Below are 60,948 nucleotides of genomic sequence, written 5' to 3'. Positions count from 1 at the left end.
AACTGGGTGAGCTTCTCCTCTGAAAAAACAGCAAGTGCTCTTAACCACTGAACAATCCCTAGCTCCTTTTACAGTTTTAGAAAGGCAGAAAAATGTTTCTGTATCCCATTTACATTTCATTTTCAACTCATATCTATGAAAAGCCCTAAATTTATTTGCTTTTGCAATCAAATTTAGCTTCAGTACCCCTTAGATAATCTATTCAAAGGACCACATAATGGCCCTTTATAACCTAAGCCTATTTGGTACCTTTACAAATACTGTGTGCAATCAGGAAAACAGAGATTCCCCATTCCCTACTTCTCTGCTTTAAGTTCTGCTTGTTTTTGTCTAGTCTCTCTCTCTCTCTCTCACACACACACACATACACACACTAATGCACTGTGTCACTATCCAGTCTTTTAAGTTGCTATAGATGGATCTGTAAGTTTGTTGCAACTTGGGAGCTAGGAGGGAGACCTAGGAGAAGAGGAGAAAATTTAGGGGTAGTCCAGTCACAACATACACACACCCTTCACGGCCTGGTGCATTTCTCAGCTCCCTCCTGCAGCATCATCTGTGTATGGCTAGGACTCAAAAATGTAGCATGGGTAATAAATGCTCATAGACAGATAGATATAAGGCTTAAAGCTGAAGATCAGAGAAGAAAAGCCGTAAGTCACCAGAGAGACCTTTTACCACTACCAGTGCTCAGACCAAAGGGGCGACACTCAGATTGCCTAGACTGCAGTTTCTCTACAAACCTAGACTCCACACTTCAGTGAGTTCATATTCTTTCCCCTTTTCTTTATATTCCTCTCTCCTCCCAGACGTATCACTCCTGTCTCTACCACTCTAGTGCTGGGATTAAATGTGTGTGACTCCCAAACACTAGGCTTAAAGGTGTGAACCACCACCACCTGGATCTGTTTCTGGATCAATCTTGTGTTGCCCAAGGTAGCCTTGAACTCACAGAGTTAGGTCTGCCTGTCTCCAAAGTCCTGGCATTAAAGATGTGTGCCACTACTCCCTGGCCTTTAGTGGCTTAGCTTTGCATCCTGATCTTCAGTCAAACTGTATTCATTAAAATACAAATAAAATATCACCACTCAAATATTTCCTATCTGTATACTTTCTTTGTTCTCAGTTTACTAAATTATGTTCTATAAGGATTAAGGTGTCTTTTAGGTATGAGAGGCATTAGACTGTTGTTTTATGATGTACCACTTGGATTAAAATTTGACTCTAGAGTTAGGGTATGGTTCTCCCTCTTCCAGACCCAAGCATGCTTGTTTAAAGGTTCCTTCCAAAATATCTGTCCCCTATCAGGCCAGTCATCTGCTATGTGACAGAGAAAGGAGAGCAAAACAAAATAAAAGAATAGATTGTTCCCAATAGTTACGATTGGTACTCATCTCAAGTTTTTTGGGTTTTGGTTTAACTCTCTAAAAATGTTGCTAAGGTGTAACCTTATCTCAAGAGTTTTATAAAATTCTTGTATAAACTTCCCATACCTCAAGATTTGTTAGTATATTGGGTATGAATAAAACCCTATAAAATCTCTAACAAAAAGATTAATTTGAAATACATATTGATAGTTAAAAATCTATACATAGGTAATCTTAAAGGGAACACACCTTAACTGCTGCCCCCCCCTTACAGGGATGAAGGTAGCCAAGTGGCTGCCCTTTGCTAGGGTTAGAAAGGATGGACTTCGTCATGTGACCTCACTCCCATCTTGATAAAAGTGACCATATGACATAAGAGAGAGGTAGACAGGATTTCTCCCTTTTAATAAACATCTTGAATGAGTTTTGGACGAAGACCTTATTTCACCATAGTGGAGAGAAGAAGAGATGTAACAATTTCTCTGTAGCAGAACTGCTACCTCTCTGTGGGGAAAACCCTTAGGAGAGTGGAGCAGAGCTGAGCTATAACTGCTCTCTTGAAAAGGATTAGAATTGATACATTCCTGCAGGGAAAACATCCCCCACCAGAACAGAGCTGTAGGTATATCCTGAATTCCTACAGCCAGTTCTCTTCAGAACTGTAGGTATTGCCTGGCATCTGACAGCCAGGCTACCTTTCACTTCAGAGCTATAACACTTACAGGCAGTTTGGTTTCTGACAGCCAGAAGCTTCTGACGGCTAGGATACTTTCACTCCAGAGAGGTAACACGTGTGTGTGTGTGTGTGTGTGTGTGTGTGTGTGTGTGTGTGTGTGTGTGTGTGTGTGTGTGAAAGAGAGAGAGAGACAGAGACAGAGACAGAGAGAAAGAGAAAGAGAAAACATCAGTTCTCTTGCTCCTCCCCATGGGTAAGGGAATCCCCTGGGGAGTCAACAAAATCTGACACATTAACGCAGGACATTCAGAAAGTAAAGCTTCAGGAAGTCCCTGAAACTGATCAGATTCATGAGACTCCTCTCTTCCCAAGAATATATATATAAGCAGTATAGACCACTGATATATGCTCTCAAATGAGATAAACCGCCTGGAAGATGCTGAGATCAGACAAGTACTGGGAAGAGGCTCAGATCTGAACTTCCTGGAAATGATACTTCCTACCCAGGACACTCCAGGTTCCCAGATGACATCACCTGTGCTTGTGTGCATTTTTGATCATGAAGCTGTTCATGACTCATTTCTGCTCCTATAAGTAACCCCTCATGCATATCCTATAAGGAACCCCAATAAAACTGGTACATTAATTTGTGCTTTGGTGGTATCCATGCCACATATGGTCTGCCATATATTCTTTATTTGGGGTCAGTAGACATTCTTCACATTCCCAGGAATAGCATCAGATAACAAGTCCTGAAGCAACAAAAACTCTGGTTCAGCAACTAAGGATGGGACTGACTGTAAATTCCTTTTCTTGTTGGAACTTTCATTTGAGTCTAGATCTGTGTATCAGAATCATCTAGTGGCAACCATGGTTATTGTCAAAAAGAAGTAAAACTGGGTGAGCTTCTCCTCTGAAAAAACAGCAAGTGCTCTTAACCACTGAACAATCCCTAGCTCCTTTTACAGGTTTAGAAAGGCAGAAAAATGCTTCTGTATCCCTTTTACATTTCATTTTCAACTCACATCTATATTAATACAATACACATTAAATGAAAAATTGATTGACTAATCGACAGATTGGCTATCAGAGGTAAAAGAAATGATCTAATTCATCAAGTATTCAGAGTTTTGTGAATCATTCTTTTACTTTGTAAATTGTGTGTGTGACTGTTTGGTGGTGGCACATCACTTTAATCCTAGCACTCAGGAGGCAGAAGCAGACAGATCTTATGAGTTCAAGGCCAGCCTGGTGTACAAAGTGAGTTCCAGGGTGGCCAGAGCTGTTACACATATGTAGATAGATGTTTCTTTCCTACCCAGTCCTGCATAGATTCAGTCCCAAAAAATACACAGAGCCTTATATTAACTGTAAACTGTTTGGCCTATTGCTCTTATTAACTAGCTCTTACAACTTAAATTAACCTATAATTCTTATTCATTTTTAGTCATGTGACTTGATACCTTTTCTTAGTAAGACATTGTCATTTTGCTACATCTGTGTCCGGCTTGCAATTGTGTCTCTGCCTTTCCTCTCCTCATAATTATCCTAGTCTGGTCATTCTGCCTGTATTTACTGCCAGGCTACTGTACAACCAGCATTATATTAAACCAATATGAGTGACAAATATTTACAGTATACAAGAGAATTATCCCCAGCATGTCTACCTTTTTCATTTTCAAAACAGAAACCCTGAACCTAATCTTCTTTATTTAGCTTTTTCATAAACATTATGCATAACAACTTGTAACCAACAACTTAAACAAAGACAAACATCCATATCCATTTTTGGAAATATGGACATAGTTTTCTAGGCTATTTCCTGCTGATTGGGGGTGTTGGTAATTTGGGGGGAACCCTGAGAAAATTTAGAATTATGGTCAAATCCTGACTGGATTATTTTGTGAGGCTGGATCACCTCAGCCAGTGACCTTGACGCTATTCTGGAATGTAGAACTCAGAGGAAACTGCAACAGAGACACTCTGAGATATTGGGTCATCTAGGCCATCTGCTCCTATCAGAGATATTTCAGAGTGTCTTCCTCAATCAAACCTGACATTTCTTACCCAATAATGAATCAATAGCTTCTCATTTCCTGTGTAAATAAAAGCAGAACCTCTTTCCCAAAGTAATATATCTTTTGATACGGAAGACCCCTCTGTGTGCTGTGATTAGCATTAATGAAAAAAAACCTGAAGTGGCCTGTTGATAGGGCAGAACTTAGGTAGGCAGGGAAGATGAAACTGAATGCTGGGAGAAGGAAGATGGAGAGAAAGACACCGTGGATCCGTCACTGGAGATAGATGTGCTGAAACTTTGCTGGTAGGCACGACCTCATGGTGATATACACAGTAATAAAAATGGGTTAAATTAAGATGCAACAGTTAGCCAATAAGAAGCTAGAGCTAATGGGTCAAGCAGTGATTTAATTAATACAGTTTCTGTGTTATTGTTTTGGTTCTGGGCGGCCAGGATGAACAAGCAGCCCCTTCTCCAACAATCTTTTGACTTAAATTTTAAAGTCAAGATGTGTTTAAAATATGCAAGTTGGTTTAATCAAGCAGCAGTTATAATTATATGTCTTTTGCCAGCTTTTCTTCCCTCCTCTGCAGTCAAATAATTCAAAGACAACACAATAATATGTTGTATCCTGACTCTCTGTGGTTTTTTTCCATCTTTACATGGCTTTTTCTATTATTCTACTTATTTTTGAGTATCCTTTTATTTTTCTCTCCCAAGTCTATGTATATTTTTAAATACACTGTAAACGGTTTAGAGGTTTATTTCCCATCTGAATCTGTCTTTATTGTATATCTCTATTATTTTCTGACCACATGAGTCTTTAATCTTCTCAATGACATGGATAGCATTAAAGTGACAGCTTTGAAACTGGATCAACCCCATTCCGTGGCTTCCTCAGAGTCTAGCTTCATGATGGAGGTACCAGTGGAAGCCACATTTATTGCCACAAATCATGGAGTGTCTAGGTCTCTTCCAACACCAAGAAGCATGATACTAGCTGCTCATAACATCATTTAAGTGTTTAATAGCAGGGCCTCTTAAAATAGCCATGCAATTTTTGCTGCTAAAGCTAAGTCAGGAAGCCTCTCTTAAAGAACTACACATCTTCTTGCCTCTAGCAGAGACCAGCCAAGAAACTGCTACTACCAAGAAGCCTTGCTTGATTCTGTTCTTTTGTGTCTAGAATCCCTTCCCAAGTTCTCTCAGGTTTTATATGGATGGAGTTGCTGAAAGTTGGGCACCATTTGTAGATAGAAGTTTCTGTCCTGCCTGGCTCCACAGTTGTTCAGTCCCAAGTAAACTTATATTAATTATAAACTGCTTGGCGTATTGCTCAGGCTTATTACTATCTCTTACAGTTTAAATTAACCCATAATTATTTATCTATGTTTAGTCAAGTGGCTTGGTGCCTTTTCTCAGGTTGGCATTTTCATCTTGTTTCCTCTATGTCTGGCTGGTGACTGTGTCTCCGCCTTTCCTCTTCTCAGAATTCCCCTAGTATTGTTGTCTCACCCATACTTCTTGCCTGACTACTGTCCAAACAACATCTTTACAGTGTACAAGAGTGTTATTCTACAGCACATAGAAAAACCCTGTCTCAAAAAAATGTGTGTGTGTGTGTGTGTGTGTCCATCCTTTTATGAGCACCTTGTGAATGCAGGTGCTCACAGAGGTCAGGAGAGGAACATTAGGTCACTAGATCCAGAGTTACAGGAAGCCATAAACTTCCTGATGAATATGCTCGGAACTTCTTTACATGGGAGTCATAATGAATTTCCCTGTTAAATTGTCATTTGAAAATTCTAGGAAACAAGATAGTTTAGAAAGAGGAAGCATGATCTAAGCACATTTGTTAGTGTCAACTCCATAAAAAATAGATGGCAGAGAAAGTGCTGGGCTCATATTAGGACATTGTATGTACACCAGAAAAGCTAAAATGTAGAACTTAGAAAAAATTATATCGTATCGTGGACTTACTAAGAATATCAGTGAAGCATTAAATCTTCTTTAGGATCTACAAGATGACTAAATGGTAAAGGAGTGTGCCACTAAGACAGAAGACTTGAGTTTGAACCCCAGAACTCATATGACAGAAATAGAGCAATGACTGCCATCACTTTATCCTCTGACCTCTGCATGCCCACCGTGATACAAGTCTACCCACATAAACACACACACACACACACACACACACACACACACACACACACACAGACAGTGGGAAAGGGAGAGACAGGCACCAAGAAAGGAAGAAGAGACACTAACTCATATGCAAGCTGCACACAAAATAAATAAAAATGAAAGACATTCTCCAACCATTTCCATTTTTCCAGGAATTCTAGTTGCAGTTCATGTTCTCAATAACTGTGTGCAATTGTTCCATTATAGTGAAAAAACAGAACCAGTAAGGTTATATGAGAGATAAGAATAAGATGTTTAAGTCAACAATCACCCATGCCTGTTTCTCCTCTAAAGAATAACAAAATAAAAAGAAAAGATTATTTTAGGAACTATTTTTCTTGAACTATCTCAGGGAAAATTGTCAAACTGATAGGTATACACTCTTACATTATTACAAACTAGTTGTATTAATTACTTGTCTTATAGCTGGAACAAAATGTCTGACCCAAAAAAAATGTTACACAAGCACATGAAAGCAGGTTGGAGTCTTTAAAACAAGGGTGTGTCTATAACTTACTTTTCTGCTGCTGTGATAAACACCACAGTCAAAGAAACTTATAGAAGAGTTTGTTTAGGTTTATGGTACCAGATGGGTTAAAGTCCATCATGGCAGGGAAACAAGACAGCAAACGTTAAGATCAGAAATCTGAGCGCTGACATCTTCAAATGTAAGCATGAAGCACAGAGAGGTAACAGAAAATTATAAGAAGCTTATTTTCTGAAAGTCCACCTCTAGTGGCACACTCCCCGCAGTAAGTATGCTTCACCTACAGCTGCTCAAACAGCATAACCAAATGGAAACCATGTGTTCAAAAACCCAAGACTATAAAATGAAGTTCTCTTACAAACAATTATAGCCTGAGATGAGAACCCAGGTGTCCATGGCCTCTTCAGAAGACTCATGAGATCATATGTGTGAGAAAAAATGGACTGGGAAGCAGGAAGAGACTGGTAGAGATGTGAAACTCTATCCCTCTCTCATAAGCTACATGGAGTTAATGATAGTTCAGTGATGTAGCCCACTTTTATATGGGCTATTTATATGTGGACCATATTGCTATAAATGACTCCTTAATTTCACTACCCTTAAACAACATTATTTAAACTCATACACCCAAAAAGACAGAAAAGTAGAAAGGGGAACTGGTTGGAAAGAGAGAACTATTCAGTAGGATGAAGAAAATGGGAGGATAAAATGAAGGTAAATAAAGTCAAAAAATATTCAATCCACATAAAATGCCATAATGAAACCCGTTAATATATTTAATTAGTATGAGCAAAAAAATGCATAAATGAATTAACTGAACAGCAAAATAATTAAACAAGAAAAATAATTGATTCTGATTGAGTTTATCAACCCATCCTGTGGTGCATCTATATTTTTCTAAAATGAAAGTTTCATCTATGGAAAAGCTCATTAAGATCCAGAAGAAAGTGAAGCTATCAGATTCAAGAAGTAAACAAAACTCTCAAGTGTCAGGAAGTTTCTGAAACTTGGAAGAATCATAAGATCCCAGCATACAGGTTATATAAGAAGCAGTAATTATAAGGAATTATAAGGGAACTTCAGAGATATATCTTTCTTCCATTAGAGATGCAACACTCTTCACCAAGACTCAGTGATGGAGCTGCTTTTGAATCACCTGTGTGCATGTAAGCAAGCACTCATTCATGCTCTTGTAAGTGCCCATAGAAATTCACTACTTCACTAAGCTGGATTTGGGTGGAATCATTCCTTCAGTCTCTCTTTGTTACCATATCTGGAGTAAATAGTTGTTCCTCACAACTCTCTAGGAAATGTCAATACCACCATGCTCATTGGCTTCTCAATTTAGTAGTTAATTGTAATATATTTCAAATAAAAAATGTTCCGTAGACATTTAGTCATTAGCATCACTATAAAAATTCTCATTTTCAGTAATAGTTGTTGATAAAACTTGCAATTAGTATTCATTTTCTCAACAGAAATCGAGTTTGGTGGTGACAATGAAGGAGAAATAGGAAGTCCCACAAAAGCCAAGAAGTTGAATGTATCTATCTTGGATTGGTGTCATCACATCCTTTTGTTCCATAGTAAGCTCGGTGAACACCCAGAATCCTGCATGCGTGCACAAGATTACCATAGTCTTCATCTTTGAATTTATCCACAATCTAAATTGGTTTCTGGTCCAGTGGGACACAGCATCATAACAAACCACTATACGTCAAGCTCCACATATGGTCCCATCTCTTGGCACAACCTTTAGAAGTACTGGTTTTTCTGGTTGAAGAAGTCCTTGCTTGCTTAATTTTAAAGGTATCTGCAACAATTAAACAAGTATAAGCAGTAGTCAATGAAGAGACACTAACCACAACTACAAAGATGAGTCACAAAAATGCCAAAAGTGCTTTACAAGCACACAAAAACTACTTTTACCTCGAGTGTCCTTTCTTAGGTGCTATCTACCTTTTTGGAGAAAGTGTTTCTCACTGGCCTTGAAATCACAAATTATATAGTTTGGGCTACTTAGTGAGCCCCTGGAATCTACTGGTCTCTGTCTCCTTGGTGCTGGGATTATGAGTGCATGTCAACATACGGTGTTGTTTGTTTGTTTATTTGTTTGCTTGGTTGGTTGGTTTGTTGATGGCTAAGTTTTTTTGGTTGATATGTTTGAAGTTGTTTGGTTGGTTTGTTTGCTTGTTTACTTTGTTTGCTATATTTTTCGTGGGTTGTGGGGATTAAGCTTAACTACACATGCTTTCAAGGAAAGAATCGTACTGATTGATCTATCTCCTGCAGCCCCTGAATTTAGACAATTTTTATACTTAGGTCTTCATTTAAAAAAAGATACAATTCTAAAACTGAAATATTTAAACTCTCCAATAAATACTACAAAGAAATACCTTGGATAAATAGATCAGTATAGTTCTCTACAAATCAATAGCCCAGTTAAAAAGATAAACTTCCATAAAACATAAAACTTACTGAAAAAGCACACTGACCTGAGTTTCCTTACAAGGCTGGAAGGAGAAGTTCTGCAGGATACTGACAAGAGCAATTTTCATGTTCATGAGAGCAAATCTCATGCCAATGCAATTCCTGGGTCCATCCCCAAAGGGCAGATATGTGTAAGGATTAATGTTGTCCTGGTTCTTCTTGCTGAACCTGGTTCCACAGGAATAGATGAAGACAAGTTAATGAAGCCTAAAACCCACAACAGTCACTTGCTTGATATTTTTAGATACCCATAAGCAGTAATAAACAGGAAGCTTTTCTGATCTGGTTGTCAACATTTTAGTGCTACTTTTACAATTTCTTGCTTGTTTATAATATATGGTGATTATTTTCCCATTCCACATTAACTTCTTGTATACCCTCTCCAACTCTATTCACGTTCTTCACAACTTGTCTCCCTAATATTTCCATGTCTTTTTGTGAGAGTCTTTCACAGGAAGTCACAAACGTTGTATGTTCATAATGGGGATGGCCATGTTCCAGCCAGGAGACATTTACACTCCTCCCTCATTCTTCAGCTCCTAGTCTTTCCATCCCTTCTTCTGCAGTGTTTGCTGGGCCTTGGAGTAGGTGATCTGCCACATGGATTATACAATTACAAATCTTCCTTCTTGCTTTACAATGGAGGAGCTTGTAGTTATATTGAGATGAGGTGAATGCTGTTTAATAGAACGTTTATCTTTAAACATGATTGTAGCATTTAGTGTGATGTGTTCATTATCTGAGACATTAGAAATGAGACCAATTGAAGAAATGTATGCTATTGGTTGAATTGGTTGAATTAATAGTCATTGAAGTGGGAGGATAAAATATTCACCACTACTGTGTAGCATGAATATAAAAAGCCCAGAGACAGATACTGGGTTCAACCTGAAGGTCATAAAAGTAAAGCAGTCAGACAGTAGAGAAGTCTTACATCTACCAAGGCTGGGTGACTACAGATGGAGTCCTGAACCTCTGTTTCCTCCTTTCTTATATTCCCTTCTTGTGTTGGTATTAAAGGCATGTGATTCCCTCGTAGTGGGATTAAAGGTGTGAGCCATCACCACCTGGATTTGTTTCTGTATTGATCTTGTGCAGCCTAGGATGGCCATGAACACTCAGAGATTCATCTTCCACCGTCTCCCAAATCGTGGGATTAAAGGTGTGTGCAACCACTGCCTGGCCTGTATGACTGACTAGTGTTACTGTTTTGTGTACAATAAATATATGATGAAATATCACTACACTACTGAAATTGTTTTCCTTTTTCTTTCTTCTCACTGTTATTCTTTTTTCTCTTCTCCATTATTCTCTTTCCTTCTTTCTTCCTCTTATTCATTCCCTTACTGCTTTACCTTCCCTTTCCCTCCACTCCTCTTCATCTCTCACTGCCCACTTCCCATACTCCCTTCCTCCACCATTCTCCTCACTTCCTCTTTACCCTCCCTCCTTTTTTCCTTCTTTCTCTTTCTTTCCCTTCCTTTCTCCTTATGACCCTACTTGCCTCCCTTTACTTCCCCTCCTCTCCCTTCCTTTTCTTCCCACACTTTCCTTTCCTCTTTACTTAATATGTTAAGTCAGATAATTTACAAAGACATACAATGCTACTATAGTATGATATTTCCATTAATTTATTTATCTATGTTTTCTTTTGGGTATAAAACCTGGTAGGATCAAATTAGGTAACATATAAAAGATATCTAAGAGAAAACTTGTTGGTTCCTAGAAAAAGCAGCAATTGTAATGTGACTTTGTGTTTTAAGCTGTTTGTTCAATATTTGGAAAATTTTGAGAATATAAGTGTATTATATTTCCAGAAACATAACGATGGTTGTTGATGTGTATGAATAAATTCCACACATGGATGAATTGTTGCTAATCACTAAAAATTCTATTGAGAGTGTTGTGGATATTGATTTATTTTGTTTTCAGAAACCCGTATTTTATTCATCAATGTTTTCTGTTGCAGATATTGATCAACATATTCATTGATCAGTGTTTGAGGTAGTTCCACATACACAGTAAACACAGACTATCTGTCTCATTATTAAATGAATATAATAACAACAGCACAGTCAACCGTCTGTGTGCCACAAAACTATAGGAGGTGCAATTACTGAGACTGGAAGGAACACAGAAGCCATCTACTCTACAAGACAGAAGAACTGATGAGCTCTGGTTAGCTTCTTCAGCAAGTACTGTACATAGACTTAATAGTGACTAAATGATACATCATGGCCAACAACAAAAGGTATCAGAAATCAGGAGGTGCATAATTAGAAGCAATGGCTGTCTAGATTCTAAGCCTCTGTCCTAGAAACACCATTCTTTATTTTGCTTGCCAAGAAAACAATTAGACTGTAGACTGTGACTAAACCCTGACCTTGCCTCTGGATTCCTAGAAGAGTCTGTATGAGAAGAAGGATGTCTCAGACTTCTAGACAGCAGGCCACATGGCTTTGGAAAATTCACATAGTGTAAGAGAGTGTCCAGTACAACATCTAGAGGTGTCCAGAACAACATCTAGAGGAAAGGATGGAAGGATCTGTGGTCTCTTCTCTGTCCTCAGTAGAGATGCTCAAACAAGGCCCTCAGATTGCATCATTAAAGTCACACTAGAGGACCCAGGGGGCAAAGTCTAGCTAAATGGAAAAATGTAAATATTCTCTAAAGGTGATAGGAGCAGTTAAAGGTAACAGCAAGAAAAACCTAGGAATGAAGAGCCTAATCCATTAAAATAAGATGGTGCTGTGGACATTGTGACAGATGCTACTCTTGTCTTAAAAGTTTGAATAGGTATATAGGTGAATAGATAGATAGGTGATAAGTAAACACAGACAGACTCCTATTGCTACTTATGTTATTTCAACATCAAGAGACAGCACATTATGCTTGGACTACTCCAGTTCTGGGTAGTTTATCTTCCCCACATCTCTGTACCTTTCAGGGCGGAACTCCTCAGGTTCTGGCCAGTACTTTGGGTCTTTGTGAAGAACAAGGGTTGGTACTATCACCACAGTACTTTGGGGAATGAGAACCCCATTAACTTCAACATCTGTCTTACAGATTCTCTCTAGTCTTCCAGCAATTGGATATAATCTGAGAGTTTCATTTATCACCATATCCAGATACTCCATCTGGACCAGGGCATCATAGGTGGGGGGTGCCTGCAAAGAGGGAGAGAGATTTTAGTAAATTACGGCTTTGAACTAACTTTTATCTGTGGAGAACTATTTGCAGGTTATACTGCCAAAGAAAAACTCCCATTGATGCAAGATCTTAGCATTTAAAAAGCATTTTAATAACTGAAACTTCAACCTGCTCAATGGATCTATAAGAAATGTAGGGTAATGATGAAATACTGGAAGACTTTGTGACAATCCCAAACTCAGGACCTAAAATCCTCGGTATTGCTATATACAATTTTTCCTTCTTATGGTGAGGAACCATAACTAGCAGATCATGATAATTAGAGTCAACAAGAACTTGAGACTCTTAGAGTTACCTTTCCACAGAGAGACCCCACAAATGTACTTGAAAGTAAATAAGCACAGGAAGAAGGAAAACCCCTATTGTTCTTATTTGAAAATATCCCATGTGGCCAATCTTTTGATTATATATCAAACTTGGAAGCATTAAATAGATAAAATTTTAAATGATCTGGGGAGATACTAGTCTCTTCTCTATTAAAGGACAAATGACAGATAGAGTCATTGCTATCAAAATGGTCCATTCCAACCCTGGTATAAAAGTCACAATGAGAACAGGATCCATCACTCAGCTCTATTCTTTGTGGCTGGTTCATTCGGGTGGCTTTTCCTTCAGGGTTTGCCTGTGAGCTCTGAAGAGAATGATAAACCAGACAGACTACCACCCCATGGACCACGTAACCTCACACCCCACAGCCTCCCAGTTTGAACAGAGTTGTAAAGACTAATATAGGGAACATTTGACTATTACTTTATGGGACTTTTGAACAGATGATAATGATGGGTAAAAAGTTTGATTCAGGCCACCTATGAGTAGAGAGAGATGTGTGGGGCAGAACTAAATCAATCTGCCTAGCCAGGCAAGGTCAGTCACACTCAGCCAACAGCAGGCAACAGCACACCCTACAACATCAGCAGAGCTGAATACACAGACACTTGAGTAACCAAGGCTCACACTTCCATGCCACTTCACAATGATTGTTTTTAGTAGATTTTGATGGCATATAATGGATAAAGATGTGCCAACATTCATCTACAAAGACATTATTTTCCTAAAAGCAGAATCCAATGCCTGTTTCCCATCAATCTCTTTCCAGAATCTTCTGAAATAAAGGTGGTGACGGAATCAATGCTTATCACTGTTGAAAAATTCTCACTGGACATGATAAAGGGCCATGAGTGTCAATGCATCTCCTCTTCCCTTCCTCCCTCTCCAGACCAATCCTCTCACCTTATTGGGCAGAGCTGCATCAATTTCATCCTGCAGTTTCTTCTGGACATCAGGATGAGTGGCCAGTAAATACAAAGCAAAGGAAAGAGCGCTGCTAGTGGTCTCATAGCCAGCGAAAATAAAAATAACTGACTGGGCAACAATCTCCAGATCAGACAAAGCTAATGGGAAAGGAAATACATTTTATTTTTATTTCATGTGTGTGTGTGTGTGTGTGTGTGTCTGTGTTTGTGTGAGAGAGAGAGAGAGAGAGAGAAAGAGACAGAGACAGAGACAGAGAGAGAGACAGAGACAGAGAGAAAGAGAGAGAGAGAGACAGAGAGACAGAGAGACTGAGAGAAAGGGTATTCCATGGTATTCTTGTTAGGGTCAGAGCACAGCTTGCAAGAATGAGTACTCTCCTTGCAACATTTGGGTCCTGGAGTTTGAACTCAGGTCTTTAACTTGGTATCAAGTACCTGTATCTACTGACCTATATTGAGGGCCCAATAGATACATTTAAGGTAAAGGAGAACAGTATTATTATATGGATAAAAAATACATATTCCAAATCCCTGAAAAGATTATGAGAAAGCAATTCAGGGTCACAGTGGCCATGGTTTTCATTCTCACATTGGTCTGACAAGGGATTGAAATGGGAAAGTCACTTTTGTCAGGTTTCCTAAGGTCTACACTCCTCTTGACTATCTGCCCCTCATTCTGACATCCTCATCACCTCCACCACTGAACCATATCAAGAGGAAGAACTTCTGTCTGTTATACAGTTTCTTCAGTATGCCCTGTAGATAATTAGAAGTATACCTTGTTTGTTAAATTTTTATTTTGTCTCTTTGTGAGAACTGAAATCATAACTGCTTGTTTACTGGAAAGCTGATATGGCATATTTTAACTTAAAATCTGCACAATTTTTATTTATTTTATTAAGTTTCAGTTTATTTGCATATGCGTGAATGCATGTATGTGCTCCTGCACATGGTGTATACAGGTAGGCCATGAACATGGGTGTGCAGGTGTGTGTGAACATGGACTCAGGGCAGGATTTCTGGTTTCTTCCTCCATTATTCTGTGTGTCATTGCTTTGGGACATAGTCTCTTACTGAACTAGAATCTCATCATTTCGGCTAGTTTGGAACGATCCTAAACTCTGTGTCCTACTGTTTCTACCCTCTGGTTCCGGGAATATTCAGGAACTTGCAGCCATGCCCAGCTTGTTATGTGGGTGCTGTGCATTCAGACTAAAGTCTTCATGTTTACAAACCAATTGCTCTTACCTATTAAGCCGGTACCCCAACCCTAGGAAATCTACTTCATATAAGCAAAATGAGATGTACTTTCTTGAGGAAAATTAAATTATTCTGCCTAAAACGTAACTTTAAACATTTTGAAAGACTATGAAATAGAAATGTTTGAGTGCATGGGACATTAGCAGACCTATGAAGCATATAGGTATTAAAGAAACTGAGGCAATGATATTAAAACTACTCAAAGTGAGGTCTGTGAACCGGTAGCAACATTTTGGAGGTTCTCAGTAGTGTAGCATCTCAAATCCACCCCATATCTCCCAGGTCAGTGTCTTACCAATCTTCAAAACGCAATTCAGAAGTTAAAGAAGCTACAGAGAAAAAAGAATAGTTACAAAGTACTGAATGATTGACTGGAGAAATGACTCTCTCTGTTAAGAATGTAGGCTGTAAGCCGGGCTGTGGTGGTGCACGCCTTTAATCCCAGCACTCGGGAGGCAGAGGCAGGCGAATCCCTGTGAGTTCGAGGCCAGCCTGGTCTACAAGAGCTAGTTCCAGGACAGACACCAAAAACTACAGAGAAACCCTGTCTCGAAAAATCAAAAAAAAAAAAAAAAAAGAATGTAGGCTGTAGCTGAGTGGTAGTGGTACATCCCATTATTTCCAGCACTCAGTAGGCACAGGCAGGAGTATCTCTGTGTTTGAGGCCAACCAGGTATATAAAGCAAGTTCCAATAAAGTCAGGGACACACAGAGAAGCCATACACACACACACACACACACACACACACACACACACACACACACACATACACACACATATGCACATATGTGTGTGTGTGTATATATATATATATATATATATATATATATATATATATATATATATAGAATGCAGGCTTCTCTTGCAGAGCACCTGGGTTCAGTTGTGGGCAGCCTACAACCACCCTTCACCTAAGCACCAGGGGATCTGATCGCCTCCTCTGACCTCCACAGGAACCTTCACTCATCCATTCACACAGACATACACACATACACAGACACAAGTTAGAAAATAATTCTTTTATTTAAAGGGAAATTACTAACAATATTCTAAAAATGGATCCTCATTAGAGAATTTTTAAATCTCAAATGAAAGAAATATCAATTCCAGATAAATTGCATCTGTGGAGTGCTGTACCTTGATGCTTCAAACTGCAGCCCTGGTATCTAAGACCCAAAGTTTTGACTAAGACTGAATGTAGGCCAAGCAGGACTGCCCTTATGTGTGTGCTCCTTATTTTCATGGTTCTTCTTTACAGGGCAGGGATATCAACAGGGAGTTGCATGCACAATTACTCATGCTATCTTCCCACAAAGTACAAACTAGCCAATCAAGTATAAACCTGCCGACTGTCATTAAGCATGGATCGCATGCCATGGACAAGACCAACAATGAGTTCTATTTATAACTGTGGGCTTTCAGTGATAATATGAGCAATACTCGTAAAAATCATACTACTACTCCATTGATGAGTGTTAAAAACGGGAGAGTATAGTGATACAGCAAGATGTCTCAACAGGTAAAGGGACTGCTGCCAAGCCTGATGAACTGAGCTTCATCCCCAGAACCGAAGAGTAGAAAGTGAAAACAGAATTGTGCAAGTTGCTCTCTGACCCTCATACACACACCATTGCATGTGCATGCCCTCATACACACACAAACAAAATAAGTGATTTTCTAAAATTTATTCAAAAAAGAACAGGATACTGTGCAGGTACGCGAGCAAGAATATATGGAAGTCTGTATAAATTCAGCTGAAACTGACGGCGAGCCTATAATTCCTCTAAAATTTGAAACCTACTTTTTAAACATATAAAATTAGGGAAGAATAAGAAAGAACTCAGTCTGTTGCAAAGAGAAATTTTCTTGATGAGGGATGAAGACTACACTCATTCGTGGGTATAAGGACAAGTGTTCAGACTCTTAGAGATTATGATGATCTAGAGAAGTAGTGGCTGTAGATTCGCATCCAAGATCCATGAATTCATGAGCACTGAGTACTTGGCAGAAACCAGGCATAGTTTCTCTGTTGTTGAGCAAGTCTTAACTCCAATTAGAGAACTGCTGGTTAACACCAACGTATATGTGCCACTACTGCTGTGGAGCCCAGTCCCAGTAGATATATCTCCAAAACACTCCCATACCTAAGGTTCAGGGAACATTGCAGATGAGGGGGCAAGAAGAATGTAAGAGCCAGGAGATCAGGAAAAGTTCTGTGAGATTGTGTCTCCTAGTAATGTCAGAAACTACACCCATAAAGTCTAAGCAACATGGATGCCCAAACATGAGCTGAACAAAGATGATATCAATAGACATACTAAAGTGGAGGAGGCCTCTACCCTGTGCAAAGAACAGTATGCAACTAATGAATGTAGAAAGAGGGAGAAATAGTCTCCTCCCGAAAAGAGCACAGTTATTCAGTACCAAATGACCAGTCCCAAAAGTATACATATGTGCAACATTATACAGACTTAGCAGATTATATTTAGGAACATATATGTATATAAATATATGTTAATTCAATAACAACTAATGAAAAATGAGAGTGAAGTTGAAAGAGAGCATGGAGGGGTCCATGTGAGGGTTGGAGAAAGGGAGGGATAAGTGTTGTGATTATGGTATATGATCTCAAAAAAGGAACTCAGGTGCCCATATGAAAGGTTGACTCAATGCACATGCCTGAATGAACTTGAGTATTCTAATGAGTAATGATAGTGAGGGAGCAGAATTAATTTATGGTATTATGCAAGAGAAGGTGAGAAAGAGGAGGAGGAGAAAGAGAAGGGAGGGAGAAGGAAGAACTGCAAGAGGGAAAATGAGAAGGAGGAGGAGGAGTTGTGGAGGATGAAGGAGAAAAATGAGGAGTGCGAATGAAAGCAAAAAGGAGGAAAAAGAAAAGATGAAACAGAAAACAGACATCTTGTCCCTCTCTTATATAAAACATTATTCATAGCTGCATAGGAGAGGATGAAATTAGAAAGCCATCATTCTTCAACTACCACAGCAAAAGTTGAAAAGCTAATAAGAGTAGTGGGATATAGTCTCACTTAGTCCCAGGGCTTTCTCCACATGTTCCTTATCAGCTACACAGGAAATCAATGCTTGACTGTAAATCAAGAGCTGGGGAAGCATTCATTCCAGGTTTCTAATGACCATCACTACTGTGGGACTGTTCCTGCACTGAATGTCTAGATGCAAATCTCCAGGCAGAGCTTTTGACTCAGTGGATCTAGACGAGGCCCTGATGGTATTTATTCTATGGTACAAGATTCAGAGACCACTGGTAACCTCCAGGCCCAAATCACATGCTTATGGCTGCCTTTCAGGCTTTTAACACAATTTTAATCCAGGGCTTTTAGAAAGTTCCTCTGCTACCACATATACTGTCTACATTTGTGGTTGGGTTGAGTTGGGTTTGTTTTGGAGGGGTTGAAATTATTTGAAATTTGGAGGCATATTCGTCTACCTGAAAGCCCCCTGCATATCTCCAGGACAAAACCCCACTCTGAGGTTCCCCATCAATGAACATGAAACATCCTTGCTTACCTTTATGAGACTCCTTGATGTTGGAATTCTGGGAGTTTATCATCAGTTGAAGAAAATCTACTCTTTGCTGAAAGAAAATCATTTTTGAAAGATTCAAGATCAGTTGAGAGGTCAGAGTGAGTCACAAGTGCTGAACTAATCACCATTCTGAGAATAATATTTAGCTAAAATCCAGAAGTCAATGATAAACAAAAATGTCCATGCACATGGTCTGGAGAAAAGACTACTTTCCTGAGTGACACTGGCTGAGTGTCCAAAGACTTTGGTCTTTCCTGTCTTTGACCATGAGTTGTCTGACTTCTGCACAGTCCAGGTGGTCCCTTCTCTTTGCATGAGTGCTCCCACAGTAAGAAGTTCTGGACTTCAATCTCCTGCCCTCCCATATTAATTTCAACCCATTGTCCTTATTGATGAAACTTGAAAGCACAATGACTGGGAGAAGCAAGCCTGAGCTACACAGTAAGACTATTCCCCAAAAAAATAAAAATTAAAAATAAAGCAGACTAAACTGTACTGGGTAGAATAAAATGACCTTTTTGAAAATATGTAAAATAATAGGATTAGAATGAAGTGATTTCTTGTCAGTATAAGGTCTGGGAAATTAAAGAACCTGAAAAGAATTTTTAAGTAGAATCATTTTCCTTTTGGAAAAGAGAAATGGCAATTTTGTTTTATTTTTTCAATTTGCATTAAATGATGCATTAAAATTGTACATGGAAATGGAATTAAATGAAATTTTGATGCATGCATTTATTGAATGTTGTTTAAATTAGGTTAAGCATATTTTTTCAATATCCATTACTCATCAATGATGAGAACTTTCAAAGTCCATTCCTCTATACTTTTTGGATTTTTTTTGAATGGCTTCAGAGCACATAGGAGTACAAATGTCTCACACACAAGCATATGTCATTATATGACCAACAGGAAGATGGTTGGGTCACATAGGATATCTATTTTTTACTTTTTGCCCAACATTTTACTCTGAAGTAAACTAAGATCACTGAAGGCTTAACCCTTGAAGAATGTTTTTTTTGGCTGTGTGTAGTGATTCACACCTTTATTCCCAGCACTCAGGAGCCAGAAGACAGTGAAAACCAAAATAATAATAATAATAATAATAATAATAATAATAATTGCTCCATTTGGGATCTCCTGATCCAACACCAAAGTCATAAATTCTGTTCCTGATATGAAATTCTAGAATAAGATTGAGTTAGATACCGAGGGCAACTTGAGCCATTGTTCAAGAATGGCATGTTTGCTGACCTTGTAGAAGGGCCATCATTTTATTCGTTTTCCATAATTCTCCTAATTTACATCCCCATAAATCATAAGCAAGGAATCTCTTTTTACTAGCATGTGGTAAAAATTTTCCCTTCAAGTATTTATTCTGTCCTAAACTAATTGTCAAGCATTACATTAATTTTCAACACTTTCCCTAACTCATTTCATTTCTCTATTCACAATCACTACACTCTTCATTCTCTTCAAAATATCAAAAATCCCCTGTCGGGGGCTGGAGAGATGGCTCAGAGGTTAAGAGCACTGACTGTTCTTCCAGAGGTCCTGAGTTCAATTCCCAGCAACCACATGGTGGCTCACAGGCATCTGTAATGAGATCTGGTGCCCTTTCTGGCAAGCAAGCAAACAGGCAGACACAACACTGCATACATAATAAATAAATAAAATCTAAAAAAGAAAAAAATATCCCCTGTTCTTAACCTACACTCCTCCATCTGACTTTCAAAGATGCACAGGAAATATATATATATATATATATATATATATATATATATATATATATATATTTATATATATATATACATCTATATATACATTGCATATTTTTATAGAGAAGGAAAACACGTTATCAATAAATGAAAGTCGTTGTGTGAGCAGCTATTACCTTTTTTTTATCTTGAATGCGATTCTCTTTCATTCGTTGCACAGAAGTTTTAAAAAAGTTTATGACATCTTTTGGAAACAGGCAGAAACCTAATACCTCAAGTATTGGGATAAGGAATGGAAAGAGTGCTAGAGGGGAAAGAAAAGACAAACTGTGGTGAAAAGACAAATTTTACCTAGAATAATTGCATTTTTTTGATACTCAGAGCAGTAAAAGTTATCAGGATCTCAACTGAGATTCTGCCTCTTGCTCAGTTTCCAGGCTACTGCCTAGAAAAGGGCATGTCAATGTACGTATGACCACCAACACAGAAGTGATATCAATGGCTCTTGACTCATAGTGTCAGGGTTAAATTCCTTGACCTCTCACCCTTGACATGTTGGACTAAGGTCTTCTTGGACTGATCAGGTTTCAGTCCAGTGCTACAATTAATCAAGGTGCTCAAGAAAGAACTTTCACGGCTGGAGAGATGGCTCATTGGGTAATGTATTTGCCTTGCAAATGTGAGGGCCTGTGTGTTTGGTTCCCATGGTAAAAGTCAAGAGCAGTTGCTCAGCAATAGCAGTGTGAGAGGTGGAGAAATGAATTCCAGAAGCTTGATGGCTAGCTAACCATGGGCAAGTTCACCTAACTACTTGGTGACGCTCCAGGCTAGTGAGAGAGACTGCCTTAAACAAAAGGTGGCAGATGCCTGAGGTTTTTCTCTTATCTCTGCACTCTTATGTATAACTATATATGCAAGTGCACCTACCTACCCACCCATGAATACACACACATATAAATAATAATAATGATGACATTAACCAAAAACACAAAAACAAAGTATGCTTTATAAGATGGAGACAAAATAATAAGCAGAAGGGAGTTTATGGGTATTGAGGAAAACCTGATCTCATGACAACACTTTATAGCATGTGCCACTAAAAGAGATGAGAAAACACACTTCAGGCAGAGAGAGTGTGAATTCTACTGAGCAAAGTGCAAACTAATGAAATAAAAAATATGGAGGGAAATCAATGAAAACAAAAGATGTTTCTTTGAAAATATCTTCAGAGTTTGCAAACCATTGGCTGGGGTTGTTCTGGAATTAGAGTGATGGCTCAGGTTACTAGCAGTCACAGTGAAGTGGGAGCAGAAAAATGCTGTGAACAGCACAAGGGCATAAAAAGGAATGCTACTAATGGTTGGAGGACTGGGACAATAGCCGCAATTACACAACTTAACTGAAACGTATAAATTCTTAGAACTATACAAATTATAGAAACTGACTCAGAAAGAAACTGCACACCATGCATAATTTATCTGTAGTGTAATGCAGGGTTATTTGTTGCAAAGAAAATATATAGAGACCCATAGTTTTTCTCACAGTCTAAAGAAAATGGACAACTATGGTAAAAGGGGATTATCATATAAACATGTTCCAGGATCATACTTAATCTTTACCTCCCCCTACCTTACCATACGTACAGAATTAAAAGTGCTCCTGATTTTTATTTTATTTCTATCCACAGGGAAATCCTAAAAGCAGAACATTATGATGCTGAGTTTTAATAAATATCAAGGAAAGGATTTGCATTTCTTCCCAAACACTTTCAAAATACAGAAAGGATGTGAAAACATCTCCAAAATTCTCCATAAGAAGAACAGTGCCCTCATACTAAAACCAGACAAATATTTCACAGGAAAAGATCTGCAAACTAACATCACTTGTGGTTGCAAGATTTTCAGCACATTATTAGTATACTGAATCAAATTACTATAAGAGTTTTATTACCCTAACTAGGTAGGATTCATCTCAAGAAATCTCTGCTGTATCATTGAGCATATAAATGCTACTGAAAATGAGAAAAACAGATGAGTAAATGCAAAAACATTTGAGAAAAGCCAATTCCCTTCTGTGATTAGACACATCTTTAATTAGTTCAGTGTATTATGTTAGACATTACTATGTAACTGGGCACCCTTGGGTAGATATGCAAAATCAACCAAAACTGTGTGCTGAAACACAAACTTGCATAAGAATATTCATTGCAGCACTATTCACAGCATCCAAAAGTCAAAACATTCCAAATATCTGTAAGTCACAAACAAAACATGGCATGCATGTCCATACAGTAGAATATGATTCTGTCATAGAAGAAATGCAATAATGATGCATACTTCAAGATACAACATTTTTAAAACATACCAGTTTGAAGGAGACACAAAAGGTGACATTATACTCTTCTATTTATATAAAGTGTTTAAGAATAGGCAAATCTGAGCAGTTAGAAAATAGATTGCTTGTTGCTTATGCCTGAGGGAGATGAGTAATCCTTAAAAGTACAGAGTTTCTGAGATGAGGAAAAGGATCCACAGATGACAATATTGATAGCTGAAAATGTTTTAAATATATTGAAAACCATCTTTTGGCCTGTTAAAGTGGGCTACTTACAACATAGGTGCATTATATTTTACTACACTGATACTTTAAAAGACAGAATGTATGAAACATTGGATCACGTACTCACTGAGAGGAACAATGGATCAAAGACATCAAATTTTAAGAGCTTCTTGATTTTTTCCACAAAAGGGTCCTGAGGATTGTTGAGGGAATCAACGTTCACTCCAAATGATGTGGCAGTGATCACATCCATGCTGTAGGCCCCAAAGATACTGGAGAGAGAGGGAGGGGTAATTAACAGCTACACCTCTCCCTACTCCACCTAAGATACATAAGGTGTGAAGTAGGAGTAATTCACATGTCCAGTCAGGACAGTCATAGTGCCACACAGAAACCCTTTCTGTGGTATCCTCGTTCCTAACATACTCAGCTTTGAGAAGTTTGTCAGGTAACAACGTTGTGTTTGTCTTTCTGTTGTGGGATGGCATGGGTACTATGAGGGTTAGTTTTAATTATCAAAATAACATAATCTAGCAGTGCCTGGGAAGAAACTCTCAAGGAGGTATTGTTTAGATCAAGATGAACAGGACCATGGGGTGTTGCCTTGATTGTGTTAATTGATGTGGGAAGGTGTGACAACATTCCCTGGGTGTGCTAGTTTAAATGCAGTTGGCTCCCATAAGCTCATAAGGAGTGGTACTATTAGGAGGTGTGGCCTACTTCAACAAGTTTGAGTACTTGGTCCCCAGCTAGTGGCACTGTCTGAGAAAAATGTGGAAACTTAGAGGTAGAGCCACATTACAAGAAGCAGGTATCTTTGGGCAGGCCTTGAGTATATATACCCTGCCCGTACTTCCTTCTGCCTGACATAGATGCAGTGTGATCAGCTAGCCTCCTGCTCATGCCACCGTGTCTTCATGCTGTGATGGATGGATGGATGGATATATCTGCCTAGAACTGTAAGCCAAAATGAAACCTTTCTCCTTTCAGTTACTTTGTCATGGTCTTTAGTCACAGAAAAGTAATCAACACAACAGACCAACAAACAACGACTGTACTAGTACTTACTCTTTCATGCTGATGGGATCCCCATTCTCTGAATTCTTCCTCATGTTTTTCACCAACATGTCTGCATACTGCTTAATGATGGGGACCATCTATACGCAAAACAAAGTACCATCTATAGTGAGATGAGTCAGTTTCCAGTAGACACGGTTTTCCCAAGGACAAAGCAAAAAGTCCCATTAACACAAAAGGACATTCTTAGGAAGTTTCAACCCAGAGGTCACTGATTAGAAAAGGGTTGTGATCTTCCATGTCCCCAGATGTGTTTCTCATATTTACAATGACCATCTTATTATTTCATTACCTCCTTGAGCTTTCCACTGGTGAAGGTTGGAGACAGCAATGCTCGGATTCTCTTCCATTCTTCATTCTCAGCGACGGAGATGGCTTTTTTCATAATTCCCACTGGACCAAAAGTCTAGAATCCAAAGCAAAAGAGATGTTATTCTATAGAGTAACTGTAAAGCTGTGGGGAACAAACATCACTTATGTACAAACTATTTAGAACTATGTCTTTAAATGGTATAGGAAATCTGTGTTTCAAATGCCTCACTCTCAAGGAAGCCGGAGGAAGAGAAAGTAGGGTCTATCAGCAGTGGAGGTTCAATAAAGGTAGGACTGAATTGATCAATGTATCAATTTTCATGCATTTTTTATCATGCCTGACTCCACTAACAATATGTAATAAATAAATGCAATGGAAAAATATTAAGCATATGTGTTGTGTGGAAAGTCACAAAAAACTTAGCAGCAGCAGCTAAAATTGAGCCCAACTGTGGAAAATTAAAGTTTATAACCTTGAAAAGCAAAGGCACACTCAATATTCTGCTCAGCATTGTACTGGAACTCCCAGCTAGCACAGCAAGCAAAGAAAAAAATAACATAAAAATTATGTAGAAAGAAAAGTTTCCCTATTTTTTAATAAAATAATGTCAAGATAAAAAATTCATGGAGGACATAAACAAACAACTGGAACTTACAGATGAGTCAATTCACAAAAACACTGCTAAGGTAAGTGAGGAAAATGCAAAACCTCGTGAAATACACAATGATTTTCACAATTATTCCAAAGAAAATGAAACTCTTTACAAATGAATCTAACAAAATCTAACAACAGCAATAAAAATGCTCATTAAAAAACAGTGAAAATGTGAAGAAATAAAAAAACAAAGTATTCACAGATCAAAACAACATAGATCTAACATACATGGGAAGTAGAAAAAGACAAGATCTCCTGAGTAAACTGGGAGCATGGGAAACTTCGGGGAGGGTTGAAGGGGAGGGGAGAGTCAGGGAGGGGAGCAGAAAAAAATGTAGAGCTCAATAAAAATCAATAAATAAAACAACTGCTGGGGAGATGGCTCTGAGGGAAAGAGTGCTTGTTGCTAAAGCATGAGAACCTGGGTTTGAATCTGCAACAGCCGCATTTTAAAGCATGTTGGCTATGCCCATGGGTGCTGGTAACCCAGTGTTGGGGGAATGGAAACAGGTATCACTGGCCAACCAGAGTAGTCAACAAGGCAGAATAGTGCAGTAGGACACCTGGCATCCTCCTCAGGTCCTCTGCTGGTTCAAGCAGACACAGGCATGTACATACACATATATACAACTCTCACAAACAGAAGATTCAATATACTAAAGTACTGTGCTTTAGACACACACACACACACACACACACACACACAAAGGAGTTTTATTCAGTCATAAAGAAGAGCAAAATTATATCATTTCCAGGAAAATAGATGGAACTGAAGACCATGTTAAGTGAAGAAAGATTCATAAAAACTAGTATCACCTATCAATATTAATAATAGATTTTTAACTATGTACATGTAAAAGAACATTATAGAGATTGAACCAAAGGCTTAGAACTTAAGAAGATTTGCTGCTCTTATTGAGAACAGGAGTTTGGCTCCTGGCATGCATCAGGTCACTCATAAATACCAGTAATTGTGGCTCTGAAGAATCCTGCACCCTCTTCTGGCCTCTGTGGGCACCTACACACATGTTCACATGCACACACGCACAGAGAGACACATAAAAACATACACATAAACAAATATAAAATAACTTTTTAAAATGTCACAAGAAAACCCACTATTTTAAAGTTTGAAAAAAAAAGAAAAAAAAGAAAACCCACTATTTTGTATGATAAACATATGCCAATTGTGCAGAAACTAAAGATGAAATGCTTTCCAACTAAGAAGAAAATACAAGTTCTGTGTGGCAACTCTATAGACTAGGATATGAAAACCTTGTGACAAACAAAAATTTCTGTATCTCGGCTGCTGGTTATACATAGATACACAACTAAATATGCATGGAGTTGCATACCTGTGTGCACACACACTACAAAATAAGGACATGTAAAATTGGTACTGAAAAAAATATATGGGTTATATAAATTTTCTGTCACAGAAACATACTAAATTTACAGTTATGTAAAGCATTGAGACAATCAAGATGAGGAACAAATGGATCACAGTTAGACATTTGAGCCAATGTCCTATGAAATTATAATTATTTCATTATAAAAAGTAGCATATTTCCAGGATGTGGTGGTGCATGCCTTTAATCCCACTTCTTGAGAGACAGGGGAAGGCAGATTTCTGTGAGTTTGATGCCAGCCTGGTCTACAAAGCAAGTTCCAGGAAGCCAGAGCAGTTACACAGAAAACCCCTGTCTCAAAAATAAATAAATAAATAAATAACGAAGATATAAATGGAGAGATGACTTAGTAGGAAAGAGTGCTTGCTGTGTACACATAAGGATCTGACTTTGAATATCAAACAAATACTTAAACAGCTGAATATGGCCCCATGCAACTTTAACCCTAGCTCTGTGAGGGGCAGAAACAGAATAGTCAGTGCTTTCTGATTGACAGCCTAGCTCCAGGTTCAATGAGACACTCTATCTGAAGGGAATAAGGAGGAAAGAACAGAACACCCAATGTCCTCCTCCAGCTTCCATATGTGTGTAGGATGTGTGTAGGCACATGTGTTCATATACCCCATGCATGCAAAGAGACCTTAATATATAAACAAATAGATTAAGACATTTTAAATAGATGCCTACCCGCCGATTTGTGAAGGTAGAATAACATTCTTTCACCAGCACTGTTTTGATCATGTCTGGATCCGTGATAGCCAAAATAGGGTTTCGACCCTCATAAAACCTGCAATGGCAAAGCAAAGAGGATTAAACACAATCAACTGAACTTGATAGTTGGAAGCACGCCCAGTAACCCAGAATATGATCCAATCCATATGTTATATAACTACCATCTTAGTTATACAACATGCTGCAACATGATCACCTGCTGCAAGTCAGGGATTCTGATCACAGGCCACTGGTGTCTCATGAAATGAAGTATAATATAGATCATTCAGGAAAGAGGCAAATGAAAAATAGCTCCACAAAGAGACCATAGTCAAAACTAAATTAGAACATTTGCTAAAACTGGATGGTGTATACATGATATTGCCCACATACTGCTTTTGATAATTTTTGCATGGTCAAAATATCAGATTTTATTTAATATTTAATATTCACTTAATATCCAAAAAGGATATTAAGTGAATTGAAAACTGAAAGTGAGTAATTTAAGTATAAAATAGTGGATCATTTAGACATCAGATTGAAACTCGGGTGAACTATTCCCTGAACCAGCAAGTCTTGGAGAAAAAAGTCAAAATATGCAACTTTCTCAGTCAAATTCAGTATGTGAGACATATGGGACCTTTGGAAGAAAAATCCCCCAAAAATCTTCATAATAGATAGCTAACACTCAAAATCCTTTGGGCTTTTGTCAACATTTCACATCTTCCTAGTAGAAACTGACAGAATGCTTACCCCCACATTTTCCCATATTTTTTATGACATTGTATGTCAAATTCCCAGAAACCCTGGAAAGAGAAAGAAAATGAAAATCTGTAAGTATGTTAAATATACTGTCCTTACCTCTAGTTGGGGGACAAATGATTACTATCCCTCAGTAGCACTGAGAGGGACATTCTTATTCACAGCTTTCTGAGTGGAAAGGAGTTAAATGCTAGAGGTATTTGAAATAGGAATATTAAAGATTCCCACATTTTCTCCCACATTTCTTGCAAATGCACAAAAACTCAGCCTTGGTTATGAATAATTGCTAATCCCGTTGTACATGCTTGGCCATTTACTCTTCACTGTGGATAACAGTTAACAACATGTTTCTAAAGGTTTTGCTTCTCTACATACTGTCACAAAAAATTCTCAAGCGCCCTGAATTGTTCCTTCCATAGACACAAAGAAGAAATGGAAACTAAAGGAATGTCAGTGAGGTCCATTTAACTCCTCATTCACCATCTTTTTTATTTGTTTTGTGACCACTTGCTTAGAAGACTAATAGTATCATGACACTGAAGATGTCAGGAGGCTCTTTTAATTTAGGGTCTTTAATCTCAGGCAAGTTACTGAGTGAGAGAGTAACTGAACAAGGATGACAAAGAGGAGACTGCAGAGATGGCACAGTGGTTAAGAGCATTGCCTGCTGTATTGGAGGACCAGAGTTCAGTTCCTAGCACCCATATGGCAGCTGTCTGCAATGTTAGCTCTAGGGAGACTACTTTGTGGGCATCCGGCACTCATATTCACACGTATAAGCACATGAAATACTCATATGCACAAAAATATTTTAAAAAATAGTGAAGAGAAATTGACTTTATGGCTCCCTGGCACCATAAGAAAATAGGGAGTTGCCTCCTCTACACAGAACACATCAAGGAAAATATTTTCTCCTCCACATATAACATTGGAGATTAAATACTTGCTCTGAGTTCCTAAAACTTAAAAAGAAAACGTCTGCTAAGTTTCAGTTATATTTTGATTATGCCAATAAAAATTTTCGAACCATGGCTTTCCCTTGCTAAAATCTACAATGGAGAAAAAGAACATTTCCTTTCAAGGATCACAAGTCTGAACATCAAGACCTCAGCATGTTCTTGTGGTACAATTGAGCATTCTTTGGATGGATACCATGAGTGTTGATATGACAGAGGTCTGAACTGACCAACTATGCCAAACCAGATTCTCCAAAGACTAACATCAAGGCCTTTGAGAAGCTGATCTTGCTTCAGATGGAAGCTAAATGTGAATTTTTAAATGCATCCTCAGTTCTACTCAAGATTTTATCTTTTTATTGATGGAACTAAGCCAGTCTTGGCAAGCACAAGGGGAAAGATAGAGAGCCCATTGAACACTCACCTTCCTGTAAGCAAGAACTGACCCCAAGAAAGGCAGAGGTTTGGGCCCAGGAATTCCCAACTTTTTAAAAATTCCATGCGAATGAGTTCCGTATCTATGAAGTGAAAGAGAAAAACCAGTACATTGGGATTGCTGTTGTATGTTATAGTGGCTCACCTGTCATGAATACAGACACTATAAAATTCAAAAGAGGAAACAACATATAGGCAACAAATAACAACAAAAACTCCAACAGAAATAATTATTTTTGGTCTTCACTTCTCTGGAGTTCTTTGTGAGACTCTCAAAAACCACACTGATTATCTTAAAAAGTAAGTAAAATTTGGGGGGGTCTAATTCCTAAAGTTTATTATTAATTATTAATAAATGTTTGGAAAATTGAGTTTGAATGTTCATGTGAAATCTAAACTGAGTTCTTATATATCATTTTTTCACTTGTTTTTATTTAGAAAATTGATTAGATGCTAATCAACTATCCTTCTACTGATCTTCTAGTGATCTTCAGTAAGAGCCACACCCCACAAGTGTATTTAAGTGTTCTCTCTTAAGAGAAGAGGCATATTCACCACTTCCTCCTAACTAATACCTGAAAGTGTTTTATTTCATCACTGGCTCATCCTCTTCCTTATCCGCCTACACTAAGGTATTTGCATGACTGGACAGACAGGTATATCAAACACTGATGAATTTTTTTAAACCTGATAAGCAAGTTTATTTCAAAGCAAATGTGCAATCTTTGCCATGTATTTATTTATGCACTAGGTTCCTATTCCTGACACTATTATAAACAAATGAAGTTGCTGTAAATACAGCAGTTCTCACAAATATTGAAAATAACAGTCCCAATTTAACTCTTTGAAGGAAGATCCTAGGATTACCTCAAAGAAATTCTAGGCCTGAATAGAAAGAAATGAAAATTTTCAGTTAGTTGCAAAATATCAGATGGAAAAGATGTTGCCACAATACTTTAAATGCCTATTCCTTTAAAGAATAGCTACCTTTAAAGTAAAGTTATCTCTGAATTTTTCATGTTCACATCCCTATGAGTTTCTACCTTTCCTTTGAAGAAAATGATAACAGAAGTTAGATGTGAGGGAGCATCTACTACCCACAGACTCATAGGCACACACAGACAGAAGAGAGAGACAGAGAGAGAGAGAGAGAGAGAGAGAGAGAGAGAGAGAGAGAGAGAACAGTGGTTCTCATCTTCCTAATAAAGTGATCCTTTAATACAGTTCCTCATGAGATGGTGACCTGACAACCATAACATTATTTTGTTGCTACTTCATAACCATAATTTTGCTATGGCTATAAATTATAATGTAAATATCAGATAAACAGGATAACTGATATTCGATCCCTGAAAAACATTCATTTGACCTAAAGAAGGTCACAACCCACAAGCTAAGAACAATTGCAGTAGAATGAGTTGGGGATAGTGGCCACATATGCTTTGAATTCTGGAACTCAGGGTAACCTCTCTCCTGACCTCACAGGAATCCTTTCATCAGAAGGAAATTCTGAGATGGATGTTCTTACTGATGCTCCCAGAAGCACTTAAAGGGTATATATCTAACATCCTATTTGTTTTAGAATGTGTGATATTTGAGGAGACCAGTAGATCTCCTAGCCAGGGAGGAGTAACTCCTTATACTGATGCTATGGACTTGAAGGGAAATGGTGAAGGGAAAGAACCAAAGTCAGGTCTTCTTTACTCTAAAGATTCATCATTTAATAGTACTAGAGAGATGTTTAGTGGTTAAGAACACTTGTTGCTCTTGTGGAGGACCTGTGTTCAATTCCAGAATTTATATAGTGGCTCACAGCCAGATATCTGTGTGTAACTCCAGTTCTTGAGGAACAAGATGTCCTCTTCCAACCTCCATGGGCAACAAATACACATGTATGTGCACATACGTACATGCAAGCTAAACATTGACATAAAATAAAATGACCTAATGTAATATAAAAAAGACTCATCACTTAGAAGCAAATAGTTCAGCATATTATAGGTAGAAAGACTGAGTTTGGGAAAGACAGAGAGCTCCAGGGAAGGGTAGCAAAACAAGGAATAATCTGAGCCTATCATATGGCCTTGGATACACACTAAGGACATTGTATAAACAGTCCTAGAGGGGAGAGAAGGGAGTAGAAGAGAGCCATGTGCACATGGGACAACACTACACATCTCCTACATCAGAGGACACAGGTGAAGATGGCAAAAAATGTTCTTCCTAGGCCCACAGTCCTGAGACCTTGCAGAAGAGACCTCCCAAAATAAAGAGGGACCAATTATGTGTCATCCGCGTCTGCTGAGCTCTGGTTAGTTAATTTGGGGGAAGCCTGAGACTGATTCAGAGGATACCCAAGTCTAACTGATGTCTCTCAATCCTCGTATCTACAGAAAGTGGAACTGAGTAGAAAGGTAATGTGCATTTATCCCCTTAGAGGGATTTGCTTAACCAACAGCAACACCTTAGGTCTTTGTAGCATGCCACACTCAAGCAACATTCCCTTCATTTTCTCTTTGGAGAAAAACAGGGGGAAGAAAGAATCATCCAATTCACCTTCCCATGTCCTGATCACTGAGGAGAGGAGCCTGGGCATTTTACTCACAGGTAGAGGAGCACCAGGCAGGTAGCCAGGAGCATCCAGGTTTCCATGGAGAAGTTTGGGATCAGGTCCATTGCTGCTTCTTTAATCAAGTATCTCTTTGTGGTTTATTATCAGCTGCGTGTGCACCACCTTGCAGGACTGAGCCTGATGAGCTTTCTTTTCTGTTCTGCTGTGACTGAAAAGGTGAGCCTGCAGTGCTTAAGTATGGGAAAGGGGTGGGGTTGAGTTTGCAATCAATGAAAACACGACCATGCCCCACCCACAATTTCAAGAGTCAGGTACACTCTCTAAATTTGCAGTTGGCATAATGCCATGGATGTACCCACTTTCAGCTTTGAATTCATTTGCCATGAAACATTAACCAGAAAAAAATGCAAACGGTGATTTGATTGTCACTTAGAGCAAAGGTTACTTATCAGAAACTCAAGTGAAATCATTGGCTTTAATTCTCCTCCAGTAGTTCTGTCCATGATTGTTTTCTGTTGTGATTAAAAATAAAAATATTAACCAAAAACAACCTGGGGAAAATGGTTTATTTCGTATTACAACTTACGGTCTATCATGAAGGGAAGTCAGGGCAGAAATACAAGGTATAAATTTGGAGGCAGAAATGAAAGCAGTGCCCATGGCTGAACTCTGCTTCAGACTTTCTCCCTGGGGTTTGGTAAGACTAATTTATTCTCCCATGGAAATGGTGCAGAGAACTGGAAAGGGCATTAGAGTCGCCCACACCCATATAGACTACTTACATAGTGCTTTCTGAGTTATTTTGGGAGGTGTAGTGTCTTTCTCTGTGTGTGAAAGAGAGAGAGAGACAGAGACAGAGACAGAGAAGCAAAGAGAGACAGAGAGAGGCGGGGAGAGAGAGACATGTTCTGTTTTGTTGTATGTAGCCCATTGTCCATTGTCAGAGAATTTTATGGTTTTAATGAAAGCGGCCCCTGTAGGCTCATATATTTAAAACATTCTTCCACAGCTGGTGAAACTGATTGGGAAGAAATAGAAGATGTGGAATTGTTGGAGGAGGTTTGTCGCTGGAGTGGACTTTGAAGTTCCCAAAGCCCACACCATGCCCAGCTAGCCTTAAGGATTGGATGTAAACTCTCAGCTACTGCTCCAGTGCCATGGCTAACATGCTCCCCACTATAATGACCATGGACTCACTCTCTGAAACTAAGTTGCCTTGGCCATGGTGTCTCTTCACAGTAGTTGAACAGTTACTAAGAGAGAGGCGTTTCTATCCTTCCTCTACTATTGGTTTTCCTATGCCAATTTGATGCCTCTGGAACCTCCTTCCTTGTTCTTCTCCTATATCAGGTGTAGCTGTATAGGTTTATTTCTACATCCTCTTCTGTATCCTATCATTGTGAGGAAGGTAGATGGAACCGGCGATCTCAACATAAAGCAAAATAAGTCAGATTCTGAAAGATAAACATTGCATAAAGAATCTTTTTAGGTTTTACTTTATTTTCAGTCATATTAGGAGTGGGTAGACATGCACACCCATGGGTGAGACTACCTGCAGAGGCCAGAAGAGTACATGGATGCCCCTATGACTGGAGTTACAGACAGTTGTGAGCCACCTAACATGGATACTGGGCACCAAATGCCAGTCCTCTGTCCTCTGTAAGAGCAAAAAGTGCTCCAAACCACTTCCCTATTTCTCCAGGTCCCTCCTATGGACCCTAATAAACAAAAGGCCTAGACAAATAATAGTGATAAAGAAATAGAGAGGGGACCATGGGAGGGCAACAAATTTAAGTAATTAGAGGAAATATGATCAAAGAATCTTAAGTAAAATTTTGAACTGAACTCCCTTGAATTTTTGGACAATTATTACACTAATTATAAAGGAAGCCAAGTAAGTTGTCCTTGGACAGTAGGAAAACTGCTTGTGAGCATTTCAGATACTGGCTGCACCTCACTCATCAAAGATTGCTTTGGGAGTTTGGGTCAAAGGGCTCACACAGAGCCACCTTGCTATTTGATAATCTCTTCCTGTGAAGATTAACACAAACAGTTATGAACCCCAGATAAGAAACTGGAGACAGACAAAAAAAAATCAATTACACCAAAGTCCAACTTGGCAAACTCACTGGTTTGGGGATTACTCATAGAAGTGGCGGTGAGAAGTTCCTTATGGGAGCAGGGATAGCTCAAAGATATCACCTGAAACCTGCCCATCCATCTGAACATGAATGTTGACTCGGAAAAAAGAAAAAAATGCTTGAACCCTGCAATCCTCTGTACATTTTTCAGGCACTATAATAGGGCATAGAGTCTTGTCTCCTCAGCAATTCTTAGAGCTTATAAAGTTTGAGAGGTGAGGGATTGTACATCTGATCAGCTTCAGGGACTAAATGAGCCTTTTGAGTTGTTTACTTCCTGAGTCTTAATGAGCCTCCCTTTAGAAGTCCCTGAGTATTTTCCAGATTCTCTTTAGGATATCCTGAGTTTTCAGGCATTTTCTTCAAGGATGGAATTACTTAGAAAATTGCTACACAACAACCCAAACAAGTGTGTATCCACATTCAAACATCAGGCTGTTCACAGGATACCACAGCTATGGTCCAACTGGCCCTTTAACTGCTGTATATGTTAGCAGAACTTGTCAGCATCTGAATTCATAGTAATGCAGGTTGTGAGCATTGTGGGGGGCACGGAGGTTTCCACAATATTTCACAGGAAAGCTACAGGCCAGGCACTGTGTTCAAGTCCTAAGCCCTGTGGCAGTTCCTGGAGGAGCAGAAGGTGGAACTCAGAGAAAAGAGTGCTGTGGCAGAACCCCCATCCCAAGGCTCTGGCCAGACCAAGTGTGGCAAACATGGCTTCAACAGGCCTTGCCTTTGTTCCCAAATTCCTCTGTGATGTCAACATGAGTGGCAGACAAGGCTGTTAGGACACAGTTGTATCTCCTACCATATGATGTGAATGACAACTATGGAGCCAGTAGACTCAACTTAAGGTCCAATGTCTGAATATCATGTGGACTAGGTACACCTCTTTCATAAGAGCAATATGTTTGCAGAGGAAGTGGGCTTGACTAAAAGTGCACATGTAACTTACCTCTGGAATCTCTGGGATGGCAAAGCCCTACACAAAGAAATGGAAATGATCTTGGATTAAAGGCACAATGGAAACCCGAGATGTATACAGATGAACTAGGGCTGAAATTCCACTTAATTCTCATACATTTCTGTCAGGTTTTTCAGTTCACTAGGCAATGTCACATACAGTCATACTGCTATCCATATTTTATAAGTGTTAAGACTTGAGTTTCAATGACAGTAGCTTTACAATGGCAATTTTAATTTTTTAGGTTTTTTTTCATTGCATGTGTGTGAGTGGTTTACGTCATATGTATATATGTCCACCACGAGCATGCCTGATGACCTAGGAAATCAGAAGCAAGTATCCAATCCCCTGGGATTAGAGCCACAGGTAGTTTTGAGCCACCATATGGGTGCTGGAAGTACTGAACCTGAGTACTCTGGAAGTGTGACAAATGCTCTTAACAGTTGGATCATCTCCCGCCCCACATACCATCTTCTATGACTACAAAAACATCATCTGTTAAGTGAATAGTGGGAGATTTAATTTATCTAGTTGGAACTGGGGATATGATTCAATTAGCAAAGTGCTTGCCTATTATGCCCAAGGCCCTGGATTTGATCCCAAGTACTAGATATAACCTGGCATGGTGGAACAAACCTGTAATTCCTTGGGAGGTAAAGGATCATGAGTTCAAGGTCACCCTCTGCTATATAGTAAGTCTGAAGTCAACACAGATACATGAGACTCTACCCAAAAAGGAAGGAGCTTGAGGGATGGCTCAGTCAACAAACTGACTTCCATGCAAGCACCAGGATACGAGTTCAAATCCTCAGAACATACACAAAAATTCACATTTATCTGTGCCTGTAACCCCAGCCTGGTGAAGACAAGCAGTTCTCTGAGGATCATTAACCTAATCATCAGCCTAACCTAATCAGTAAGTCTCTGATTGAGTGAGAGACACTGTTTCAAAATATAAAGGTGAAGGGAATGGAGAGATGGTTCAGTGGGTAAGAGCAATTGCTTTTTTGTTGTTGTTGTTGTTGTTTGGTATCTTGGGGCTGGTTTATTTATTTATTTATTTTAGACAAGATTTCACTATGTAGTCCAGGCTGGCCACAACCTCACTATGTACACCAGCAGGCTGGCATTGAACTCACAGAAATACACCCAAGTCTACCTCCCATGTGCTGGGATGAAAGACATGGGCCACCACACAGGGCCTGTTTGCTGTTCTTGCAGAAAACTGAAATCCAGTTTCCAGCTCTCACCACAGGAGGCTCGGAACTCCAGCAATCTGGTTGGTGTTCAGATTCTTGCCTATGATTTCCCCCACAGCACATGTGTCTTCTAGAACTAATACTCATTCTGATCACGCAGGGCCAAACAAGAAGTCAAGTCACAGCAGTGTAAGGACATTGTGTGGAAGCTCCCTTTCTGCAATCCCAACCGAAGAGCACAGAATACATGAAAACAGGAAGGAATTAATGTGTCCTAACTGATGACAACTTAATGAGCTCACCCAAATTCAAAATCCTTTTTATACGTTTGGTTTTGTTTTTCTTCTTCTTCTTCTTATTATTATTATTATTATTATTGAACTCTACATTTTTCTCTATTCTCCTCCTTTTTATACTTTTAAAATGTAAAACCAGGCTAGGTGAAAATACTCAGTGTATGAGGTACTCAACATGTAAGTTTAAGGATCTGAATTTGATCCCCTAAAATCCACGTATAAAAAACCTGATAGAAGAGAAAGTGGAAAGTAGTCTACAAGACATAAGCAGAGGAGACCACTTCCTAGGTAGAACCCCAGTAGCACAGACAATAAGATAATCAATGAATAAATGGGACCTCCTGAAACTGAGAAGCTTCTGTAAAGCAAAAGACACCGTCAGTAAGACAAAAAGGCTACCTTCTGACTGGGAGAAGATCTTCACCAACCCCTCATCAGACAAAGGCCTGATCTCCAAATTATACAAAGAACTCAAGAAATTAGACAATAAAACTCTAATTAACCCAATTAAAAAATGGGGTGCTGATCTGAACAGAGAATTCTCAACAGAAGAACTTCGAGTGGCCAAAAGACACTTAAGGTCATGCTCAACATCCTTAGCGATCAGGGAAATGCAAATCAAAACAACTATGAGATACCATTTTACACCGGTCAGATTAGCTAAAGTCAAATCACCAATGCTGGAGAGGATGTGGAGAGAGGGGAACTCTCATCCATTGTTGGTGGGAATTCAAACTTGTGCAGCCACTTTGGAAATCAGTGTGGCGGTTTCTCAGGAAACTGGGAGTCAACCTCCCTCAAGAACCAGCAATTCCACTCTTGGGAATATACCCAAGAGATGCCCTATCATACCACAAAAGCATTTGTTCAACTATGTTCATAGCAGCACTATTTGTAATAGCCAGAACCTAAAAACAATCTAGGTGCCCCTTAATAGAAGAATGGTTAAAAAAAGGTGTGGAACATATATACATTAGAGTTTTACTCAGCGAAAAAACAATGACATCTTGAATTTTGCATGCAAATGGATGGACATAGAAAACGCTTCACTGAGTGAGGTAAGCCAGACCCAAAAAGAGAAATATGGTATGTATTTACTCATAAGTGGATTCTAGCCATAATTAAAGGTCTTTGAGCCTATTATTTGTGATCCTAGAGAAGCTAAATAAGAAGGTGAACCTGAAGAAAATCATGTAGTCATCCTCCTGGAGTTTGGAAGTAGACAAGAGTGCCAGGCAACATCGGGTGCATGGGGGAGTGGGGGGGGGGTTGTTGGAAAGGGAGAAGGTTAGAGAGAAGGGAGTAGGGGAGGAATGGGGAAAACTCGGGGGATTGGGATGGGGGGAGGGAGGAAGGATGGATATGGGCGAAGGGAAGTATATATCTCAACTAAGGGAGTCATTTTAGGGTTTACAAGAGACTTGAGTATAAAGGGGATCCCAGGTCCAAGGAGAGATCCCCAGATTGTTCTCTGGACAGAGGAGAGGGTGCCTGAACCGGCCTTGGCCCATAACCATACTGATGAATATTTTACATATCACCATAGAACCTTCATCTGGCGATGGATGGAAATAGAAACAGAGACCCACATTGGAACACTGGACTTAACTCCCTAGGTCCAAACAAGAAGCAGAAGGAAAGAGAACGTGAGCAAAGAAGGCAAGATCAGAGGGAACCTTCACCCGTTGATGGATGGAGATTGAGACAGAGACCCACATTGGAGCACTGGACTGAGCCCCCAAGGTCTAAATGAGGAGCAGAAGGAGGGAGAACATGAACAAGAAAGGCAGGACCGTGAGAAGTGCGTTCACCCACTGATACAAGGGGACTGATCTAATGAGAGTTCACCAAGGCCAGTTGGACTGGGACTAAACGAGCACGTGATCCAACCAGATTCTCCGAATGTGGTCAGATTCTCTGAATGTGGCTGGCACAGGGTCTTTCTGAAAAGCCATTGACAATGACACTGGGACTTGTTTCCTCTGCATATACTGGATTTTGGGGATCCAGTCTGTTTGGATGCTCACCTTCCTGGACCTGGAGGGAGAGGGGAGGAACTTGAACTTCCCACAGGGCAGGAAACCCTGACTGCTCTTAGGGATGGAGAGGGAGGAGGAGGGGGAGTGGGGGGAGTGGGAGGGTGTTGGGGGGAGGGGCGGAAATGGAAACTTTTATAAATTAATAAACTTTTATAAATTAAAAAAAGAAAGTATATGTAAAATAAATCTTCTAAGCATAAAAAAACCATGCCTATGTCAGATGGTAATGGCTCATGCCTTTTATTCCAGTACTTGGGAGGCAGAGGCAGGTGGATCTTTGTGAGTATGAGGCCAGCCTTGTCTACAAAGTGAGTCCCAGGATAGTCAGGGTTACAAAGACAAAAACCTTGTCTCAAAAATCAAAAAAGAAGGAAGGAAGGGAGGGAAGGAGGGAGGGAGGGAGGGAGGGAGGGAGGGAGGGAGGAAAGAAAAGGACAAAAAACATGCCTGTCACATAGGTGATGGGAGACAAAGAACACAAAGACAGGAAGATTCCCTTGTGGTTACTGGCCAATCAATGTAGCCAAATCAACAAGCTCCAAATCCAATGGGAGACCCTGTCTCAAAAAGTGAAGTGTCCATGGGAAGTTTGCCCCATTCTGAACAGAAGCAGGGGATTAATAGATTGTGGGGGTGGGTGGGGGAGGGAATGTGAGAAGAGGAGGGAGAGGAAATTATGGTCAAGGATGTAAAATAAATGAATAAATTTAATAGATAGACAGACAGACAGACAGACAGACAGACAGATGAAGTGAGGTGGAGAACAATTGAGAAAGACACTTGATAGTCACCCTTGATCCCAAATGTGCAGTTACACACACACACACACACACACACACACACACACACACACACACAAGAGCGAACACAAAAAGAACAAACAGACACACAATCATACACAATATATAAAATCTATATGTAATTAATCATGTCTTTTTCTGGAAAACATACTTAGTTAAAAGGTTCTTATAGCTATATGTAATATGACTTTCCCTGTCCTATCCACATAAAGGCCTGTCGTCTCACAGGGTGAGACAGCCTGGTCATTCCTTGAGTTAAAACCCAGGTAGCAGTAAGGTTAACTCACAGTGTAAGGTCTTAGCCTTTAAATGGAGGAAGGCTTTTGGGAATCTTTGTCCATGTAAGGTAATAATTTCCCATGAAAAGGAACATGTACACTGAGAACTAGGCTGAAGATCTGAAGATAGACATTGTGTACCAGAAGTGCATTTATTGAAGCACTCACTTCCTGTTGTGAGTACTTTGCATAGACAGATAACTCACAGTCAGGCATAAGACACAGCTGAGTAACAGCTAAACACAGCCCTGGTTGCAGATAAGAACAGTTGATAATGAAAGTATATTGAGCTGAAATTAATCACACAGGTATTAGAAACATACAGCCTTATCAATATTAAACTGATTGAACTGATTATCTTTTTCTATGTCTCTAACAGGTCAAAGTTTGATCTTTGATAACAGTAAAGAAATCATTAGGCTCAGAAATAAATATAATCATGCTTATTGATCTGTTCCAAGTTTTACTACAAAAGCCTGGGCTCCGAGGATCCCAGAAGAAGAGGCTGAGCCACCCATTCCCATGTGATAATTAAGAAGATGAATAGAGGTGCAGGACAAAGAGGGAGATTTAATTCCCAGGGTTATATTAAGAATGGATAAAGGATTCATTGACTCAAATCAAGTCTGTCAGTCTGTCTCCTAAGGGTTATCAGGAGCTTTTGGATTGTGTGTGTGTACGTGTGTGTGTGTGTGTGTGTGTGTGTGCAGTAACACCCACCCTTTTGAACACATGTGTCTTCCTCTATTGCCGGTGTTTTTTGTACACACTTTTAAATTTTATTACATTTTAAAATCTATTTTGTGTGTGTGCATACTTGGTGCCCATGGAGGTTAGAATGAATATTGAATAACCTCAACTTTGAGTTACAGACAGTTGTGAACCACCATATGGGGACTAGAAACAGAGCCCAAGTGCTCTGCAAAAGCAACAAGTGCTCTTAACTGCTGATCCATCTCTCTATTACTCCTCTGTTTTTAATGTGTGTGTTTGTGTGTGTGTGTGTGTGCGTGCATCCGTGTGTGTGCTCACACATATATAAAGTGCTTTTTATTAAGATAAGATCTCTCACAGAATCAACTAAGCAGGTCTCCTAGGGACTCAGAGAGACTAATGCAGAAATCAAGGAGCCTGCCTGGGTCTGTGCTAAGCCCTCTACATATATGTTATGGTTGTTTAGTTTAGAGATTCTGTAGTACTTCTAACAGGATGAATAGGGGTTGTCTCCGACTCTTTCATCTGCTCTTGGGACATTTTTTCCTCTACTGGAATTTCTCATTCAATCTTGATATGAGGGTTTGTATCTAGTCTTATTGCATCTTGTTATGTTCTATTAAGTTGATATCCCTAGGAGGACTGCTCTTTTCTAAAGGGAAATGGAGGAGCAATAGGTTTGGGGAGAAGGGCTACATGGAGGAGTGGAGTGAGGGAAACTGCAGTTGGGATGTATTGTAGGAGAGAAGAATAAAAATTAAATTATTGAATGTTAAAAAATTTCTTTAATAGGTGTATACATGGTGTGTGCACATGTGTGTGTACATCTATAAGTGTGGAGATGCACGTGAGGGCAGGGAAGCTTGTGTGTATATTTGCACATGCCTGTGGAAGGCCAAGGTTGGTGCTGTGAGTCTTCTTTGGTCACTCTCCACTTGCACTAGTTTGACTTCTCATGCTGTAATTAAAAATTCAGACCAAAAGCAGTATGTGAGGGGCAGGACTGTTTGGCTTATACTTCCAGATCACAGTCCACCTTTGAGGAAAGTCAGGGCAGGATGTCACTCAGAAAAGTAGAGGCAGGGACTGTGGAGGGCTGCTTCTTGCTGGGTTGCTCATTAGTTTGCTTGCAGACCCATGCTTCATTACCTTTATACAGCCCAGGACCACATGTCCTAAGAATGGTGCTGCCCACAGTGAGAAGAGCCCTGCATCGGTTAATAAGCAAGACAATCAAACACACATGCCCACAGGTCAATAGTATCTGGCAACTCCTCAACAGAGGTTTGTCCTTTCACACCACACCAGGCTGAAAACTAAAGCTAACCACTATTGCCCCATATATTGAAGTAGGAGCTGTCAACTGAACCTGGAGCAAACCAATACAGCTAGTCTCACCAGCCAGCTAAATCTAGGCACCCTGTGTTTCTGCTTTCCAAGGAGAGAATTACAGGAGGCCTGCCACACCCAAATGAGTTCTGAGTATCTCAACTCCAGTCATCACACTTGTGCGTAGTGCTTTAACTGCAAAGCCATCTCCACACCCCGGTTGTTTCCTTTAATTGTACTGCTTAATAAGGTTTGCCAATATCACAATATATGCAAACTTGATCATATCTATACATTCTCCTTCTGCTCACATCCTCTTTGCTCCCAGCAGCCACTTTTCACTCTGATAATCCCTCTTCTATTTTCAGGGTACCGCTCAGATCTACAACAACCTCAAGTGCACAAATATCAAAAGCTTGAGTCTCCGTGTGACAGAGTTTAGACACAAAGCCTTTGGGAAGTGATTGCCCCTGAGGGCTCTGACCTCATCAGTGGATCAGCCCTCCAATGGATCTATAGTTTCACAGACGACTAAGAAGTACAGGAGACTTTAGTATGCACGACTAACTGTGCTACTGCCATCCTCTGCCAGGAAGGGCTGGCTTTGGAAGCTCCTAAAATTCCAAGTCTGGACATGAAAACAAGAATGGAAAAGTAGTGAAATATGAAAGTAATACGTTTGTTATAGTAATAACAGGAAGGAGCAGAAAGGACACCAACCATCCTCAGTACTGTCACCCAGAAACCAATATTCAGAAGGAACAATGGTGGGGAATAAGAGAAGGGAGGCAAGAAGCACACACAGTCAAGCAGTTATTTAGAAGTTTTCTTGTTTAGAAATTATCTCCAGAATGGCCACACGTGATTGACAGCAATAAGAAAGCAGTTGTTGCCCGAGGGCAGTTTCACCTCTCGTCAAAAGATGATTATTTGTCATGCCTGCTGTTCTTGGAATCCAAGATGAAAAGGAGGAGAATGTGACTCACAGCAAAGGACAAGTATGAACAGTAAGATAGAACTAAATCCTTTAGAGTTAGTACAATATGACTAGGAAAATCTGGGCTGTGCTCCAGTGATGGAGAGCAGGGTGGTGTACACCTGGTCCTTGGCAACATGCTCATTATTGTGTCCCCGTAAATCTTTATAATATCTTAACCACCTCAGTGTCTTCAGCCTTGAGTAAGGATTATTTTTATCTGATTTCTTCTTAAGTGATTATGTGTACATACAGAGTTAAACAAAACTCCCATCCAAAACTGAGATACAAAATGGAGACTTAGATGACACACTTTCATCCTCTCTCTGGAATGTCTCTTTACTAGAAGATGCTCCCTCTAACATTGAAGAGAGTAGGTTACAGGGGCCAGGTTCTTGAAGGATTATTTTCTTCCCTAACTCCTTGTGTCTCTTCCTGACTGCCATAAGATGATCAGCTATGCTCTACCATGTATTCCTGACTCACCACAGTTGTAAATAGAGACCCAAATGGCTATGGACAGAAATCCTGATAAAAAGAACCAAAATGTTTCTTCCCTTGAGCTTCTTTTTCTCGGGTCTCATAACAGCACAAAACTATCTAATGCAAACAACTGAGAAATAAGGCAGTTTCTGTCTCTACACCTAATGCTGTGGTTCACAATCTTTTAGAACTGATTTGTGGTAGATGTTTAGAAAATATACAAATTCATGGAAGCTGAACAACTCACACCTGGATGAAAGTTAGGCCAAGACAGAAATCAAGAAGGAAATTCAAAACTCTTTAGACATCAATGAAAGTGGAAATACAACATACCAAACTTGTATTACACGGTGGAGACAATTTTGAAGAAAAAAGTTTATGGCACTATGTACCTACATTAAAACACAAGAGTGTTCTTGTATCAGGTTGGCTTTGGTTGGGTGCATTAATTTTGAGGTTGAAACTCACTATGTACCTGATGATGACCATAAATTTCTGATCCTCAGGAGTTCAGGGGTCACAGACATATATCACCTCGTCAAACTCTATGCACTCCTAAAGATTCAACCCAGGATTTTGAGAATGCTAAACAAACATTCTACAAACTGAGCTACATTTTCTATGTCTATTTTCAAAATGTTTTTAAGCTGGGTCTGGCTTTTGGTTTTACATTTTCCTTAGTTCTTCAGGAGTTTCATGGCAGGTACCCAACAGGGCTTGCATTAGAAAATAGATGTCAAGCCAAAGAAATCAAAAGTCAGAAGCCTCTTCAACAGGAGTTACAGTGTTATTGTGGGAAACTGAGAAAGGGTGGACATCCTTATTCAGGTAATACAAGCTAGAGAAATTTCGTTGGGCTAGAAGATTGGGAAGAGGGGACTGTATGTGTGGATAGGTGGCCAAGGTTCCTCTTCCTGAGAAGGATTTGTTTCTTGTGGAAGACTTAAGAGGGTCTATAAGGCAGATGTTGAAATCAATGGGTGTTCATTCCTATAAGGACTGTGGTGAGGACACCAACCTTCACTCTTCACAAAGACCCAAAATGCTGGCCAGAGCCTGAGGAGTTCCACCATGAAAGGTTCAGAGACACGGGAAAGAGAAACTACTCAAGACTGGACTAGTTCGAGCATGATACGTTGTCTCTTGGTGTTAAAGATATGCTTGTAGAAACAACAGTCCATCTGTGTGTGTCTCTCTCCCTGCCTGTCTCTCTATCTGCCTGTCTGTCTGTCTATATAAACTTTCAAGAAAGGATATCATCTGCCATTATTTTCTCAGCACTATCTTATGTTTTATAATATATTTTTTATTCATCTCAGGCTTTCCTTGTCATCCCCATTAGCTGTCTCCATCACCTTTAGAGAACATCTGCATCTCCCACTTGACCAGACACTGCCTCCTGGATCTTCTTTTTTTTAAAAGTAATTTTATTAAATTATAAAAGTTTCCATTTACGCCCCTCTTCCCAACACCCAACCACTCCCCCCACTCCCTCTCCTCCTCCCTCTTCGTCCCTAAGGGCAGTCAGGGTTTCCTGCCCTTTAGGAAGTTCAAGTTCCTCCCCCCTCCCTCCAGGTCCAGGAAGGTGAGTATCCAAACAGACTGGATCCCCAAAATCCAGTATATGCAGAGGAAACAAGTCCAAGTGTCATTGTCAATGGCTTTTCAGAAAGACTCCAGGCCAGCCACATTCAGAGAATCCTGCCACATTCAGAGAATCTGGTTGGATCACGTGCTCGTTCAGTCCCAGTCCAACTGGCCTTGGTAAACTGTCATTAGATCCGTCCCCTTGAATCAGTGGGTGATAGCATCCCTCGTAGTCCTTATTTGCTTTTTCATTTTCTTCGTCCTTCTGCTCCTCATTTGGACCTTGGGGGGCTCAGTCCGGTGCTCCAATGTGGGTCTCCGTCTGTATCGCCATCATTCGCCAGATGAAGGATCTATGGTGATAAGCAAAATATTCATCAGTATGGTTATGGGCCAAGGCCGGTTCAGGCACCCTCTCCTCTGTCCAGAGAACAATCTGAGGATCTCACCTTGGACCTGGGATCCCATATATAATCAAGTCTCCTGTAAACCCTAAAATGACTCCCTTAGTTGAAATATATTCTTCCCTGATCCCATATTCAACCTTACTCCATCCCCCCAGTCCCGGTCAACCGAGCTTTCCCCATTCCTCCCCTACTCCCTTCTCTCTAACCCTCTCCCCTTCCAACAACCCTCCCACCCCCCCCATGCACTCGAGGATACCTGGGACTCTTGACTATTTCCTACCTCCTGGCGGATAGCTAAAAAATCTTCATCAGGTTCATCTTCTTATTTAGCTTGGTCCCTTAGTTTCTGCAATACCTCTATCCAGGACCTTCTGGCTTTCATGGTTTCCATAGAGAAGTCTGGTGTAAGTCTGATAGGTTTACCTTTATAGGTTACTTGACCTTTTTCCTTTGCAGCTCTTAATATCCTTTCTTTAATCTGAATGCTTTGTGTTTTGATTATTATATGGCGAGGGGATGATTTTTTCTGATCCAGTCTATTCGGTGTTCTGTATGCTTCTTGTACCTTCATAGGAATATCACTCTTTAGGATGGGAAAGTTTTCTTCTATAATTTTGTTGAATATATTTTCTGGACCTTTGATCTGCAATTCTTCTCCTTCTTCTACTCCTATTATTCTTAGATTTGGTTTTTTTTTATTATGTCCCATATTTCCTGAATGTTTTGTGATGAGAATTTGTTGGATTTGCTGTTTTCTTTGGTCAGGGCGTTTATTTTCTCTATGGTGTCTTCATAATCTGAGATTCGTTCTTCTATCTCTTGTATTCTATTGGTTATGCTTGATTCTGTAGTCTCCGTTCGTTTACCTAGATTTTCCATATCCAGCCGGCCCTCGGTTTGTGTTTTCTTCACTGCCTCCATTTCAGTTTTCAATTCTTGAACTGATTCCATTACCTGTTTGATTGTTTTTTCTTGGTTTCCCAGGGTATCATTTACAAATTTACTCATTTCTTCAAACTTTTTGTTATATTTGTCTTCCATTTCTTTACTCATTTCTTCCATCTTTTTGGTAAATTTCTCTTCTATTTCTTTAAGAGAGTTATTCATAACCTGTTTAAGAGACTCTATTGCTTTCATAATGACACTGTTTTCCACTTCTTCCGGAATAGGGTGCTCAAGTTCTTCTGTCGTAAGATCGCTGGGATCTGGCATTTTCATGTTGTTTTTCAGATTATTGGAGGAATTCTTGCCTTGGCCCCTGCCCATCTCTTCCTTCAGATGCTCTTTAATGGCTCTTCCCTCCGCTGGGTCTTCTTCTACTGGATTAGTGCCCCTTGCTATCCAGGAATCACTTTGCCTGCAGCCTTAGCTTGCTGCAGGCAGGCTATTAGAACAAAGGGACTTCCTTCCCTTTGCACTCACCGCCTGTCCAGCCCATGGTGCCCACCCCGGCTGAGATGGAGGAATTTAAGCCCTGAAAAAGGGAGAGGGGAAGGGTAGAGGTTCCAGGCAGAAAGCTGGGATGGCGTAGCAGGAGAGAGGGTTTAGCTGGGGGAAGCTGCCCCTTTGGAGTAGCCAGGGAGATAAGGATGGCAGGAATATTGTGTGTTCCCTAACCGGACTTGTATGGCGGTCAGGAACAACACACTTACCCCTCCATTGTATCTTCTGGTACAGGATCAGAGCCCCTCGCTGGTCAGAAGTCTCCCTGCCTGCAGCCTTAGCTTGCTGCAGGCCGGCGATCAGAACAAAGGGACTCCCTTCCCTTTGCACTCACCGCCTGTCCTGGCCCGCGGTGCCCACCCCGACTGAGATGGAGGAATTTAAGTCCCGAAAAAGGGAGAGGGGAGGGTCGGGGTTCCAGGCAGAAAGCTGGGATGGCGTAGCAGGAGAGAGGGTTTAGCTGGGGGAAGCTGCCCCTTTGGAGTAGCCAGGGAGATAAGGATGGCGGGAATATTGTGTGTTCCCTAACCGGACTTGTATGGCAGTCAGGAACAACACACTTACCCCTCCATTGTATCTTCTGGTACAGGATCAGAGCCCCTCGCTGGTCAGAAGTCTCTCTGCCTGCAGTCTTAGCTTGCTGCAGGCCGGCGATCAGAACAAAGGGACTCCCTTCCCTTTGCACTCACCGCCTGTCCCGGCCCTCGGCGCCCTGGATCTTCTATTATGGCTGTAATGTCACTGTGGGCCTGGAGTCCCTCCTCCATTATGTTTAGAACACTCCTGTCTCTAGCTGTCATCCTAGCCAGCTCCCTTATACTTAGTGACTCTTCTAAGTCTCTATCACCTGACGTCTAGAAGTCTCCTTCTTTGGAGATGCCTTAATCAGATCTTCTGGAAATTTTGAATCAAGGTCAGGTTTCAGTCATAGTTTTAAGTCTAAAAGTACCATTTTCTTGATCTCCTGTTGGTAACCAAAGCAGACAATAGAGTTCTTAGCACTAAGGCTAAAAATCAGAAGAGTTATGAAGCAGATATATACGGATCCCTAACTGGATTTTCTTCTGCCAGAATATATGCCTTACTGGTTGTAGCATACCTGTTGCCACCATAAAATTTACTAAGAGCTTCAAGAGGGGTTGATGCATTCCAGATGACGTCTGTGATCCCTTCAGTCTCAGTAATTCCACCTCCTGTAGTCCTGGGACTATAAAAGTACAAACCATTGATTATATTTATGATATATTTTTTGATAGTGAATTATATAACACATACCTACTTTGTAAAAGGACTACTCCAAACACTGATAAAAATCCAAGTATTTATATTAAAATATAAGTCTACTAGAGAGAATATTTGACAATTGTCCAAGTGTAATACATAGAAATTATATACACAGGATTCTAAATGGATCTCTATGTGCTCAGTAACCATCACCCATGTCAGCTGTTCCACAAACATCATCCACAACTCTTTCTCTCAATTGTCAGATGGTGTATGTATGTATGTATGTATAACACACAACTCATAAATATTTCAGAATATCTTTCAAAATATAAATTACAGTTTGAAGAACATGACCACATTACCATTGTTACCCTCTTAAAATCATTATTCTTCTCTTAGATTGTTGTTGGAGGATGCTTGTTCATTTCCTGGCTACCCAGACTCCTGAAATAACCACCCAAAAATTGTATTAATTAAATCAATGCTTGACCAATCACTATAGCAAGAGAGAGGAAAGAAAGAAAGAAAGAAAGAAAGAAAGAAAGAAAGGAAGGAAGGAAGGAAGGAAGGAAGGAAGGAAGAGAGAAATATGGAGGTAGGTGTTGCAATCTTTCATTTGTATTTTAATAAATAATGCTTGTCTGTAGACCAAAGAGTAAAACCTCATTGGTTAGCCTTACAGACCAGGTAATGGTGAAACACACTTTTAATCCCAGTAGCCTCACTAGTTTGCCATAGAAATCATGCAGCAGTGTTACGCATCTTTAATCCCAGCCCTAAAGAGGAATATAAAACTGCTGGAGACTATTTCAGACAGTCTCATTCTGAGATGGCTGGAGGCAGAATTGCCACTTCAGATTCAGGTAGAAGTAAGAGCCAGTGACTGACTATTTTGCTTTTCTGACCTTCAGATTGAACCCCATATCTGTCTTTGAGTTTTTCCTCTGGTAGGAGGAAAGAAGGAAGAAATTGAAAAGGAAATGAATGAAGTGAAGGAGGGTTGGGAAAGAAAGAAGAGAGCTAAAAGAAGAAAAGAAAAAACTGGAAAAGTGGTCAAAGAAAACAGAATTGAAAAAGAATTATGCATGGCAAAAGGAAAACAAACTTCCAAAAATAGCAGATGTGCTCTCCTCTGAGCCCAATGAGCACATGAACAGCAGAAGTATTAGTTGAGGCAAGAACTCACTTTTCTTCTATTGACCTCATTTTTGTGTGTCAGAAAATGAATATAACACTGAGATAAATGCACTTTTCTTATTTAAAGATAGATGTTCTTAAACTGGGTGTGGTGGTGTAGGCATCTGGAGAAATAATCAGGGAAGACTCTCCCCTGCCTACACCAGAAGGAGTGATCAATGGAGCCACAGTCCCCAACTACACAAATTGGAGGAAAAGAACCCCCCCAAAACATGAATTCCACCCATTCTGATTGGAAGAAGAGATGGGTAGACAACAGGGTAAAAACATACTCAACAACATAAAAAGCAATATAGCACCACCAGAAACTAGTGGTTCTACAACTGAACCTGAACATCCCAACACAGATGAAACAAAAGAAAAAAACCTTAAAACTAACTATAAGAAGATGATTAAGACTCTTAAAGAGGAATGAAAATTTTCCCTTAAAGAGATGGATGAAAAGACAGCCAAAAACTTGGAAGAAAACAACAAATCATTTAAAGAGAAATCAAATCACCAAGAGAAGGCAATCAAACAGGTGAAAGAAATAGTTCAAGACTTAAGAACTGAATTAGAGGGGGGAAACAAGATAAATTTGGAAATGGAAAATTTGAGTAAACAAGCAGGAGATACAGATACAAGCATAATCAACAAAATGCAAGAGATGGAAAAGAGAATCTCAGACATTGAAGATACAAGAGATTCATCAGTCAAAGAAAATATAAGGACCAACAAATTCGTAACACAAAATATCCAGGAAATATGGGATAGCATGAAAAGATCAAACCCGATAATGACAGGAATTACAGAAGGAGAAGAATTCCAGATCAAAGGCACAGAAAATATATTCAACAAAATTATAAAAGAAAACATTCCCAACCTAAAGAAGGATATTCCTTTGAAGGTACAAGAAGCTTACAGATCACCAAATTCACTGGACCAGAAAAGAAAGTTCCCTCACAATATAATAATCAAAACACTAAAGATACAGAATAAAGACAGTATTTTGAGAGCTGCAAAGAAACATATAAAGGCATATCTATCAGAATTACAGAATTATACACAACTTCTCAATAGAAACAGTGAAAGCCATGGGTCCTGGTCAGGTATTATACAAACACAAAGAGACCATTGATGACAGCCCAGCCTACTATATCCAGCAAATCTTTCAATCGACATAGATAGAGAAAACAAGATACTCCATAACAAAATCAGTTTTAATTATGCCAATCCACAAATCCAGCCCTACAGAAAGTACTAAAATAAAAACTCCAATTCAAGGAAGTAAGCTACAACCACAAAAAATACAATCAATAGATAATCCCTCACCAACAAATGCCAAAAGAAGAGAAACACACACACAGGTACTATCCACCACAGATCATTAATAATCCTTAATATCAAAGGACACAAATCACGTATAAAAAGATATAGGCTAACAGACTGGATACAAAAATATAAACAGTCTTTCTACTGTGCACAAGAAACACACCTCAACTTCAAAGACTAATATTACTTCAGAGTAAAGGGTTGGGAAAATATTTTCCAGTCAAATGGATCTAAGAAACAAGCTGGTATAGCTACCCTAATATCTAACAAAATAGACTTCAAACTAAAATTACTCAAAGAGATGAAGAAAGTCATTTCATATTCATCACAAGAAAAATTCATCAAAATGAAGTCTCTGTCCTAAACATCTATGCCCCCAAATACAAGGGCACCCTCAATTGTAAAAGAAACATTACTAAAGTTTAAGTCACACATCAAGCCCCACACATTAATAGTGGGAGACTTTAATACCCCAATCTCACCAATGCACAGGACTGCCAGACAGAAATTAACAGAGAAATAGAGGATCTAACCGATATTATGACTCAAATGTGCTTAGCTGATATCTATAGAACATTCTATCCAAACACAAAAAAATATACTTTCTTCTCAGTACCTCATAAAACCTTCTCAAATTTGACCACATACTCCATAACAAAGCAAGCCCCAAAAGATACAAAAAAATGGAATAACACCCAGTGTCTTACTGAACCATCATGAATTAAATTTAGAATTCAGCAACGACGCAAATATAGAACGACCACAAACTCAGAAAAACTAAACAGTGCTCAACTGAAACACCACTGGATCAAGGAATAAATAAAGAAATTAAAGACTTCCTAAAATTCAATGAAAATGACCACAAAACATACCCAAACTTATGGGACACAATGAAACCAGTGCTAAGAGGAAAGTTCATAGAAATAAGTACCTGCTTAAAGAATGTTGGAAAATCCTACACTAACAAATTACCAGCACACATGAAAGCTCTGAAACAAAGAGAAGCAAACTCACCCAGAAAGACTAGACAACAGGAAATAGTCAAACTGGGGACTGAAATCAACAAAATATAAACAAATAAAACAATATGAAGAATAAATGAGACAAAGAGTTGGTTCTTCAAGAAAATCAACAAAATAGACAAACCTTTATCCAAACTAACCAAAAGGCAGAGAGGGAATATCCAAAATAACAAAATTAGAAATGAAAAGGGGGACATAACAGCAGACACAGAGGAAATCCAGAGATTCATCAGATCATACTTCAAAAACCTGTACTTCACAGAATTGGAAAACTTAAAGAAAGGGGACAATTTTCTGGAAAAATATCACATACCAAAATTAAATCTAGACCAGATAAGCAAATTAAAAAGAGCTATAAACTCTAAAGAAATAGAAATAGTCATCAAAAATCTCCCAACCAAAAACAGCCCAGGAACAAAACGGTTTCAGCACAGAATTCTACCAGATTTCCAAAAAAGAACTAATGTCAATACTCCTCAAATTGTTCCACACAATAGAAACAGAAGGAACATTGTTAAACTCTTTTTATGAGGATACAGTTACCTTGATACCCAAACTGTACAAAGACACAACTAAGAAAAAGAATTATAAACCAATCTTTCTCATGAACATTGATGCAAAAATGCTCAATAAAATACTGGCAAACAGAATCCAAGAAACATCAGAAGAATCATCCACCATGACCAAGTAGGTTCCATCCCAGAGATGCAGGGATGCTTCAACATATAAAAATCCATCAATATGATCTACCATAAAAATAAACTGAAAGAAAAAAAAACATATTATCATCTCACTAGTGTTTGGGTCCAAGAGAAGGCCCCAAAGACGAACTGACAGCTATGTATGTAATAACAAGTGCACTCTATTAATTCCAACATTGAGGTGGCACTTGGGAGAGGGAGATTTAATTCCCAGGGTTATACTAAGAATGGATAAAGGGTTCATTGACTCAAATCAAGTCTGTCTCCTGAGGGTTATCAGGAGCTTTTGTACTGTGTGTGTGTGTGTGTGTGCGTGCGTGCGTGCGTGCGTGTGTGTGTGTGTGTGTGTGTAGCATGTGTGTGTGTGTGTAGTAACACCAACCCTTATGAACACATGTGTCTTCACTATTGCCAGTGTTTTTTGTACATACTTTTAAATTTTATTACATTTTAAAATCTATTTTGTGTTTGTGCAAACTTGGTACCCATGGAGGATAGAATGAGTGTTGAATACCCTCAACTTTGAGTTACAGACAGTTGTGAACCACCATATGGGGGCTAGAAACAGAGCCCAAGTGCTCTGCAAAAGCAACAAGTGCTCTTAACTGCTGATCCATCTCTCTATTACTCCTCTGTTTTTAATGTGTGTGTGTGTGCATGCGTGTGTGTGCTCACACATATATAAAGTGCTTTTTATTAAGATAAGATCTCTCACAGAATCAACTAAGCAGGTCTCCGAGGGACTCAGAGAGACTAATGCAGTAATCAAGGAGCCTGCCTGGGTCTGTGCTAAGCCCTCTGCATATGTTATGGTTGTTTAGTTTAGGGATTCTGTAGTACTTCTAACAGGATGAATAGGGGTTGTCTCCGACTCTTTCGTCTGCTCTTGGGACATTTTTTTCTCCTACTGGAATTCCTCATTCAATCTTGATATGAGGGTTTATGTCTAGTCTTATTGCATTTTGTTATGTCCTATTAAGTTGATATCCCTAGGAGGCCTGCTCTTTTCTAAAGGGAAATGGAGGAGCAATAGGTTTGGGGAGAAGGGCTACATGGAGGAGTGGAATGAGGGGAAACTGCAGTTGGGATGTATTGTATGAGAGAAGAATAAAAATTAAATTATTGAATGTTTAAAAAATATTTTAATAGGTCTATACGTGGTGTATACACATGTGTGTGTGCATCTGTAAGTGTGGAGATGCACGTGAGGGTAAGGAGGTTTGTGTGTATGTGTGCACATGCCTGTGGAAGTCCAAGGTTGGTGCTGTGAGTCTTCTTTGGTCACTCTCCACTTGCACTAGTTTGACTTCTCATGCTCATGAATTAAAAACTCAGACCAAAAGCGGCATGTGAGTGGCAGGACTGTTTGGCTTATACTTCCAGATCACAGTCCACCTTTGAGGAAAGTGAGGGCAGGATGTCATTCAGAAAACTAGAGGCAGGGACTGTGGAGGGCTGCTTCTTGCTGGGTTGCTCATTGGTTTGCTTGCAGACCCATGCTTCATTACCTTTATACAGCCCAGGACCACATGTCCTAAGAATGGTGCTGCCCACAGTGAGAAGAGCCCTGCATCAGTTAATAAGCAAGACAATCAAACACACATGCCCACAGGTCAATAGTTTCTGGCAACTCCTCAACTGAGGTTTTCCCTTTCACACCACACCAGGCTGAAAACTAAAGCTAATCACTATTGCCCCATATATTGAAGTAGGAGCTGTCAATTGAACCTGGAGCAAGCCAATACAGCTAGTCTCACCAGCCAGCTAAATCTAGACATCCCGTGTCTCTGCTTTCCAAGGAGAGAATTACAGGAGGCCTGCCACACCCAAATGAGTTCTGAGGCTCTCAACTCCAGTCATCACACTTGTGCGTAGTGCTTTAACTGCAAAGCCATCTCCACACCCCGGTTGTTTCCTTTAATTGTACTGTTTAATAAGGTATGCCGATGTCACAATATATGCAAACTTGATCATATCAATACATTCTCCTTCTGCTCACATCCTCTTTGCTCCCAGCAGCCACTTTTCACTCTGATAATCCCTCTTCTATTTTCAGGGTGGTATCGCTGAGATCTACAACAACCTCAAGTGCTCAAATATCAAAAGCTTGAGTCTCCGTGTGACAGAGTTTAGACACAAAGCCTTTGGGAAGTGATTGCTCATGAGGGCTCTGACCTCATCAGTGGATCATCCCACCAATGGATCTATAGTTTCGCAGATGACTAAGAAGTATAGGAGACTTTAGTATGCACAACTAACTGTGCTACTGCCATCCTCTGTCAGGAAGGGCTGGCTTTGGAAGCTCCTAAAATTCCAAGTCTGGACATGAAAACAAGAATGGAAAAGTAGTGAAATATGAAAGTAATACGTTTGTTATAGTAATACCAGGAAGGAGCAGAAAGGACACCAAGCATCCTCAGTACTGTTTCCCAGAAACCAATATTCAGAAGGAACAATGGTGGGGAATAAGAGAAGGGAGTCAAGAAGCACACACAGTCAAGCAGTTATTTAGAAGTTTTCTTGTTTAGTTTTCTCCAGATTGGCCACACATGATGAACAACAATAAGAAAGCAGTTGTTGCCCGAGGGCAGTTTCACCTCTCGTCAAAAGATGATTATTCGTCATGCCTGTTCTTGGAATCCAAGATGAAAAGGAGGAGAATGTGACTCACAGCAAAGGACAAGTATGAACAGTAAGATAGAACTAAATTCTTTAGAGTTAGTACAATATGACTAGGAAAATCTGGGCTGTGCTCCAGTGATGGAGAGCAGGGTGGTGCACACCTGGTCCTTGGCAACATGCTCATTATTGTGTCCCCGTAAATCTTTATAATATCTTAACCACCTCAGTGTCTTCAGCCTTGAGTAAGGATTATTTTTATCTGATTTCTTCTTAAGTGATTATGTGTACATACAGAGTTAAACAAAACTCCAAACCAAAAATGAGATACAAAATGGAGACTTAGATGACACACTTTCATCCTCTCTCTGGAATGTCTCTTTACTAGAAGATGCTACCTCTAACATTGAAGAGAGTAGGTTACAGGGGCCAGGTTCTTGAAGGATTATTTTCTTCCCTAATTCCTTGTGTCTCTTCCTGACTGCCATAAGATGATCAGCTATGCTCTACCATGTATTCCTGACTCACCACAGTTGTAAATAGAGACCCAAATGGCTATGGACAGAAATCCTGATAAAAAGAGCCAAAATGTTTCTTCCCTTGAGCTTCTTTTTCTCGGGTCTCATAACAGCACAAAACTATCTAATGCAAACAACTGAGAAATAAGGCAGTTTCTGTCTCTACACCTAATGCTGTGGTTCACAATCTTTTAGAACTGATTTGTGGTAGATGTTTAGAAAATATACAAATTCATGGAAGCTGAACAACTCACACCTGGATGAAAGTTAGGCCAAGACAGGAATCAAGAAGGAAATTCAAAACTCTTTAGACATCAATGAAAGTGGAAATACAACATACCACACTTGTAGGACACAGTGGAGGTAATTTTGAAGAAAAAAGTTTATGGCACTATGTACCTACATTAAAACACAAGAGTGTTCTTGCATCAGGTTGATTTTGTTTGGGTGCATTAATTTTGAGGTTGAAACTCACTAAGTACCTGAGGATGACCATAAATTTCTGATCCTCATGAGTCAGAAGCCTCTTCAACAGGAGTTACAGTGTTATTGTGGGAAACCAAAGAAGGGTGCACATCCTTATTCAGGTAATACAAGCTAGGGAAATTTTGTTAGGCTAGAAGGTTGAGAAGAGAAGGGGACTGTATATGTGGATAGATGACCAAGGCTCCTCTTCCTGAGAAGGATTTGCTTCTTGTGGAAGACTTAAGAGGGTCTGTAAGGCAGATGTTGAAATCAATGGGGTGTTCATTCCTAAAAGGACTATGGTGAGGACACCAACCTTTGCTCTTCACAAAGATCCTAAGTGATGGCCAGCGATGAGGAGTTCCACCATGAAAGGTTCAGAGACACGGGAAAGAGAAACTACCCAAGACTGGACAAACTCAAGCATCATACATTGTCTGTTGGTGTTAAAGATATGCTTGTAGAAACAACAGTCCATCTGTATCTCTGCCTGTCTCTCTATCTGCCTGTCTGTCTGTCTGTCCATATAAATTTTCAAGAAAGTATATCATCTGCCATTATTTTCTCAGCACTATCTTATGTTTGTTTGTTTGTTTGTTTGTTTGTTTTTTAAGAGAGTGTTGTACTTTTATTTCTGGCTAAACCACTAAAGTGTTCAACTCCAAGAAAGTCATTTTTTCCCGAGAATGGTGAAATCTGTCTCTCCCTGCCCCCCCCCCCCCCAAACTCCTATCAAAAAACTTAAGGACTCTGCCTGCATTTTCTGGTAAGGAATCACTATACTTTGTTCAACCACAAACAACGGAAAACTTTTAGTTAAGTACAGGTTTTCTTTCTTTTTAAGATACGGAAATATCTTAAAGTCCAAATATCTTAAGTCCAAAACCGAAAGCGATCTGCTTAAAGCCACATGGAAAACACGAAGCCTTGAGTTCTTCCATCTCTAGGCCTCACAAAAACCCGGCCAGTGTGCATCTGTAATCACAGCACTTGGGAGGCGGAGGCAGGAGGAGACATTCAAGATCATCCTTCTTGGTGTAGAAAGTTGAAGGCTATCCTGGACTACCAGAGACCCCCCCCCCCCATCTTCAACAACAAAAACAAAATGCAAAACAGGCACCATATATTTGGAAAGCGGAGTTTTACGCTAGCCTTCAGAAAAGCCTCTCAGAATGGGTTTTTTATAGATGAATTCTCAGAAAAACTACTGTGACCACTTCAAACCTGCCTGCAGGTACAGAATTCCGTAATGGGCTTATTCCGCTAAGAGTTTTAGACACAAGATTCCTAAGGTCTGCACGAAAAAGGATGAGTCAGAACCACAAAAAGAACCGGCTCCCATCAGCTGAGGCTTCCGGGATCAGGCAGGGTAGGCTTAGGCGGCAGGGTGCAGGGCCAGCCCCTCCCCCCAGGTGTGCGTTACCTGAGCACAGTCACGCTCCCCCTGCGCACCGGCAGAGAAAACACAGGTTCCGACACCCGGATGGGCTTGAACTGGAACTTGCAGCCGAAGCAAAGGGCCGAGTCGCTAAAGAAAGACAAGGACACGATCGGGCGCTCGAAGATGTGGATGGGGTCGACGTGGGAGACGATGCAGCCGCCAGACTGGTAGTCGTTGATGACGGCGCTGTTGACGAAGCCCTCGGGGATGACGCGGTGCTCCACCAGCTTCTGGATCACCAGCTGATGCACCCACTCGGGGATCTCATCGACGTCGCCCGGCGGGTAGAGGCGCTCCTGGCCGGGCCCGCGCTTTTGCAGCTGGGCGCTGTAGGTGTAGCCCTCGCCGAAGAAGTACTTGTTGCGCAGGGGGGCCCGGTCCACGGTGTGCTCCTTGTACAGGCCCTTCTCGGCGCGGGACACCACCTCGTCGATGCGGGCCTCGATCTTGGAGCACTCGTCCTGGCTGAAGAGACGGATCTGCCGGATCCCGCTCTTCACCTTGCGCGCCTCCTCCTCCTTCTGCAACTGCTGCTCCTCGTAGTCGCTGCGCTCCGGGTCCGAGTCCTCCTGGTACTTCCGTTTGGTGGCCCCGGACACCGGGTACGGCTCGGCGGCGGCCGCGGCCTCCCGGCTGCCAGCCTTGTAGTTGTCCCGGGACGTCATGGATTTGAGCTTCTCACGCAGGTCCGTGTAGCCGCTGGCGGCCGCCATGGCCCCCGCAACTCAACTCTAGGGTCCTCCGGGGCCGCCCGGCATGGCTCTGAGGGGACGCGCCCAGGGGGGCCCGAGAGGGAAGCGGGGGGGGGGGGGTCCCTCAGTGCCAGGCCGCCATGCGTGGCCCAAGGAACCAGCGGGGGGGAGTAGAGGGGCCGGGAAGGGGTCGAACCTCAGCAGCGACCGGTCATGCAGCACAAGCGACAGCGAGGCGTCTTCCTCCTCCACCTTCTCCACGTCCCCAGAAGCAAGGGCGCCGGCAGCGCCTCATGCCGTGGAAGGAGTGCTTCGGCGAAGACTCGGCCAGACTCCGGGTCAGACCCTCAGACACCCTGCCCGGCCCGCCTATCTTATGTTTTATAAAACAATTTTTATTCATGTCAGGCTTTCCTTGTCATCCCCATTAGCTGTCCCCATCACCTTTAAAGAACATCTGCATCTCCCACTTGACCAGACACTGCCTCCTGGATCTTCTAATATGGCTGTAATGGTGTCACTGTGGCCTGGAGTCCCTCCTCCATTATGTTTAGAACACTCCTGTCTCTAGCTGTCATCCTAACCAGCTCCCTTATACTTAGTGACTCTTCTAAGTCTATATCACCTGCTCGTCTAGAAGCCTCCTTCTTTGAAGATGCCTTAAGCAGAATCTTCTGGAATTTTTGAATCAAGGTCAGGCTTCAGTCATAGTTTTAAGTCTAAAAGTACTATTTTCTTGATCTCCTGTTGGTAACCAAAGCAGAGAATAGAGGTCTTAGCACTGAGGCTAAAAGTCATAGGAGTTATAAACCAAATATGTACAGATCCCTAACTGGATTTTCTGCTGCCAGAATACATGCCTTACTGGTTGTAGCATACCTTCTGCCACCATAAAATTTACTAAGAGCTTCAACAGGGGTTGATGCATTCCAGATGACTTATGTGATCCCTCCAGTCTCAGTAATTCCACCTCCTGTAGTCTTGGGACTATAAAAGTACAAACCATTGATTATATTTATGATGGATTTTTTATAGTGAAATATATAACACTTACCTACTTTGTAAAAGGACTACTCCAAACACTGATAAAAATCCAAATATTTATATTAAAATATAAGTCTACTAGAAAGAATATTTGACAATTTCTCAAGTGTAATACATAGAAATTACATACATAGGATTCTTAATGAATTTCTATGTGCTCAGTAACCATTCACCCATGTCAGCTGTTCCACACACATCATCCACAACTCTCTCTCTCAGTTGTCACATGGTGTGTGTATTTATGTGTGTGTGTGTGTGTGTGTGTGTGTGTGTGTGTGTGTATAACATACAACCCATAAATATTTCAGGAAATCTTTCAAAATAAATTACAGCTTGATAGACATGACCACATTATAATTGTCACCCTCCTAAAATCATTATTCTTCTCTTTTTTTAAGTAATTTTATTAAATTATAAAAGTTTCCATTTCCGCCCCTCCTCCCACCACCCTCCCACTCCCCCCACTCCCTCTCCTCCTCCTTCTCCATCCCTAAGAGCAGTCAGGGTTTCCTGCCCTGTGAGAAGTTCAAGTTCCTCCCCCCTCCCTCCCAGGAGTCTTTCTGAAAAGCCATTATTCTTCTCTTAAGTTGTTGTTGGAGGCTGCTTGTTCATTTTCTGGCTGCCCAGACTTCTGAAATAACCACACAGAAACAGTATTAATTAAATCACTGCTTGACCAATCACTACAACAAGAGAGAGAGAAAAGAAAGAAGAAAGGATGGAAGAAAGAAAGAAAGAAAGAGAGAGAGAGAGAGAGAGAGAGAGAGAGAAAGAAAGAAAGAAAGAAAGAAAGAAAGAAAGAAAGAAGGAAAAGAGATTTATGGAGGTAGGTGTTGTGATATTTCATTTGTATTTTAATAAATAAAGCTTGCCTGAAGAACAGAGAGTAAAACCTCATTGGTTAACCTTACAGACCAGGTAATGGTGACACACACTTTTAATCCCAGTAGCCTCACTAGTTTGCCATAGAAATCATGGAGTAGTATTACACACCTTTAACCCCAGTCCTAAAGAGGAATATAAAACTGGCGGAGACAATTTTCAGACAGTCTCATTCTGAGATTCCTGGAGGCAGAATTGCCACTTCAGACTGAGGTAGAAGAGCCAGTGACTGACTGTTTTGTTTTTCTGACCTTCAGATTGAACCCCATATCTGTCTTTGAGTTTTTCTTCTGGTAGGAGGAAAGAAGGAAGAAATAGAGAAGGAAATGAATGAAGTGAAGGAGGGTTGGGAAAGAGAGAAGGGAGATAGCAAGAAGAAAAGACTGGAAAAGTAGTCAAAGAAAAAAGAATTGAGAGGAGAGAATTATGCATGGCAAAGGGAAAACAGCTTCCAATAAAAGCAGGTGTGCTATCATGAACAGCACATGAACAGCAGAAGTATTAGTTGAGGCAAGAACACACTTTTCTTCTATTGACCTCATTTTTGTGTGTCAGAAAATGAATATGTCACTGGGATAAATGCACTTTTCTTATTTAAAGATAGATTTTTATTAAACTGTATGTGGTGGTGTGGGCATCTGGAGGAATGACCAGGGAAGACTCTTCCCTGCCTACAACTGAAGGAGCAATCAATGGAGCCACAGTCCCCAACTACACAAATTGCAGAAAAAAAAGACCCCCACACACACAAAACATAGATACCACCCATTCTGATTGGAAGAAGAGATGGATAGACAACAGGGTAAAAACACACTCAACAACATAAAAAGAAATACAGCACCACCAGAAACTAGTGGTTCTACAACTGAACCTGAACATCCCAATACAGATGAAGCAGAAGAAAACAACCTTAAAACTAACTATATGAAGATGATTAAGGCCCTTAAAGAGGAAAGAAAATTTTCCCTTAAAGAGATGGAGGAAAAGACAACCAAAAACTTGGAAGAAAACAACAAATTACTTAAAGAAAACCAAGAAAAGGCAATCAAACAGGTGAAAGAAATAGTTCAAGACTTAAGAACTGAATTAGAGGAGGGAAACAAGATAAATTTGGAAATGGAAAATTTGAGTAAGCAAGCAGGAGATACAGATACAAGCATAATCAACAAAATGCAAGAGATGGAAAAGAGAATCTCAGACATTGAAGATACAAGAGATTCATCAGTCAAAGAAAATGTAAGGACCAACAAATTCTTAACACAAAATATCCAGGAAATAAGGGATACCATGAAAAGACCAAACCCGATAATGACAGGAATTACAGAAGGAGAAGAATTCCATATTAAAGGTACAGAAAATATATTCAACAAAATTATAAAAGAAAACTTTCCCAACCTAAAGAAGGATATTCCTTTGAAGGTACAAGGAGCTTACAGATCACCAAATTCACTGGACCAGAAAAGAAAGTTCCCTCACAATATAATAATCAAAACAC

At 40.0% G+C, this 60,948-nt stretch overlaps 1 protein-coding gene and 1 pseudogene across 2 annotated transcripts; both read right to left on the bottom strand.

Moving 5' to 3' along the window:
• Nucleotides 1–7,484: 7,484 nt before the first annotated feature.
• On the bottom strand, nt 7,485–31,889 carry LOC146895492 (cytochrome P450 3A9). 2 transcript variants are annotated; one of them, XM_087903410.1, is made up of 13 exons: nt 31,709–31,888; nt 29,093–29,186; nt 27,704–27,756; nt 26,927–27,026; nt 24,156–24,269; nt 23,855–23,943; nt 22,910–23,058; nt 20,404–20,531; nt 18,495–18,561; nt 13,665–13,825; nt 12,165–12,391; nt 9,230–9,392; nt 7,485–8,547 (listed from the first exon to the last, which is right to left on the bottom strand). In XM_087903410.1, exons 1-13 carry the CDS (start codon nt 31,777–31,779, stop codon nt 8,452–8,454), a joined length of 1,512 nt encoding a protein of 503 aa, XP_087759536.1. In that variant the 5' UTR covers nt 31,780–31,888; the 3' UTR covers nt 7,485–8,451. The 2 variants fall into 2 exon arrangements, with proteins under 2 accessions (XP_087759536.1, XP_087759537.1); XM_087903411.1 differs by lacking the exon at nt 9,230–9,392 and having other exon boundaries at nt 31,709–31,889.
• Nucleotides 31,890–56,798: 24,909 nt separating this feature from the next.
• On the bottom strand, nt 56,799–57,861 carry LOC148123119 (RNA demethylase ALKBH5 pseudogene; annotated as a pseudogene).
• Nucleotides 57,862–60,948: the final 3,087 nt, after the last annotated feature.

Source organism: Myodes glareolus, chromosome 2, assembly GCF_982192425.1.
Source record: "Myodes glareolus chromosome 2, mMyoGla1.1, whole genome shotgun sequence".
Classification (NCBI taxonomy): domain Eukaryota; kingdom Metazoa; phylum Chordata; class Mammalia; order Rodentia; family Cricetidae; genus Myodes; species Myodes glareolus.
This window is presented reverse-complemented; position numbering and strand designations above follow the sequence as displayed.

Bases quoted from the DNA above. Each gene is read 5' to 3' on its own strand.
- LOC146895492 (XM_087903410.1), bottom strand. From the start codon at position 31,779: ATGGACCTGATCCCAAACTTCTCCATGGAAACCTGGATGCTCCTGGCT. The intron at 23,059-23,854 runs GTAAGTACTAGT...CTCTCTCTCCAG, and splicing joins GATCCCATCAGCATGAAAGA to TATCTTTGGGGCCTACAGCA. The intron at 20,532-22,909 runs GTACGTGATCCA...TTTCCCCTCTAG, and splicing joins TCCATTGTTCCTCTCAGTGA to CACTCTTTCCATTCCTTATC.